This window comes from Lissotriton helveticus, chromosome 5_1, assembly GCF_964261635.1.
Source record: "Lissotriton helveticus chromosome 5_1, aLisHel1.1, whole genome shotgun sequence".
Lineage (NCBI taxonomy): Eukaryota > Metazoa > Chordata > Amphibia > Caudata > Salamandridae > Lissotriton > Lissotriton helveticus.
This window is the reverse complement of record NC_136065.1, coordinates 1317320556-1317392644: the sequence shown is the minus strand read 5'-3', so window position 1 is coordinate 1317392644 and position 72089 is coordinate 1317320556.

The window sequence follows — 72089 nt, the reverse complement described above, 5'->3', positions numbered from 1 at the left end:
GGCAGGGAACAGCAGAAGTCCGTGGTCCTTGGTCCGTGGTGTTGGAAAAAAAAAAAAAAAATGAAAGAGACTCCCGCTGGCGTAGGCGTTGAAGGTAATTATATACCGCTGTTGTTGGGGGCGCGGCCGGCAGGGAGAGGAGCCCAGCTGACAGGGGCGCGCGGGGACTCCTGGAACACAGAGTCCACCCGCTCTACCCTCGCAGCCCTGCCGGTGACACAACTAGCCCCAACTGGCCCCAAGCAAAGTTCAACACGCTGCTAGACCGCGAAGCGGGACCCGCGCAGCGGGTCCGGCGAGCAGCAGCGGCTAGCAGGCAGGGAACAGCAGAAGTCCGTGGTCCTTGGTCCGTGGTGTTGGAAAAAAAAAAACAAATGAAAGAGACTCCCGCTGGCGTAGGCGTTGAAGGTAATTATATACCGCTGTTGTTGGGGGCGCGGCCGGCAGGGAGAGGAGCCCAGCTGACAGGGGCGCGCGGGGACTCCTGGAACACAGAGTCCACCCGCTCTACCCTCGCAGCCCTGCCGGTGACACAACTAGCCCCAACTGGCCCCAAGCAAAGTTCAACACGCTGCTAGACCGCGAAGCGGGACCCGCGCAGCGGGTCCGGCGAGCAGCAGCGGCTAGCAGGCAGGGAACAGCAGAAGTCCGTGGTCCTTGGTCCGTGGTGTTGGAAAAAAAAAAAACAAATGAAAGAGACTCCCGCTGGCGTAGGCGTTGAAGGTAATTATATACCGCTGTTGTTGGGGGCGCGGCCGGCAGGGAGAGGAGCCCAGCTGACAGGGGCGCGCGGGGACTCCTGGAACACAGAGTCCACCCGCTCTACCCTCGCAGCCCTGCCGGTGACACAACTAGCCCCAACTGGCCCCAAGCAAAGTTCAACACGCTGCTAGACCGCGAAGCGGGACCCGCGCAGCGGGTCCGGCGAGCAGCAGCGGCTAGCAGGCAGGGAACAGCAGAAGTCCGTGGTCCTTGGTCCGTGATGTTGGAAAAAAAAACAAATGAAAGAGACTCCCGCTGGCGTAGGCGTTGAAGGTAATTATATACCGCTGTTGTTGGGGGCGCGGCCGGCAGGGAGAGGAGCCCAGCTGACAGGGGCGCGCGGGGACTCCTGGAACACAGAGTCCACCCGCTCTACCCTCGCAGCCCTGCCGGTGACACAACTAGCCCCAACTGGCCCCAAGCAAAGTTCAACACGCTGCTAGACCGCGAAGCGGGACCCGCGCAGCGGGTCCGGCGAGCAGCAGCGGCTAGCAGGCAGGGAACAGCAGAAGTCCGTGGTCCTTGGTCCGTGGTGTTGGAAAAAAAAAACAAATGAAAGAGACTCCTGTAATTTAAAATGTGTCACCTGATTGGAGGTACAAGAATTTATTGAAGGGATGAACAAAGCACCCAAGTGCTCCCCTTCTTTGCATCTTGGGTGTTCTATTTCTCTAACCCAGAGTCAAGGCTGGACACACTCTTCTTGATTGGGGACCCATTGGTGACTTTCCTCTTTGGTTTTACTGGACACTCTTTGACAAAGTGACCCTTACGACCACAATACAAACATTGACCATTGCGACGATGTGTGTCTTTCTCGTCTTTAGATAGTGGTTGACAGAGTGTCCCAATTTCCATAGGTTCAATTCCTACATCTAGGGATGGGTTCTGGATTTTAGATCTTTCAGGAAGCCATCTAGTCCTCCCTATCCCCTTTTCTTTCTGACATCCTGTGATCTAAGCGTAGGGTTAAATTAATTAGATCTGAACAAGACATGAGTTGAAGGTCTATTTGTGCCAGCACATCTTTTAAGTCGTTCCTCAAGCCTAGAAAAAATAAGGCTGATCTCTTTTCTATGGGCCAGGATGTTTCAGCCACAAGTCTATTAATGTTTGATAGATATATTGTAAGGCCCTTGTTCCTTTGTTTTAGTTCAAGCAGTTCCCTATCTGCTGACAGAGTGACAGTACGTCTGTCAAAGACTTTCTCAAACTCATCTATAAATTGACGCCAGTTATGTAAGAGGGCGCTGCCTTGTCGGACTAATGGTACCGCCCAGGTAGCGGCATTACCAGACAAATAGGAAATTAAAAATATTTGACTGCGGGTAAGGGAAAACACTGGGTCTGCATGTGAAGTGTAACTCAACTAGGGTAAGGAAAACCTGAACCATGGTAGGATCTCCTGAAAACCTATCTGGGGGTGCTAATGGGATTTGCAGTGATACACTGACCGCAATAGTGGTCAGCTGTGTTGGGTCAGGATGTGATGCAACAGGGAATCCTACCGAACTAGGAGTACTCAACTCACTCACCTTATGATGTAGCTGGGCTACCATATAAGTAAGCGCTGCCATAGCATTTTTATACTCAACTAGATCTCTCTGCATTTGGGTTATGACCGTCATAAGGTCATCTAAGTTGGCCATGACAAAAGACCTCGCGCAGACCAGGAGGAAGTATAATCCATGGGCTCACTATTCTGTCAGATGTGGCCTCTTCCTCAGGATCTGCACAATGTATTTTGTGACCCACCTCCAGGCAGCTCCAACTTGGTATGCTATTATAGCGCCGAAGGTTATATTTGCCCGGCGAGGAGAGGGGAGTTAGGGAGGGAACAGCTGGGAAGGAGACCTGTTACGAAAAAAAATCTATACAAACAAATACAAAGTAAGACCTGCAAATCTACTGGCATTTGCACGATTAATCCATATCTGATAAAAAATCAGTTGTAAAATCACTGACAGTGGCTCAGCAGCGTAAGAGCACCTTTTCAATGCACCAAAAATCAAGATGATGTCTCACTAAGATACTTTTTTCTGTAATCAAATGTTCATAAATATATACAAATGATATTCTCTCTCGTTCATACATTTGCACCATATGATTTCTTGTGTTCTTATGATCAATGAAGTTTGAGATATGCAGTGCACACTCCAAGCTGTGCAAAGAAGTTATATACACCGCAATAGCAATCAGGTTTTTGGAGACAGTGCACTCTCCAAACTGCGGCAATACAAATTGCACTATCCAAACTGCACAATGCCAAGTATATACGCTGTAATACTCACTCTAGTCAAATACAACACTATGCCAACACAACTTGTCAGCAGCAATGAGAGATCACTCTCCCTTTATTTGGAAATTTCTCAGCGAGAGCTGCGTGAACCCAAATATCGTGAGAGAAGTCTCCCGACTCGTCTTACCGCTAAGACCGGTTCGCCCATTCATGATGGCGAGACAGCGATGCACCTGTGCCCAGAATGATGTCTCCACACCAAAAAGTGACCGCAGAGCATGTGAGATGTACCAGGAGCTCCGCTTGCATCGGCAGGCAACGAATAGTGAGCAGGTGTCCCAGGGCAATGACGTGTTTATGGAAACATCTTTTCCAAGATGGCCAACAAAGGGACTTCTGGGAAATATAGTCCCATGGATGATTATGGCCCTAAACGAGGACAAAGGGTATACTGCAAAACAGGATGGGCAGTATTACCAAGATGGCACAAACATGGCTAGGTCCTTAAAATAATCTACATTCAGACAGTGACCAGCTGTGTGCTACAATAACGGCCTCATGAGCTTTCCCACAAGGCAAACTGGAACTAGCATAGGACCTGGCAGGTATTTGTGTATGGGGCTACCATTAACTCCTGTCAGAGGAGTATGGGGCGGGACCTAGACCGCACCCCCCCAAAAGCATGACACTAATGTGCCTATTGTAGGCACTCTGTTTCTGTCGTAGATATTTGAGATTAGACAGAGAAGGGGATATGTTGCCATGTTCTTTCATCAAGTATGAGGCATTGTAACTCCTCAATAAGGTCACATTTGACCCAGAGGGTGGATTTGTTTGCCGGGGCTCTCTTAAGTTGTATGTGGGCAATAGTATCCATGATTTTGGACATGGAGTTGATGTAATGATCAGTGAGGTACTGAACATCAATCATGGTGGAAGGAAGGAGCAAATTGCAGTTTCTGATAGTAAGTGGGTTGATGTTTTGGGTGTCTCTGACCCAGTGTTTGGCTTTCCTAAGTTGGCCCCTAAAGAAAGATGCCTTTACTGATATGTGGAAGGTGATGCAGTGGTGGTCCATCCAATCGCAGGGTAGAATAGATTCAATTTTGTATGGTGTTTATTTAGTAATGATTACATTTAAGATAGCCCCCTTGATGTGAGTTGAGCTATTGCAGGCTTGGGAAAGGTTAAGCTCCTGAAGGAAGGATTTAAAACTGTTTACTATAGTGTCACTAGTGTTCCAGTGGATTTTGAAATCACCAAGAATAATGAGTGGTCAGTGCCTGGAGGGTTCTAGAACATGTGAATGAAGCATGATGGGTTTTCACTAGTGGTGTTGATCTTGAGGTAATTCACAGGAGGGCAGTGAGAAAATGTGTTTGTTTCATGGAAAGTGTAGTTCTGTGTATACAGGCTAAGCCACTCTCAAAGCAGCCTAAGCGGTCTAGTCTTATGTTGTCATGACCGGGGAGGGGGAACCAGTATGTTGAGGATTGGGGATGAGGATTCGTTCTGCCAAGTTTAAGTGAGTATAAGGATGTCAAGATTAAGTATAAGACCAGCTATGTTTGCCGCATGTTTCACTGCTGAACGTCAGTTGAGTAGCAGGTATTTAAGGGATGATTTGGTAGTACTGGTTGACTTATGAGAGATGGGTACTAGTTTTATATTCACTTTATTGAAATGTCTAGGGCTAGTGTAGGATTCCCTGAGAGGGTGATTGATAATGGTCTGAATTTTTTTGTCAGGTAGAATGAGGTCAGTTGGAGCATTGTTATAAGTGGCGAGGAAATATAGGATATCAGTATTCAATAGCTGTTGGACTAGCCTATTTGGTCGGGTAGAGTGGTCAAGGTTCGGTTTGCAATGCCTATAAGGTTGGGGGGGGACCCAGGTGTAGGGCTGACATTAGAGTGGCATTTGGGAGTGAGAATGTGTAATTATGAGGATGGTACGTACATCAGGACCAATTGTGGTCCAGGTTTGAAGTGATATGAGCCAGTTATGCAGATGTCAGTCCTAATCAGCTGAAGTTCACTTTTTATGGTATCAAATTCTTGATGAGTATAGCTGTTCCTAATGTACATTTATTCTCCCAAAGTCAACACCACCATTACCTGATCAGTATTAAATACCTTTATTGCAAACAACTCTCATAATGGTGCAGAGATGTGTGCATGCTAAATAGCATAGGATTTGTACTGGGACTATACCTTCTGGTACAAAGTCCTACGCCTAGGCAAATTCATCATGCAGTGGGGTAGAATGTGTGGAGAAACAATTTTTAGCTACATCATCCAATACCTTTAATACTAAACTCAGGATAAAGAGAAAAGGATTCCCCCACACAACTTCAACATTTGACGATGTCTTACTCTTTTCATGACTAGACTGTAGAAAATCAGTACTTCGTGCCACCCCCCGGACACCACTTTCCACACAACTAAAACATCCTAAAACATCCATCAACAAAACTCCTTGCAAATGTAGTCAAGTGTTAAGATTTCACCTTTTCTATTCTGATAAGGGTACATTGACTAAAATTCCACATCCTATTAAAAACAGACATCTTTCACCTTAAGGCAATCACAACAAAAAGATTGTCTTGCCTGCACCAAAAATGGTGTATCTGGATACCACACACTAGGAGCAAAAACATCCACATGAGTCCACAGCTTTCTACAAAATCAAAGCCTCCAAGTCATGAACTACATCAGAAAATACTTTCAAATAAATCACATTATATTCCGGAGTGGAGTATACATAAGCAAGCATTGTCTTAGCTTTGTCATCTAGTAATCTTAGGAATAGTGCACCATGCCTATTTTACTGGTCTCCTCTATGTTAATGCCATGCCTGACTGAAGCATGTTCAATACATGTAAATTAAAGTCTGGTGCCTATTTGAAGCCGCTTGGTGCTTTTTAGAGAGAAGTTTCCTCTACAGGGACAGGGATAGTGAAATTATATTTAGGGATTTTTTAAGAAGCTCAGTACATCCATAAGACCCACTTTGTAAAATCAACATATACGTTTCAGCATAGGGGGCTTCAAATTGAGATCTAGAACTGCTGTGCAAGATTTTGAAGATACACAGTGAAATACATCAAGTTTGCATAAACTCCCTCAGTGAGAGAGGTACCGAACATCTTAAAGCTTCAACATGTACAGTTTTATCATGTGATGTCTTTAACATGTCGTTTCATAATTTCATTGATACTAGTGAGTGAAACAGTATCCCACCTCTAAACAGGCACAAAAGATGAGACAATATTTCAACGAAAGTATCTGACCATTCAGACTCTACAGTTTCCATGTTTGATTTCTACTTATCTCTGTGCAGGCATTGCTGATAAACACTACTTTAACTTTGAATATAATTTTATTTTAAACCTTGGGTGGAAGCAAGGGATCAGATGAAATTTCACATCCTGTCTGATGTATATCCCACTTTATACGGAGTTGTTCTTATGAAAATAACATACAACAAACTACAATGGGAATTACAATCATTCTCCCAGTCCAAATACCTTAGGTCTTTAAAATTGATTTTTTTTTGTTTTAAAAGAGTGAAACTAAAATGTTTTATATGCTCGGCTATCTGTAATGCTGGGAGTTGTATCATTCTTCGAGGGGATGTCATTGTACTATTTTTGCCCAGCAGTTCAACATTATTATGTCTGTTATCCACAGTACCACTTGAATACTTTAACATGAGGGACATTAGAATTTTAATATACCAGCAATTTTTCTGTAATCTCACATTAACATACTTTACATACACTCAGAAAGTGTTTGAAGATGATCACATCACTCATTCTCTCTCTCTACACATGTTTTAATGAAGCAATAAAGACATTTTAGGTAAAAGGCATAAGTCAAATTTAAATACCTCAACACACTTCTCAATACTGCCAACACGGTTTAAGCAGAAATCTCATATACCACTACCCAAAGAAAATCATACAATGTTATATTGCAATATCCTCAAGATCAACTGTTGCACAACGCTATGCATACTACATACTTTGATTTTTTTAGATGCTTTACCTTCAGTTACAGTTTCCATTGAGTTTTGGCTATTACAGACAAAAATGTCAGCTTTCATCAGGACTTTAACACCTAGATTAACTTCCCATGGTGACATTAGTTGTTCATGTTCTGGAAGTTTTGTGTTGGGAAAGCACATGCATCAAATATCTACTATATATAATTGCAAAATATATTTTATTCCATCCCATAAACATTTACAAATATTTAAACAGAAAAAGAGTTAATCTCTTTTTACTTTCTTCTCTATTTCCTTCAATCAGTGTCCACAACAATTAACATCATACAGTAGAGGAATTCTCTAACTTTACCTACACCTATATTTCATATACTTAAAATCAGCAAAAACATTTTATCAAATGAAGGCAAGCGAGAGAAAACATGCAGAGCACCAAACTGTCTGCCAAAAGGGAAATTTCACGGCTTGGCAGAGACATAATCACTTTATTCACATGGATCCTCTGTGTCATGTTAATCCTCTATCATACAAACCATTTAAATTACACCACTTAAAAGTAGAAGAACTGTATCTCAGATATGTTGGATAGCTTCTACAACCTCAAACATGTTGAGTAAATTAGTTGGGGGTCGACATATGGGAACATCTATATCAGCTTAATCACCATTAGCTCATAGTCCACTTCATCAATTGGTATCAAATTTTAGTTTTTTCATCTTACCCATTATTGAAACTTATCATCTTCAGCAAAATATGACAAAAATTCCAATTTAAATATATAGCTTTTTAAAAAATAAATTCCATTATTTTTAAACATATCAACAGGCTACCAATGTTATGCTACCTTTTCGCCCATGGACCTTTGACATTGTCATAAAAATAAACACCTTAAGCCCCCTCTCTGTTCCAGATAGAGCATGAGTAACTGAATACATCATAAAATATAACAGTCTAGTTGTCAGTCCTGGGGAAAGGTCAATGATTGTAATGTTCCATGGCAGTTTAAATTCAGTATGCCCTAACTCAGGCAATCTACAAGTGATTTCCAATTGTTGAAGAGTAACTGCTTTTCATTTTTGAGACTTTGTGTCAACATCTCTCTCGCCATGGTATTGCCCTGCTCAATGGCCTCCCAAGCTTTACACAGGCACTGCTCAAGGGCTTTCTACACACTGCAGCTCCTCATCCATGCCTGAGGAGTTATGATCACATCATACCCATACTGATTTAACTACATTTCGTCCTATTTTCAGCATGCAACATCTTCAAAACCAGCTGCATCATTTACAAAGCCATGACAATCAGCCCCACTGCTTATCTTGCAGACAATCTTTCCACCTCTGGTGGTTTTGGGCACATGGAGAGCAAGGACACATCAGACTGCAGACAGCCAATGTTCCCTTTGAAAACAATAAAATATTTCCTGTTCATCTGTCAAATTATTTTTACAATTTTCTAATGATATAATCTTATATCCACTGAACATATCCCTCAGAAGTTTACAGTCACCCTGCTTCTATGATTCAAATACACCCCCTGCAATACCAGGTAAAATTCAAGGTTTTCATGTTTGGGCAAAAAAGGGTGAGGGAAACACAGTAATTTGTGTATTGCTAAACACTTCATCTTAGATTTCAATTAAAGTACGAGTCACATTCAAGTCATATGTAACCCTAGGCCTACATTGTTTAGGGAGCCTTTTCATATCCCAAAGTACTCTACGTTATCATTGAGCGGCCCATATGTGGCTAACATAATTTCCATAGCTGACAGAGACCACTCTAATGCTAAACCTAATTGAACTGCTAAGTAAAACTTCCTACTGTTTGGAAACCTACCCACCCCTTTCTTTAGGAGTATCCATAAATTTTTTGGAATCTTCGTTTCTTCCCCTTCCATATGAAAGTGTTGTAGATCGAATTTATAGCCACTAAATCCTACCTGCAACGCGAAATTGCAAAGGTTTCGAATAGGTAAAAATACTGGCAACACATTCATTGTAATCTTTTAAAATGCTTTTAGTCATTTTAATCTCCTACCAATCCACAATATAGGCAGTGTTGAACCTGGGGTAGCCTGACCTAGGGCAAGACATATACTTCAGAGGCACAGTGTTAAGGTTGCAGACCACCCAAGAGTAAAACCACGCAATAACACACAAAAACAACACTACACCAAAGAATAGGAAAATAAGTACTGCTTTATAAAAATAATATTCTCTTTGTTTTCAAGATATACAGCTTAGTACATTTCAGGCGACTTTAGAATCAGCAAAAATACTTTTCGAACTGTTAAGCAAATTGTTATTTAAACTACAAGATTCATCACATTTGTCAGGAAATCAATAAAGGCACTTTCAAAGTATCAAATTACCACACTAAACAGTATTAGCAGTACATCTCATTAGCTCTGTGGTGCATTTATCGTACATTGCTTACTCAAATGCATCCCTCATTACAACATTACTTTAACCATTGGCAAGATCAGCCCTTATTTTAGCTCAGGTAACCAGTGTCCTTTAAATGAACAACTTTACAATTCTCCTCCTTATCTTATCAAAGATGACATTGGTAATTAGCACTTAATTCAGCTTCCTATAAAACCTGGCCAGGGATTCCTCATGGACGCTGTACTCAAGGGGGCCAGAATCTCAATTTATGGCACCAAATAATGGAGTAGAAGTCACTCCCCCACGTGTCTACCTCCTTACTTGATACTGGAAGCTGGGATCGTCCTGCTTCAGGCTCACAAGGGGAACAGCAAACGAAGGGGGTCAGGGAATTACCACTGAAGAGGCCCTGAGAGCTCAGAAGGCTCCACAATGCTCAATCCCCCGCTCGGGCCGGCTCCTCAGTGGGGCTCTCGAGCGGAGGCCAACCGGGGCAAATTGCACGAGGCTTCACCAGCCCCTCTCGGGCCTCTCACCACTCCCTCCCTGCTCGGGCCAGATCCGCAGTGTGGCGCTCGAGCAGGAGGGAAATAGCAGATCACTCGGCGCTCCCTGGAGACCTGTGGCGCCTCTCCTCAGCGTCGGTCTTCAAGAACGCTTCCTCTGCGGGCATGCGCAGTAGCGCTAGGCTGGCGCCGCCTCAGTCTGCGCTCGTCCGTAGAGCAGACGCTTCACTCCTGGGCCTGCCTACTCCTCTGCCCCTCCTTCCAGGGAAATACAGCCACAACCAGGCATGCGCGAAGGCGCCAACTAGAAGTGTCTCACCGGGCTTTCCTTAGACAACCGGTTGTCACTCGGCCATACACGGAAGCGCGGAAAGCGCCCCTGGGGTCCCGCTCACGAGAGGAAGCCTCGCAAGGTTCCTCAGCCTCAGTGGATCCCGGGGTGGGCTAGACTAATGCGCGAATGGTGCCCCAGGGGTCCCAGACCCGGCCGAGGCGGTGCTGTCCCAGTCACAATCCGGCGCCGATCTCTCCTGGCCACAGCTCACAGCAGATGAGAGGTAACTCTCGACGGGGGTAATTGGGTGAAGGGACAGACACTAAAACCAGGGCAGGATGGTTTTGAGGGATGAATAAAAGGGTGGGGGCCACCAGAATTAACCCTCCACAGTTATAGAGAATCAACAGAGTTCCTTCCACTGGGCAGAGGACTGTGCTCCGCAGCACCACAGTCTCCTTCTCCTGTTCACACCCCGCTATGTTGAAGCTAGGGGTCAGTCAGGCGCCCAGGGTCTCCCTTAACCAGCTACAGCGGGGACAAGACAAGGATCCCAAAGGAGGAGTAGAGAAGTGGATTAGCTAGGCTGCTTCCCAATCCAGGAGATCAACCCTCACACTAGCCTCTTCCCCACCTTCCAAGATAGCCTATCCTCCAGCTGACTCTCACAGGTAGACAAAATGGCTGCCCCGCATTCCGCCTTTTATAGGCTGCCCTTCAATGGTCCAGCATGGACCAGAAGGTTCTGGAATGCCCTATGTTAGGCTATGGCCAAGTTCTGGGTGCGACAGTTGGGGCAGTTGGAAGCCACCATTTTGTGTGGTTCCAACTTTCCTGTCAGAACAGGCCTCTGGGCCTGAGGTAAAAGATTATGGGGGGGAGAAAGAACACCTATCCCCTTGACCAACACCTAAAAAAATAGTAGACAGAAAAATATTAAGGGAATGAGGGGCAAAAAGGGGACAAAATAAAGAATAATGAGGAGGGACGGCGCAAAAAATCCAGACAGGTCTAACACGCGTCCCCCCCAGCTGAAAGTGGGGAGAACTACCCAACCCCTTGGGAGTCCTCTTCACTAAGGCGGAAATACCTGGAGAGACCGTCTGCATTGGCGTGGTCCACTCCAGGCGGATGTTCCACCCGGAAGTCCATTCCCTGTAGGGAGATGGACCACCTCAACAGCTTGGGATTTTCCCCCTTCATTTGCATCAGCCAACGAAGGGGGCGGTGGTCAGTCTGAACCAGGAAGTGCGAGCCAAAGAGGTATGGCCGCAGCTTCTTCAGAGCCCACACCACCGCAAAAGCTTCCCTCTCAATTGCACTCCACTTCTGTTCCCGGGGAAGCAGTCTCCTGGATAAGAAGACTACAGGCTGATCCAGGCCCTCTTCATTTAGTTGCGATAACACTGCCCCAATGCCATGTTCGGATGCATCTGTTTGAACAATGAACTCCTTGGAGAAATCGGGAGCCTTCAGGACCGGTGCTTCACACATTGCCTGCTTCAACTTTTCAAAGGCTTGCTGACAAGCCTTTGTCCAAACTACCCGTCGAGGTTGTTTCCTAGAGGTGAGCTCTGTGAGGGGCGCTACAATAGTGCCATACCCCTTCACAAAGCGACGGTAGTAACCTGTGAGGCCCAGGAAAGCTCGGACCTCAGTCTGTGTCTTGGGGGGTTCCCAGGCCATGATTGCCTCAATCTTTGCCTGCAGGGGCTGCACTGACCCCCTACCCACCAAGTGTCCAAGGTACACAACCGACCCCTGCCCAATCTGGCATTTGCTGGCTTTGATGGTCAATCCAGCTTGTTTCAGCGCCTGGAGAACTGCTTGCAAATGTTGCAAGTGGTCCTCCCAACTGCTACTGAAGACAGCTATGTCATCCAGGTAAGCAGCCGAGAAACCCTCCATTCCAGAGAGGACCTGGTTCACCAGTCGCTGAAATGTGGCAGGGGCGTTCTTGAGCCCAAAGGGCATCACACAGAACTGGAAGTGTCCCTCAGGCGTGGAGAAGGCTGACCTTTCCCTTGCTCCATCTGTCAAGGAGATCTGCCAGTACCCTGAAGTAAGGTCAAAGGTACTTAGGTATTGGGCAGCTCCTAGCCGGTCAATTAACTCATCCGCCCTGGGGATTGGATGAGCATCAGTCTTGGTAACTGAGTTCAGTCCTCGGTAATCCACACAGAACCTCAGTTCTGGTGTGGTGCCCGGTGGAGCGGCTTTTGGGACTAGCACCACCGGACTGGACCAAGGACTGCTGGACGGTTCTATCACTCCTAGCTCCAACATCTTGGCAACTTCGCCATGGATGCTAGCCTTCACCTTGTCCGACAGCCTATACGTCTTGGACTTCACTGGGGGGCTGTCTCCTGTGTCCACATCATGGGTACACAGGTGGGTTCTTCCCGGGACAAGGGAAAACAGCGAAGAGTACTGCCCCAATACCTGACGGCAATCCTCTCGTTGCTCAGGAGTGAGAGACGGGGAGAGAATTACTCCCTCCACCGACCCATCCTTCTCTTGACATGAAAAGAGGTCTGGGAGAGGCTCGCTTTCTGCTTCCTCAGCACCATCAGTCACCAACATCAGGATGACCTCTGGCCTCTCATGGTGGGGTTTGAGGCGATTGGCATGCAGCACCCGTAGGGGCTGCCACGGGGTCTTAAGATCCACCAAGTAAGTGGCCTTACCCTTTTTCTCCAACACCTCAAATGGGCCTGTCCAACGATCCTGAAGGGCACTTAGCTCTCCAGGTTCCATCACCCAAACTTTCTGGCCAGGCTCCAACTCCACCGGGTGAGCATTTTGGTCGTACCATTCCTTCATGACTGCCTGACTGGCCTCTAAGTTGTCAGCAGCCTGCTTCCACAACTTGGCCATCTGGCTTCTGAAGGCCAACATGTAGCTCACCACATCCTGGGGAGGCTTTCTGGGGGACTTCTCCCATCCATCCTTCACCAGGCTGAGAGGCCCTCGCACAGGGTGCCCATACAACAATTCGAAAGGGCTGAAGCCCACTCCTTTCTGCGGCACCTCTCTGTAGGAGAACAGCAAGCAAGGTAGGAGGACGTCCCACTTCCTCCGTAAGCTCTCTGGCAGACTTCTTATCATGCCCTTCAGGGTCTTATTAAACCTCTCAACCAGTCCATTGGACTGGGGGTGATAAGGAGTGGTGAACCGGTAGGTCACCCCACACTCCTTCCACATGGTCCGCATGTAAGCGGACAGGAAGTTAGTCCCCCTGTCAGACACAACCTCCTTCGGAAATCCTACCCTAGTAAAGATTCCCATCAGGGCCCTAGCTACCACAGGTGCAGTAACAGTCCTCAGAGGGATGGCCTCTGGGTACCGTGTGGCATGATCCACCAGAACCAGGATGAACCTGTGACCAGCTGTTGTTGGTGGATCCAATGGCCCTACAATGTCGATGCCCACCCTTTCAAAGGGGGTGCTAATGACAGGAAGTGGTTCCAGGGGAGCCTTTAGCTTCACCCCTGTCTTCCCACTGGCCTGGCAGGATACACATGTCCTACAGTATGTGTTGGACGCCGCTTTCATCTGAGGCCAGTAAAAGTGGAGAACAAGCCGTGCAAAGGTCTTGTCCTGGCCTAAGTGTCCTGCCAGTGGTATCGCATGAGCCAATTCCAGCAGAAAGGCTCGGTATTGCTGCGGGACCACCAAGGCCCTTGATGAGCCAGGTAGAGGTACCTTGGGTTCACTGTAGAGGAGGCCATCCTCCCAGTAAATATGGTGGTGTCCCGTAGCATCACCTGCTGCCTGGGCTTCAGCCTGACGCCTCAGTCCCTCAAGGGTAGGGCACTCCCTCTGCCCCTTACAGAATTCCTCTCTGGTAGGACCTCCCTCCACATGCCATTCAGCAGGGATGGGTAAATCCTCCAGAGAGTCTACTCCCCCCTCCACGGACTCCTGGCCTACCACTGCAGGTGGCCGATCTGTCACATGGGGCGTGGAAGCCGAAGCAGGCTGTCCCTGTCTCCGTTTCTGACCCTTTTTGGCAGCGGGTTGGGCCATTGTTCCAGGCTCCAACCCAGGCGAACTCCCTCTCCGGGCAGTCGCAGACCGTGTGCTTACACAGGCCCAGTCAGGTGTACCCAGCATCGCAGAATGCGTCCGGTATTCCACCTCTCTCCAAGTGTTGTGCTCCATGTCATTCCCCAACAGACAATCAACTGGCACGGCAGGGCTTACGGCAACTCGAAGTGAACCTGCAACCCCTTCCCACTCAAAGGGAACCTCAGCCACTGGATAGTGGCCCATTCTGCCGTCAGCCATCGCGGCGGGGTGGAGTACATTAGGAACAACCTGCTCTGGAGACACCAGTTGACTTCTCACCATAGTCATACTGGCTCCTGTATCTCTCAGAGCCTCCCCTCTTTGGCCATTGATGGTAACCCATTGCCCATACTTTGTAGTATTTGGGGGCACCTGGATCTTTGGTACCATCTCCCGCTCTCCCAGGGACACTAAGGTGACACCCGCCCACTCACCCCCCTTATCTAAGGGCAACTCCTCCCCGAGCGCTACACTAGCTACTCCCGGTGACTTTCCTCCGGTGGGAGGGGGTGGTCTCTTTGGGCATTTGACATCTCCCTTATAATGTCCAACACCACCGCATTCAAAACAGTGGAGAACCCTTGGCTGCTGGCTTTGGCCAGGATTAGGGTTTCTGGGCGGGTTTGCCCTAGGGGTGAAACCTGCTCCCTTACCTTGGAAATTATTTTGGGGACCTTTGGAGAACTCCTTCTTTTTATCTCCTCCCTCTTTCTTCTGGGGGGCGCCCTGTCCGGCTTTTTGAGAATCCCCTCCAGTCCCCTTGGAGGACACCCGGGTACTTGCCCAAGTGTCCGCCTCCTCTGCAAGCTTCCGGGGATCGGTCAGCTTGCTGTCCACCAGGTGTTGGCGCAACTCGGGAAAACATTTCTCGAGGAGGTGTTCTTTCAAAAATAGATTGTACAGCCCCTCATAGTCTTTTACCTCGCTGCCCTTGACCCAACCCTCCAAAGCTTTCTTGGCGTAGTCTAAAAAGTCTACCCAATTCTGGGTACTCATTTTGTGACTTCCCCTGAATTTCTGTCTGTACCTTTCAGGGGTAAGTCCAAACTTTTTCACCAGTGCCACCTTCATGGCAGGGTAGTGGGTTTGCTCATCCTGCTCCAGAGCCAACAAGGTGTCTCTGCCAGCAGGTGGCATGTATTTATACAGCCCACCTCCCCAGTGAGTTTCTAGGATCCCGTGAGCCCTTAAAGAAACCTCGTAGGCGGCCAACCATTTGGCAATGTCATCACCTGGGGTGTAGCTAGCAATGACATCTTTGGGTAAATAGGGTCTGGATTCCCTGGTGTTCACTTTATTTTCGCTGCCACCATTATCAGGATTGGGAGACCTTCTTAGGACGGCTTGTAGGTCCATCTCCTTGATGGTTCGCTCATGAGCTAACCTCCTTTCCTCCCTTTCCATATCCATCCTAGCTAATTCCAGCTTCATTCTCCTCTCCTCCCTCCTATCTTCCAGCTCGGCTTCAGTTAAACCCCTGTCTGAGACGCTGCTGCTTGCCCTTGAAGGTATCCTGGGACCTGTCAGCAGATTCCCACCTCCCACTTGGTTTAACAATGCAGCCTCAGTAACAGTGTCCCCGTCACCCTCTTCAGTTTCTGGTTCCTCCCTTAAATGAGCTTCCACCCATGCCCTTATGCTTGTCAGCAACTCTCCTTTCTTGGCACCTTTATTAAAAAATACCCCTTGATGCTGACACCAATCTCTGAGTTGGGCCACAGTATTGGCTTCCAGCTCTTTAAAATTCAACTCCATCTTTGCCATGGAATGAAATTACTCACAGGAGAAAACCACGAAGTGACCTGAGGTTAACCTCCACCCACCACCAGAAATAAATTTAGAAAAAACAAAATTTAAATTAGAAGGGCCGCAAGGAGAAAACTCCTGGTGTAGGTTAGTGTATTGCGTTGAATTACTAGTGAGTAGCTGCAACCAAGTCAGTATCCCACCGCTAGGCACCAAATGTTGAACCTGGGGTAGCCTGGCCTAGGGCAAGACATATACTTCAGAGGCACAGTGTTAAGGTTGCAGACCACCCAAGAGTAAAACCACGCAATAACACACAAAAACAACACTACACCAAAGAATAGGAAAATAAGTACTGCTTTATAAAAATAATATTCTCTTTGTTTTCAAGATATACAGCTTAGTACATTTCAGGCGACTTTAGAATCAGCAAAATTACTTTTCGAACTGTTAAACAAATTGTTATTTAAACTACAAGATTCATCACGTTTGTCAGGAAATCAATAAAGGCACTTTCAAAGTATCAAATTACCACACTAAACAGTATTAGCAGTACATCTCATTAGCTCTGTGGTGCATTTATCGTACATTGCTTACTCAAATGCATCCCTCATTACAACATTACTTTAACCATTGGCAAGATCAGCCCTTATTTTAGCTCAGGTAACCAGTGTCCTTTAAATGAACAACTTTACAATTCTCCTCCTTATCTTATCAAAGATGACATTGGTAATTAGCACTTAATTCAGCTTCCTATAAAACCTGACCAGGGATTCCTCATGGACGCTGTACTCAAGGGGGCCAGAATCTCAATTTATGGCACCAAATAATGGAGTAGAAGTCACTCCCCCACGTGTCTACCTCCTTACTTGATACTGGAAGCTGGGATCGTCCTGCTTCAGGCTCACAAGGGGAACAGCAAACGAAGGGGGTCAGGGAATTACCACTGAAGAGGCCCTCAGAGCTCAGAAGGCTCCACAATGCTCAATCCCCCGCTCGGGCCGGCTCCTCAGTGGGGCTCTCGAGCGGAGGCCAACCGGGGCAAATTGCACGAGGCTTCACCAGCCCCTCTCGGGCCTCTCACCACTCCCTCCCTGCTCGGGCCAGATCCGCAGTGTGGCGCTCGAGCAGGAGGGAAATAGCAGATCACTCGGCGCTCCCTGGAGACCTGTGGTGCCTCTCCTCAGCGTCGGTCTTCAAGAACGCTTCCTCTGCGGGCATGCGCAGTAGCGCTAGGCTGGCGCCGCCTCAGTCTGCGCTCGTCCGTAGAGCAGACGCTTCACTCCTGGGCCTGCCTACTCCTCTGCCCCTCCTTCCAGGGAAATACAGCCACAACCAGGCATGCGCGAAGGCGCCAACTAGAAGTGTCTCACCGGGCTTTCCTTAGACAACCGGTTGTCACTCGGCCATACACGGAAGCGCGGAAAGCGCCCCTGGGGTCCCGCTCACGAGAGGAAGCCTCGCAAGGTTCCTCAGCCTCAGTGGATCCCGGGGTGGGCTAGACTAATGCGCGAATGGTGCCCCAGGGGTCCCAGACCCGGCCGAGGCGGTGCTGTCCCAGTCACAATCCGGCGCCGATCTCTCCTGGCCACAGCTCACAGCAGATGAGAGGTAACTCTCGACGGGGGTAATTGGGTGAAGGGACAGACACTAAAACCAGGGCAGGATGGTTTTGAGGGATGAATAAAAGGGTGGGGGCCACCAGAATTAACCCTCCACAGTTATAGAGAATCAACAGAGTTCCTTCCACTGGGCAGAGGACTGTGCTCCGCAGCACCACAGTCTCCTTCTCCTGTTCACACCCCGCTATGTTGAAGCTAGGGGTCAGTCAGGCGCCCAGGGTCTCCCTTAACCAGCTACAGCGGGGACAAGACAAGGATCCCAAAGGAGGAGTAGAGAAGTGGATTAGCTAGGCTGCTTCCCAATCCAGGAGATCAACCCTCACACTAGCCTCTTCCCCACCTTCCAAGATAGCCTATCCTCCAGCTGACTCTCACAGGTAGACAAAATGGCTGCCCCGCATTCCGCCTTTTATAGGCTGCCCTTCAATGGTCCAGCATGGACCAGAAGGTTCTGGAATGCCCTATGTTAGGCTATGGCCAAGTTCTGGGTGCGACAGTTGGGGCAGTTGGAAGCCACCATTTTGTGTGGTTCCAACTTTCCTGTCAGAACAGGCCTCTGGGCCTGAGGTAAAAGATTATGGGGGGAAGAAAGAACACCTATCCCCTTGACCAACACCTAAAAAAATAGTAGACAGAAAAATATTAAGGGAATGAGGGGCAAAAAGGGGACAAAATAAAGAATAATGAGGAGGGACTGCGCAAAAAATCCAGACAGGTCTAACAGGCAGGGACTGCCATCACCAAAGATTTATTTCCCTCAGTAGTGCTGGATAACTGGCTGCTTACACATTCTGCAAATAAGAGCTAATAATTATTCCCAAATATTTAATTTGAGATTCTGCCCATTTGAGAGCAATATAGTTGCAATTCTGTCTTAAGTGTCCATTTCCAATCATACACTCGTAATTTCTGACTTCTCGAAATGTACCTTAAAGTCTCAGATATCTCCATATCTTTCCACAATGTCCCTTACCTTTGGGTAGATAGTGCTGCATCTCTTAATATCATCAAAATATCATCAGTAAATAAACAGATTTTATGAGCCATCCCTCCTAAAAGCACACTGTGTACCCCCATTTCTTGTCAAACTTTCTGTGCCAATGGCTCCATGCATTAAGCGAAAAACAGTGGTCTCAGGGAACACCAATGCCCTGTCTCTCTCATCAATTCATATTTGGCGCAGCCTCTTTCCATTCACAACTACTATAGTTGTTGATTCAATCTTCACTATCGATGACTATTTCCGCATCCAAACTAAGAAGGCTTTTGGTAATTTTCCCCTGTAGGATTTTTCACTGAGATCAAGTACTTGCCTTATATTATCAAACCTCTGCCTATTTTCAACGAATCCGGATTAATGGCAGTCTATCCAGTTTGTCAGATAAAATTCTAATCTGTTCTCCGGAATTTTTGTGTATATTTAAAGATTTATGTTAAGTAATTAAATTAGCCTCCATGATGCACATTTGTGTTTGGGTTTCCCAGATTAATAACTAAGCTTTATATCTGCCTCTTTATTTGTTGACATGACCATGACCAATTTTAAGAAGAAGCTATTTGGTTTAGGTTTACAACAGGGCTATCAAGGAACAGACTTTTGTACAGAGAATACTAGCTATTCTATCAGGATGGGTGCCTTACTATTCAGTATGTTTCTAGTTAATTTCCACAATTCCTCCATTGAAACACCTCATTTCTTATCTTCCCTAAATTGTAAAGCCAGTTTTGGTACGTCTAAACCTTAAAAGAAAGATGTGTGTCCCATTGATTTGAAGAAAGTCTATAAAGTAGTTCACAAAAGCATTTGTTTACCATTGTCTGAATTTTCCATGCTACCTTTGCCTCTTCATAGAAACGCTGCTTTAGTCTGAACAATGCTAAGACTAAAGTAGCCTGATTGTTTTTTTGCTCCTGTTCAGTGTGCAAAATATCAATCAGTCGCATGAAATGCATCACCATCCTCAGGGTTTTGAGACACAGTCTATTCAGATTCTACATTTTGTAGAATGTTTAGCAGTGTAATAGTACTACTAACTATACTAGAAAATGCAATGTACATACTTACATACTGTAGTCTGTCTCCTATCTTTTATGTGTGTGGGTCTCTGCCACCACTGTGGAGCTCTCTGCACATGTGAGTATACATTTTAGTAGTAAATGGGGGAGGGAAAGAGGGGGAGTGACTGGAAAATATGAAATACATCTTATTAAAGCAGAGGAGTTAAGGGAGGAGTGAGGAAGGGTCTAAGGGGCTTTTAGGTATGTATTTGCACTCACCCACAAAGGAGTAAGCCATTGCTACTCACAAAGTGCCTTTCTGTAGCTACTACAGCCAAAAAGGACCCAAAACATTTGTACATGTAATCCAGATATGAGCTGGAATAAGTCCAGCATTACTCATGACACACCACTGGTACTGCAGCACTCTTCTGTAAACAAATGGACTTATGAACTAGTGTTAAACTAAATTAAATTATTTAAACTACTTAAAAATATACATTCATTTAATTTATTGTTAAAACATTATCTATGAATAAAATATATTTATTATTTTATTTGTAACTATTTTAGTACCCTTTTTAATTAATAGAATTGTCAAATTAATTTACATTTCAAAATAATAAAATAACTTATAATCAGTTATAGTTAAACAACAATGGGGCGACCCTGTGTCCCTCAGAACCTGGGTATGGATATATAAACAAAAACAATGGTTCTGTTTGGCATACAAACTATTTCTACTGCAAACAATTATTTTTTTTTATTTTGTACAATCTTCAAACAATGATATCCGAGCTGTTTAAACATATGGAACACATAACAAAAAGCAAAAGCAACGCAAATTGGTGAGTATTGTGTTGTTTTATTTAAATTAAAGCATTTATATATACTCACACATTTGGAAACAAGGCTGTCAATGCAAGGTGAAGCTTAAGGTGATGTGTGCTAAAGGGACATTAATGCTCAGTGATATGTTATATACAAATTGATTACAATATGTACAAGGGAAAAGAAGGCCAGAATATTAGGAAAACACAATGATTCTGTTGCTTTTTACAAATTATCAGTCATTTGCACGCAGAGCCTTGGTCAATCTGGACCGTAGGAGATCATCGACATGTCAACCAAATCTATGCTCAATTAAGAAGTCAAGGCGGATCTTCATCAGGATAAGTGTGGGGAGTAGGGGATGACCGCCTATGACTGAAAAAAGTGTAAGATAGGATGTGTTCCAAACCAGAACCAATTATGGTCGGCAAATTAAAAATTAAGGTTGGGGTGGCAAAACTCACCCTCAGTGAAATAGAATGAATCCTGGTTAATGGGTTATCAACACCAACATGTTCACATATTGTTTAACGATTTGTTATGTATGTACCGTAAGTGCCTAATGTTACAGGAGAACCTTGTTCTCCACCAATCTTGCATGAAATCTGGTATGTGATTACCGTTATAACATTTGATATATACATTTCCACTAGTTGTAGTCAAGTGGCGCTCCTCAATTATAAGCATTTCTAATCTTGGATGTTGTGCATGTATGTACCATAAATGACAAATGTTACAGGAGAATCACGTCCTGCACCGGTTGTGCATGTTTTCTGTTATGTGATCACAACATTATAGGCAGCTAAGTGGTGCCCAGGAATTGGCACAAGTGTCATCGAAAGTGCTATAGGAGAACCATGTCATACACCAACTGTGCACGTAATTTGTTTTGTGAATACTATTCATTCCCGCTGGCCAAGCTTTACCATGCCACTCTAAGCAAGTATCACTCAGTACCCTTGTCATTGTCACTCGGTACCCTTGTCTAAATGTGGAGATTAAATCAGCTACCTTCGTTGTCACTTTCAAATTCTTTGAGGAGCAATTTACCCTGCACTGACTGTGCATGTTATTGGGCATTTAAAATGTTATATTTTAATAACTGGGTGAGCAATATAATGCTATATATGACATTCTCTACCGTAGTACTCATTTCCGCAGTACATTCAGAGGCAGCTCCAATTAACTTGACCCCTTGCATTTTTTGCCAAGCGAATGCGTAGCTTAGCTACCAGGCTAGATAGCATTGAGTGCGTGCAGACACAGTGAACGTGATGCAGCCTTTGTCCACATCTGTTACAATCATGGAGGCTTGCTAATGGACGGCAGCGTTGACACAGGACTCATGCCTGGCTTCGCTTTGAATCTCCCAACACCCATTGTAAGAAATTACTTCAGGTAAGCCCCTGAGTGGGGTCTCGAACATGCCAGCAAGCATCACCTGAAGGTGACACAGCTGGTCTATTCTAAATCCTCCATCCCGCTTTCTTTTCTTTTAGATTCTTCACGCTGGTGGAAAATTTTCACTTGGTGAGTCCTTTACCAGGATGTTTGCGCGTTTTGATCTTTTAACTTTAACTTATGAGGTCCAGCTAATATAGAGGCCAGCAATCGTGTACATAACAGAGCGGGTGTATACTAAATCTTCCATCCCGCTTTTCTTATAGAATTCTCACGCCGGCACCAAGATCATACATGGTGAGTTGGTACCAGTATGTTTGCGCGCGCTAGCTTAGTAATTTACGGGGTCCAGCATACATTAGCAGGACCAGAGGGAACAACTGATTGATTACTCATATCTTCCCCTCCCCAGACTGAACCACTTGGATTGTTAGTTTTTACAGATGACCGATTAACCAGGATTAATTCTAGTTCATTGAGGGTGAGTTTTGTCACCCCAACCTAAATTTGTAATATGCAGACCATAATTGGTTCTGGTTTAGAACACATCTTGACTTACGATTTCTTCATTCATAGGCTGTCATCCCCTAATCCCCCACACTTGTCCTGATGAAGAGCGACCTTGACTTTTTAATAGAGCATAGATTGGGTTGAAACGTTGATGATCTCCTATTGTCCTGAGTGACAAAAGCTCTGCGTGCAAATGAATGATTAATTTGTATAAAGCAACAGAGTCATTGTGTTCTTCATAATATTCTGGGCTTCTTTCCCTTGTTCATATTTTAATCACTTTGTATATAACATATCACTGAGCACTAATGTCACTTTAGCACACATCACCTTAAGCTTCACCTTGCATTGACAGCCTTGTTTCCAAAGGTGTGACTGTATATAAATGCGTTAATATATATAAAACAACACAATTCTCACTAGTCTGCGTTGCTTTTGCTTTTTGTCATGTGTTCCATATGTCTAAACAGCTCGGATATCATTGTTTGACGATTGTAGAAAATAGCAAATATTAATTGTTTGCACTAGAAATAGTTTGTACGCCCGACAGAGCCATTGTTTTTGTTTATATATCGTCAGTTATAGGCATCATTTTTTAAATAACATCCTTATATATGATTCTAAATTTAAAATAAATATTTTTTCCTAGTTTAAAAAAAAGTTTACTAAACGTTTGCAATTTTCCTGTTACCTCACAGAGATCTTTGCTCCCAAGACGAAGGTCTCCTCCAACTGTGTGTAGCATCACATACAGGCATAAAGTCACTACTAGTAGTAGCTTTACAATTATATTTGACGTTTTTACCAACTCCACCGTCTATTTCAGGGGATGGGGACATATAAGTCTACACTTTTGATTAACTTTACACTTGTAAATGGGGAACAGACAAAAGTAGTAAAACTACTCAAAAGTGTAGGAGTAAATTTACTTGTAGTAAATGTTCATGTGTTGATTTACCTTTATGCATGGGCCTCAGAATCTTTGGAGGGCCTCTCTGTCACCATAAATTTATTTCATAGGTGTTGCCTCGCCAATCAACCATAGCATTTCTTGGCAGTTCTAGCCTCTATCCATTATACTATAATGGTTAAGTGGAATGTTTCCCATATTACATTCATCTAAACCTCCTTGTGAAGTGTAATTATTAAAAGTCTGCAAGCTGATCTTTCAGCTCCATTACATAGGCTCTATCACTGGGAGTAAATTCTATAGCTGTGTGCTAGTCTACAATTCTGCATGTGGTCTAAAACCACTCCAATTTAGAGTTTATCTACAAATCCAAATCCCAGTAAACCCTCTGTAATCCAAATATAATATCTATTCTCAAATATGTTCTATAATTATTGGAGAAGAATGTGCATTGTTTCTCTAATGGATGTGCACTTTTCCAAATTCAAAGATTCACAATTCTGAAAGGGTCCTTCTTAGCGAACATGACACACCCTTGCTAGTGTATCGATTAACAGGGTGTCTGTCAAGTGTGGGTGACCGAACCACATCAAAATCGCCCACCCAAATTAGCTTGATACTCTTATTGTCTTTCAACTTTTGTATTCATTTTTGCAGGTAATGCACTTGGTTCAGATTAGGGACATAATAAGGTATCAACTGCATCATCTTGCCCTATAATCTCCAAACATTCAGCACATAGAATCCCTTCTTGATATCGCTCACCACTTTGTAAGGTCACCCTCCAAATCTTGTCGTGCTTGACTGGGGAATTTAATCCCATATATTACATGTTGCAAGGTGTACCATCGATATCCTTATATTGATGATCATCAGCATGTGAAGCCCTCTCCATTTCAATCCTAGCCCATATCAGCATTTACACATCAAGCAGGTCCATACATTTTCCTTGTGCCTCTTCCCTTTCCCGCCACCACAATAATGTAAACCTTAGAAAATCAACATACCAAGATATGTAACACAGTGTTTGTGTAAAATAGAGAAACACCAGGGGCTGTATTTCACAAAGTGCCCTACGGTAGCAATGGCCGTTGCCCGGGGCAATTTGGTATTTCCGATGGGGCCGCAGATGCCTGTGCGACTCCTTGTGTAATACAGATTAGCGCTGGCACACATATAGCGGCAGTGCTATCAGAGGGTGTTCCCGCATTTGCATGGGGGCAATCCTCATGCAAATGAGGGTCTCTCTTTCTCTCTGGGCCCACACCATATTATAGATGCGGGTACAAAGAGAAAGAAGCTGTCAAAAGGTGCATTGACAGCTGTGTGAGTAAGTCCTGAGGCGGAAGCCGGGACTCTACATGAGAGATTTGCAATTTCTGTGATTTGGTGCTTGCTATTTTTAACCTGATGCAAAATTGTATTTGCTGTATTTTACTTTCATCCACAATTTTAAAAATATTCATTGTCTTTCTCGCGCACTCTGCGCTTGCATTTCGGGCATTGCCTACCTCTCCCCGAAGCGCTGTAGCCCCCATTACAGACGACTAAGGTCTGGCTGGGATCGACTACTCTGGGCGCCATCTTGTGTGAGGCGAGGAGCCGGCGAGCGGTCTAGTGCTCGGCCCCTCCCGCCCCACAAGCATAAAAACATCGGCAATCTCCTCACTCGGCGATTAACAGCTGTGTGAGTAAGTCCTGAGGCGGAAGCCGGGACTCTACATGAGAGATTTGCAATTTCTGTGATTTGGTGCTTGCTATTTTTAACCTGATGCAAAATTGTATTTGCTGTATTTTACTTTCATCCACAATTTTTAAAATATTCATTGTCTTTCTCGCGCACTCTGCGCTTGCATTTCGGGCATTGCCTACCTCTCCCCGAAGCGCTGTAGCCCCCATTACTGACGACTAAGGTCTGGCTGGGATCGACTACTCTGGGCGCCATCTTGTGTGAGGCGAGGAGCCGGCGAGCGGTCTAGTGCTCGGCCCCTCCTGCCCCACAAGCATAAAAACATCGGCACTCTCCTCACTCCGCGATTAACAGCTGTGTGAGTAAGTCCTGAGGCGGAAGCCGGGACTCTACATGAGAGATTAGCAATTTCTGTGATTTGGTGCTTGCTATTTTTAACCTGATTCAAAATTGTATTTGCTGTATTTTACTTTCATCCACAATTGAAAAAATATTCATTGTCTTTCTCGCGCACTCTGGGCTTGCATTTCGGGCATTGCCTATCTCTCCCCGAAGCGCTGTAGCCCCCATTACAGACGACTAAGGTCTGGCTGGGATCGACTACTCTGGGCGCCATCTTGTGTGAGGCGAGGAGCCGGCGAGCGGTCTAGTGCTCGGCCCCTCCCACCCCACAAGCATAAAATGGTCCCCTGGCATCGGAAGCGCAAAGGCGAGCCCATCTGCGCCCGTCCGCGACAGGACGGGACCTGGGACCACTCTCTCTGCTCCCGGTCACATAACTTACTCCCACTCCCGCTCTACCGTATTGAGGTTGCAGCCGCCTCCCTGTACTTTTGCTCCTGCACTCCGTTGCCAAGATGCGCCTCTGAGGTGTCCGAACTGCTCTCTCACGCTTAACTCCGTTACCCCGGTTGTATGTACTACATCCTCTACTTACTGGGATATTCCATCTGTCACTCATTTGTCTTCTATTACTTACAGAGCTTGTCCTGATTTGGGCTTTATCAGTATAAATTGCCGCTCTCTCTCTAAACATAAGAGAGATATTTTTGACCTCCTTGTGTCATCTAGTCCGGCCGCCATGTTTGTGACGGAAACATGGCTAAATGAGAGCTCCGGCCCGGACATCGCCATGGTTCTCCCCAACAACTACACCTTTGTGGGGAGAAACCGGGTACTCAAGGATGGCGGTGGTATTGCTGTAATCTTTAAAAGGGAATTTTCTTGCAAATGGGAAGATCTTGATTTTCCCAATTGTGAAGCTGGTCTCTTTAAACTTTTACTTTCTCCTAATTTCACTTTGACTGGAACCCTTATTTATCGTCCCCCTGGCTCGGCCTGTGCATGGACATCTTCCTTCCCAGAGTTCATTGCCCCTTTGATGTTACAATCTACCAACTTCCTAATAGTGGGTGATTTAAATATTCATTTTAACAACGCATCCTGTCCCATTAGCATTCGCCTTCTACAGGATTTAGCCGCCTTGGATCTTCACCTGCATAATTCCGGCCCCACCCACAAAGCTGGTAATTTACTAGATCCCATTATTTCCAATCTCAATAGCATTACCTGCCATCCCCCTCTACCTGTTTTTTGGTCCGATCATTTTATCATAAACTTTTCAATTAATATATCTGATTATCACAAATCCTCTACTAGTTTACATCCACATAAAGCCAGCAGGAACTGGAAACGCTTAGACAACGTCAAACTTAACATCTGCCTTGAGAATTCCAGTCCCACGCCTCCCACCATCACTACTAAGGATGTGTCTGCTATCAACTCCTGGCTGATATCAGCCTTAGATTCTTGCCTTCCAGCCCAGAGGAATAAGCCTCATATCCACCATCCACCGGCACCCTGGTTTAATGATACACTTCGCCAGGAAAAATCTTGCTGCAAGAAACTGGAACGCATTTGGCGCTCCAACTATTGCATGGATAATAAAAAAAGATATAAGGCTGCCCTTCATGCATACCATTCTGCCTGCGACACCGCCAGAGCTAATCATGCCAACATTACTATACTTAATGCCCAAAATCGACCTAAGGCTCTGTTCAAAGTTGTAAAAGATCTTTCAGGCATGTCCTGTGTACCCAAAGACCCCTGTCTTGACACAGAACAATGTAACTCCCTCGCCAATTTTTTCCTTGAAAAAATAGATAAAATCTACGCTAACTTTAGCGTCCCCTCTTCTGACCTCTCCATCTCTGATCCTCCAACATCCAACTTCTGCTCTATTGAGGCACCTAGTCCAACTCCCCCTGCCCCCCAACTCCACTCCTGGGATCTGATCTCGTTCTCTCTTTTTCAAAAATATTTAAATGAAATAAAAACTGGCTCTCCTCTTGACCCCATGCCTCCGCAAATACTTGGCACCCTGGATTCATCTACACTTCAGATCATCTTAGATCTTCTGAATGCTTCACTGATTGAAGCCACGGTTCCTAAAGAATGGAAGCACGCAATGGTGGTTCCATTGATAAAAAAGGCCAATGCGGACCCAAATAATCCCTCTAACTTCCGGCCTATCTCTCTGCTCTCATGCTACTCTAAAATTCTTGAAAAGCACGTTAATTCTCTTCTCACTTCTTATGTTGAATCCTCTAATTTCCTTCACTGCTCTCAATCCGGGTTCAGGGCCGGCTTCTCCACTGAGACCACTCTTCTTGGAGTGTCAGAGACCATCAGAAGACAGGTGGACAATGGGGAGACAGTGGCACTCATTCTGTTAGATTTGAGTGCCGCATTTGACACTGTCTCCCATTCCATCCTTTTGTCCACCCTGAAATCTGTGGGCATTTGACGGCTCTGCCCTGGCCTGGATTGCCAGTTTTCTTTCTGACCGCACTTTTCAAGTTTTCTCCTCAACTTCTGTCTCTTCCACCTATGCTTCCTCTCACGGTGTCCCCCAGGGTTCTATCCTCAGCCCTCTTTTCTTTAATCTTTATGTGAGACCTCTAGCTTTCTTGGCTGAGCAAGCAGGTCTCACGATCTACTCTTATGCTGACGATACTCAAATCGTCTACTCTCTATCAACAAATAAACATTTTCCCACGTCTTCCCTGCAGTCTGGTCTGGAACAAATCTCCAACTGGATGCATAGACATAAATTAAAATTAAACAGTGACAAAACGGAGTTGCTTCTATTTGGTCCAAATCCATCACTCTGGGGCCCGCAACACTGGCCTCAGCAGATGGGCCCTACTCCTACCCCTTCAGCTCGTAAACTGGGGGTCCTCCTTGACAACCAGTTGTCAATGAAGCAACATGTGGTAAAAGTTTCAGCCACCTGCACTACCATCGTAAGGTGGCTGAGAAAGATCACGTGGATGCTTCCAGCTGACACCCTGAGGACCGTAGTCCAGGCCCTTGTCACTTCACGGATGGACTACGGGAACATTCTTCTTCTGGGTGCCTGCAAGGAGGTCACCAAGAAATTACAGGTGGTTCAGAACATGGCAGCTCACCTCATCTGTAATCTGCCTGCCAGGTCTTCGGTCGCCCTCCATCTGCGCAAGCTGCACTGGCTGCGCATTGAGAGCCGAGTGAAATTTAAAGCTCTCTGCATAATGCATCATATCAAATCTGGTAAAGCCCCGAAATACTTGTCCTCCTTGGTACAGGATTATGTCCCTACCCGCACTCTGAGATCCTCTACGCAAAATAAGTTTCAAATTCCGCGCTTTAACAGAGCCAAAATGGGCGGTCGCTCGTTCGCGCTGCTAGCACCTTCCTTATGGAACTCCATGCCTCAACCCCTGCGATCCGAAATCTCTTATCTTAAATTCCGCAGGGGTATTAAGACCTGGCTTTTTAATTCTTAAAATGTTTGCCCAATCCGTCTCAGCTTACCTTACCTTTTGTTTGCTCACTAGCGCCGGGAAACCTCCGGGTAGCTGCGCGCTCAATAAATGCAATTATAATAATAATAATAATTGACAGTGTGCCATCTGATGGCAGCCCTCTGGATGGGGTGAGCAGAGTCCTAAGGAACCCCCTAGACATTCCCTTGCAGGTGGGTGAAGTCACATACTGCACCCACCTGCAAGAAGAGCTCTCATCTCTCTTAAAAGTGCAGACGTTTTCCCGCCCGCACAGTGAAATACGAAGCGGCTGCTTCAACACTGCCAACTCTTAAAAAATGAAAACAAAGCTTTTCCGTTTTGTTTTTAAAAAAATGCATGCCATTTTCCTTTAAGGAAAATGGGCTGTAATTACCCCCCCCCCCACCCCCCAACAATTGCTTTATTGAAAAAGCAATCACAGACATATTGGTCTGCTGACCCCAGCAGGTCACATCCCTGTGATTTTGGGCATTCCTAATGGATCACAAGTTGCGACCTCCCTCATGAATATTGATGAGGCAGGTCCATTAGCGACCCACTGGGAAGCGCAACCTGCTCCATACACACTGTTTTATTTTGCAGTTTGCGACTTCCTACTTGTGAGTAGCAAAATGTCGCAATAGGAATTCGCAAAATGTAGCTATTGTACATGTGGGCCTATAGTTTTCTTGTTGGAGAGTTTTTGTCTGTTTTTTTCATTGCTGCATTGAGCCTTTACTCACCTTCCTTCATATTTGGTTTGCTGCCTCCATTCATCAGATTGGGAGTTCAGTGATGCTGTTTCTTGTGGTCCCTGAATAGGTTTCACTCTTTTGAATACCCTATCACCTGCGTTTTACCATTAAAATAAAACACTATGGTTGAAGAGGAACATCCATCTATATTTAATCTGTCTTATTTATTTATTTAAAGAGTTTTATATAGAGAAAACATGGATGAAAGTTATTAGAGCACCCTACAGATAAAAAACAGAAACCTGTTGCATAACATATAGTATTACATAACATACAAATGAAAGCACGAAGACAAAAACATTTGTCACCAACCTGGTAAATCTTATTGTATACCACAGCATACAACAGAATGCACCAGTGACAACATTTTCATTGAGCAGGATAGCCCTAATTCCAGTGTGTCATAGTTCCTGCAACTTTGCAAGATAACTTCCTAGGTCTAGGGTGTATCGGAATCCAGCTAGTCCAGAGGCGAAAAGTCAGGAATCTGGTTTGTAGAATCCTCTTGATCTCTTTCTTGAAGGTGCTCGTCGATGGGTTGGACAGATTCCATCGGGAGCGACTTCCATATTCTTGAAGTAGATCCAAAATAATTGTGAGCATAGGTCTTTTCTTTATTATTATGGGGCTCTAACAAGAGAGGTATGTATCACTGCATATGCAGAGGCTGGCTCATGAGAATTTGAGCTTATCTGTAATGTATCTATGTTGATCATGGTGCAGGGGCTTGTTTGTCACGTACCAATCTTCAGCTGAATCCTAGAAACGAACAGAGGCCAGCAGAGACACATTAGAGAAAGTGCGATATGGTCAAAACATTTTGTTCCTATTATCAGCATTGATGCAGCAATAAGGGTTGCGTTGAGTAGTGCCTTGCTTGATTTTGCCAGTCCTGCTAAAGTCCCACTCCCATAATCTAGTCTGGACACAACTAAAGCTTGACCTGTAATCTTGAAGTCTGGAGGCCGAATGAAAGGTTTAAACTCCTTAATGAGGTTCATTTAGAGAAGCACACTGTATGTATATGAGGTTATGTGTGCTTGAATGTTGGGCTTGTTATCCAGGGGAAGCCAAAGAGATTGTTTTGGTGCAGTAGTGACAGGTTTGCAATTGAGGGTGCCAATCCAATCTTGTATCAGGTGGGAACTGTGTTAAATGAGTTAGTGTGAGGTGTTCATGTGACTGGCAGGTTCGAGTTTTCATAATTATCTCATTGAGTAGGATGATATCTTCCAGTGAAGAGGCCTTCAGGTATAGCTGAGTGTCATAAGCATAAATGTGGTACACCAGGTTTATTTGTTTGAGGATCTCTGTCAGTGGTTCCATATATATGTTGAAAGGTGTTGGGGACATGATAGATCCTTGTGGAACTCCCAGTCATACCAAGGATGTGTTTGATGCCCAGTGTACAAGTTTGACTCTCAGTGGCTTTGTCGAAGCAAGGTGAACCAATTAATAACCGTGCCAGATAGCCCCATTCTGCATTTAAGTAACTCTAAAAGGCAGTTGTGTTTAAACAATTTGAATGCACATGCTAAGTCGAGTAGGATGAGAAAGAATGAGTAATTCCAGTCGAGTATTGAGTGCATCTTCCATGATTTATTTATTTATTTGTGTATTTTATAAAGCGCACAGCTGCCCCAACGGGGCGTCCCGGCGCAGATAGATCTGGGAACAGGGGGCGTAGAGAAAAGAGCATTACATGGAGAAAAGGTGGGTCTTAAGAGACTTTCGGAATGCCGGTTCTGTTTGGCAGGCACGTAGGGTAATCGGAAGCTTGTTCCAACACTGAGTGGCACAAACCTCAAATGTTTTCCCTCCAGCACGAGTTCGTTTGAATCTGGGAGTTGCGAGGAGAAGTGGGGAGTTAGAGCGCAGTGTCCTGGTATTGGCATACGGCCGCAGAGTGCTTTTCAAATGGGCCGAACCATTACCCTTAGAAGCTCGAAAAGCCAGAGTCATGGCCTTGAATACGCATCTCTTAGCAATGGGTAACCAATGCAGTTTACGGAGATGTGGGGAAATGTGATGTCTAGCAGTAATTCTCTCCACCAGCCGGGCGGCAGCATTTTGGACAGTCTGTAGTTTATGACATAAACCTGCTGTGATACCAAGGTATAGCGCATTGGCGTAGTCAAGATGAGATGTTATCAATGCTTGGACCACAGTCTTACGGCAGTCCACCGGCAGATAATTAATAAGCTGGTTAATAGTCTTGATCTTTGCAAAGCAGGATGCTGCTACTGTTTGAACCTGGGCATTAAAACTAAGATGGTTATCCCAGCGCACTCCCAAATTTCTCACAGAGTCTTTGGGCGTGGGGGCTTGGCTCAGATCCTCAGGTCACCACAGACTGGAATCCAGAGGGGACGGTGAATTAAAAAACAGGATCTCCGTCTTTCCTGCATTGAGTGGGAGGGAGTTGGAGTCCATCCAACTGGAGATATCCCTGAGACAGGATTTCAACGGATCAAAGGCAGAGGCAGAAGGTGCATCAAAGGTAAAAAGTAGCTGAATGTCGTCAGCATAGGAGGTGGATTTAATCCCAGTTTGCGCAATCAGTCTAGCCAGGGGGGTGAAGTAAACATTAAACAAAAGCGGGCTCAGGGATGAGCCCTGATGGACTCCCCATTTGAGTGGTCTAGCGGAGGAGGTATAAGGAGAGGTATATACCTGCTGTGTGCGGTCGCAAAGATAAGAAGAGAGCCACTTCAACACAACACCGCCTATACCCAGGTCCCCCAGCCTTCTCAGCAAGATCTTATGAGAGACGGTGTCAAATGCTGCTGAGAGATCCAGCAGCACTAACACCGCCCTCGACCCCCGGTCCAGCGTCCATCTCACCGAGTCAGCCATTTCAATTAGGGCTGACTCCGTGCTGTGGCCCGACCGAAAGCCGTGCTGAGAGTCATGCAGGAGCCCATTGGATTCAATGTAGTTCGCAAGCTGGGAGTGTACCAATTTTTCCAGGATCTTAGCTGGAGCGGGCAGAAGGGAAATGGGCCTGTAGTTACTGGAATTATTAGGATCTGAATTGGGCTTCTTCAGGATGGGGACCAGGGAAGCATGCTTCCATTTGGCGGGGAATCTACCCGTTCTCAAGGATTCATTCCAAATATGGTTCAGGTAGGGATTGAGCAAGGCTGCCAGTTTCTTATATTGTTTGGCTGGCCACGGGTCATTTGGTGAACCACATTTACATTTGAGTAATTCTACCATAGAGTCGGCTTCAGAAATGTCTGCAAATTCCAGCAAGGCGGAAGTCTGTAAAGTGTGAGTGGTGGGTTCCTCCTCCAATCCTTCACTATTAGAGATAGGGAAGGAGGTGTAGATATTCTCAATTTTTTCCTCAAAGAATTGCGAGAGTTTGTCACACAGGGACTGGGAGGCAGGCTGAGTCCGAATCAGCGCGTTAGGGTCTGTAAAAGATTTGACTATGCTAAAAATCTCCCTGGCGCCATTGCTAGCTTGTTTAATTCTAGAGGCCAGATAATCCCTTTTGTGCTCCTCGATCAGTCTACGGTATACTTTGAGGGCTGTTTTATAGATGATTTTACTATCCAGGGAGTAATTCTGCCTCCAGAATCGTTCGAGAGATTTACAAGAGGCTTTTTTCTGACGAAGCTCGTCGGAATACCAAGGTGCTGATGGTGCAGCCCTATAGGTTTTGATGGGTTTCAGAGGGGCAAGAGCCTCTAGGGCCTGTCCGATCCAGGCGTCCAGATGGTCAATACCCCTATCGGGGTCAGACGACGGGATGGGTTGTGAGTTTTTTAAGTATTCCTGGAGCGTTTCTAGGGTAATGCGGCTCCAGTTTCTGCCTGATGCCTTGGGAGTGATAATAGGCCTGATGAAACAAGGAATATCAATCTTAAAGGGGGTGAGGAAATGATCTGACCAAATAACCGGAATAGGAGAAGCTGTCAGAATATTTGGCAAATTGGAACAGATCAAATCTAGTGTATGTCCCGCTTTGTGCGTAGGTAGAACTATTTTTTGGGCTAGATTGCAGGCCGCCAGCGTAGAAACAAAGTTTTTGCTGTGCGGGCAAGATTCCTCATTTACGTGGAGATTAAAGTCCCCTAGAGCAGTGAAGTTGGCATAGCGTGTGCTGAGCTGAATAATATAATCCGCCAAAGCCGGCAGGTGTGAGGTGTTGGAATGGGGGGACGGTAGTTCAGTATTCCCGAGCAGGAGGTGGACAGGGATATTTGAACACTAAAAGGCAGTCCTTCTATGCAGTCAATTTGATCATAAAGAGGGAAGGTAGCCGTCCATTTAGATTTATGGATTAAGGCAACGCCACCCCCCTGTTTACCATTAGGTCTATTGGCGCAAATGATACTATAACCCTCCGGAAGGGCAAGAGTGATGATGAGATTCGTGGTATCATTCAACCATGTTTCGGTTAAGAAAAACAGATCCCAATTGTTGTCCCAATGATCTACAATTGACCAGCGCTGCTCTAAGGGTCAAAGAAGGACAGACTCTATGAGTGGAGGCGGGACTCTGAGCGTGGGCCGGACTAATTGTTAGGTGGAAGGATGGGTAGGAGAAATGGCAGACTCCACATACGTATTCCTGGCTACTAGCGTCTGGAATAGGCCAGGGGCATGACGAACATGGGGAAGGTCTCAGGGACATCAGCTCAGAGCGAGTATATATCGCGGTGGTATCGCTGGTGAGTCGGGCAGGGGGACCAGCCCCGGCCACGTCATGGCCGCGGACGGGCGCAGATGGGCTCGCCTTTGGCGCGCCATCGGCGCGCCCGCTGCGCGGCCGAGAAAAGGCGGCCATATCTAGGAGGGGAGGGTGGGAGGGGCCAGGCAGCTGTACCGCCAACCCTCCAGTTCCCCCAAGATGGCGGCTGGATGCGAGGAAACCTCTGCGGCAGCGATGAGTCGGCTGCGCGGTCTGTAGGGGAGGGGTGCGCCCTGTCAATAGCAGCAAGTAGGTGCACCTCTAAAGTGGTGTACTAGAGTCCACAACACAATATAGTACACGGTGAAGAACCACAAAGTCTAAAATCACAATGTGCAATCACAATTTTTAAAAACAGAGTCACAATTTTAAAATACAGCGCCGCAGCCTTCCCGGCTTCCGCCTCAAGAAGGTCTGCTGCCAGATCTAGAGGATGGCTGGTGTAGGATGGCTGGTCTGACACCAGAATGGAACTCGTTAAGAAGGTTGAACTGCTCAATGTGTTGGTATAGATGGTTGTGAAAGCATTTTTCCAACAGTTTCACAAGAAATGGGATGTTTGACACTGAGCAAAACCTATTTGTACCCATTGGGTTGGCACCTGTGTTTTTCAGGAGAAGTGATACTTGACCCATCTTCAAGCAATCTGAGATAGTCATTAGGTTAATGATGCATGTATGGTTCACTTCCATATGGGTGCAACAAAATGACTGATATCTTTTTTGATAGTAGAGGGGTTAGGATCATTGAAGTGTGATCATGCTTTCATAGATGCTATGATCTTGTTGATGCCACCTTTATTGAGGGTGTAGAATTTGCTTCATATAGCCTCAGTTTTGGTTTTAGGAGGGGTGCATGTAGGTTTGGGTTTTGTCATTCGTTATAGATTCCCATAGTGCTAGGACCTCAAATTATTTCACTGTCAGCAGCAATTGATTTTTCAATTTTAATTATTTTCTGCTTGAAGGAGGTCAAGAAAACTTCACAGATGTCCATGGAGGTGTTTGTGATAATTTTGGGATTGTTGGTCAGTGATTGGTATTTGACAATTTTGAAGAGTTTTCCTGGCAGAGTTTTGGCTCTATCTAGTTGGGATCCGGAAAAAGAGGCTATGACATTCCAAATTACCTTTTTGAAATTTTTTTGTAGTTTCCTTAGCTATTTTAGAAAAAGTATGGCAGGTTTGTTTCTCCATAATCTCTCAGCTAGTACAAGTCTCTTTGTTTAAGTTTTGGTTGAACCGAGGTGAGAAATGTCTTTTTGTCTTCTGTGGTGGAGTGGGGCTACCCTCTCTGTATTGCCTGCCATTTTTGGTTTCTAGTGCTCAGTTAGATCTATTATGTTCTGCCGTTCCTTGGCACTTCCTCTGACAAAGGGAGGTTAGGTCAGCGGCATTGATGAATCTGGTATCTCTAATCCAATGTTTAGGATTGAACTCATGACCTTTGGCTTTCTGAGCATGTGCTGTGGTGTGGAATAAGATTTGGTAATGGTATGACCTGTTGGTTGGGTTGATAGAGTCAATTCTAATAACTCAGTCCAATGCACGCTTTTACAAGTTTTTGAGCTGTAAACATGTTGTTTCATATGGAAACTTGTAAGCCTTCCTTGTCGTTTCAGTGAATGTTGAAATCTTCTAGGAAGATGGTGTTAGGGTTTACTAGGGAGTGGACAGTGATTGTTTCAATTATTTCTTTGAGGAACAATTGGTTATCTCCAGGGACTGGTACATGAGATGCACTCTCACTAAATAGGTGCCTGCGGTGTGAATTTAGACTTTCATCTATTTAAAGGAGAATAGTTTTTCCACTGGGAAAGGATTAACATGCAGGGAGTTTCGGTTCTTGCCGGCAATCCCAACACGCTGTTGCTACAGACCTTCTAGACATTTGAAGATGAAGGTAGGAGTGTTGGTGAATCCATAAGAGGGGCACATGACTGATTTAACCATGTTTTGGTTAGGAATATCACATCCACCTCATGAAACAGGATAGATTTGACTATGACTGGCGCATGTTTAGCTGCAATCTGCAGTTGTGTAACAGGCATTTCAGAGTCATCTATGTCTCTTGAAATGAAATGAAAGAAAATTTATAACGCGCAACTAAAACCCGAGGGCATCAAGGCGCCTATCAAAAATGAATCAGAAAAGGCAGAAGCAGAACTACGGGTAAGCTTTGGCGAATAGCCGTGTCTTCAGGACTTTTCTGAAAGACTGAAGAGTGGAGAGGGCCTTAGTTTCCACAGGAAGAGCATTCCACATTTTTGGTGCTATAGTGGAAAAAGCTCTGCCACCCCATTTGACTCTGCGAATGCGTGGTACAGACAGCAGAGATTTGTTGGTAGAGCGCAGATTCCTTGAGGGGCAATAGAGGGCCAAGAGAGCCCCAATCCCCCCTGACCTATTTCTCGCTAAGGCGCCAAAGGTCAGGCACAGGATTTTAAAAGAAATCCTGTCCTCAATAGGGAGCCAATGTAGCGCTTTCCTAGCGGAGGTGGCTGACGCACGTTTGGGTAAGTCCAACACAAACTTGGCCGCCGCGTTTTGGACCATTTGAAGGCTTGTTTGCACAGTCAGGGATAAGAGGTATCAAAATAATTTTCTCTGAGTTGACTTTCTGTGCTTTGAAGTATGTTCTATGAGTGTTGTTGTATGCCAAGATTGGTACGTCATACGTCGGTAATGTATGTAAGTTTGAGAATCCTCTGTAAGACTGCATTAGGGCTCCAATGTCTCCCTCAGATAGATGATTGAGTGATCTCGTTGGATGATGATGGTCAATAGATAGCAGCATGGATAGTCATATTAATGTGCTAGACCAAAAGAGTGTGTTGAAATGTGATGTGAGATAACACCTATTGAATTTGAGTCTTTATATCTGTCTCCAGACTTCACCCCGTTAATTAGAGAGATAAGCGCCTAATTACTATCCGCTTTTGGCGCCATTGCTTTTTAAAGATAAAATGTTCACCTGGTTGGACAGAGTGCAATCAGCTTGTTTTCACAGAGTGTTTCACCTACCCAACTCGACCTCTCATGCCCAAATCCATATGGAGTTCTGCCTGTTTTCCCAACATTGGATCATGAGAGCAAGATTCATTGCCTATTGTGCAAAACTAAAATGGCTCATGACCCCATACTAAAGAGCAGTATATGGTCACTGTTAAACAACCCCAGCACTTCCTGGAATACATTTTTAATATTCTGCTTGGACGTACTAGACGCTCATGAATTATGAGCAAGCTCGCTGCCCATAGGGGTGGTTGCTAAAGTTTTGACTAAACAAGCAAAGATCCTCTCATTGGAACACGATGCATCAGCCGTGAAAAATCTATCCCATGGCAGTCGGACGTCAAAAGTTTATGATATTAAAACCGTATCACATTATCTGTCATCTTCTATGAAGCTAATGAGAGTACGTTTTGGCCTAATCCCTCTGATGGCATATAAGTATGGAGGGAGATAGAAGGCAGATATGCCCTCTCAGTGTCGTTTTTGCAGCAATGGGTAAGAAAATGTAATACATGTTTTGTGCATCTGTAGAATCCTACTCCCCTTTCGAATTATTTGGTTGCGCCCCATCTGGAGAATTCTCAATGTGCAGTCATGCCAAGAAGCCCTAGAGGAGTGTATGAAGGGGGACTCAGCTCAGATGGCTGCCCGGTTTGTAAAATTAATGATCAAGATAAACTAAATTTTACCAGTAGATGTCCCCCCATGAATCTCCACTGTGTTAGTTATGAACGTCTTCATTTTTCTTTTTTTTTAAAAACATGAAATTTTTAATTGAGAGTGGAAAGTGTGTTTATGTCCTTTTGTATGAATTGCAATGATTTTAATTAATTGTGCAAATAAACATATCTATCTATCTGGTGTAGCTAGTGAGGCCACATTTAAGTTGGTTATAATGATTTTTAGCTACTCACAAATATAGTTAGTTTTGTGCTCTAGCCAATTGCAATTCGAGTACTAGTGTGAGATAGGGCCAGGTATGCTTTTAGGCACATTCCTAGGGGTTGTCACAGCATAGACATTAATCCAACGCTTTGTCTGGTGGACTGTTCTACTTGCACACACTTTGAACCTACTTGTACTATAATTAGGTCGTCTTTGTCATAATGGTGTATGTTTAATTTGAGCCTGGTGTACTGCTTGTGCTCTGAGTCCATGTTTGCCCAACCCCCTAATGTTTAAGTTGGGTATTTTCTGTGGTGAGGTACACATCTGATAGGAGAGTATGAGGCTCTCTTGGTTTGGGTGGGTGAAGTGTAAGGTTCTGCCTCTCTCTCATTCTCATGCAGATATGTGTTTCAGGGGCATTTGTCTTGTGTTTAGGGCCGAGCCTGGTGTATTGCCACACTGCTGAGGTTTGGTGGGCATTATATGGGGCTGAGTTGTAAGTTGTTGAGTTTGGGACCAGTTCAGATATGCTTGAAATGATGCCTGCTGCTTTGCATCGGTAAATGTCGTGGGGTGTGTGGGTTAGAGTCTGTGTTCATCTGAGGGTTATCTCAGCTTGTGCTAGTATATTGCTATTCTTGCAGATTGATATTACTGCCTCAGCATTAAAAAAGGTGATGGTGAGATAGATACTTTGAAACCACAAGGTATTTTGATGAAATTCAAGATTACCCGCAGAGCATTTAGTAATATTTTTCACCACGCTTTGCGGAGCGTGTGAAAAAGGTATGGCAATATTTTATTGTTCCTTTCTTTATGCTTAAATAGTTGTCAAAGATGAGTGTTTGAGGGAACCTTTTAAGAAGTCTCTGTTTGAAAATCGTTGCAGTATACTTGGAGAGGTTGAGTGGGTAATTTATTTTGAATGAGTTTGGGCCAGAATTGGTAACCTTTTTTTAGTGATTCTGCTCCTTCATGGTTAGGGATTCTGTAGTGTGTGTTGCGAGTGGAGATACTGCTATGTTCCCAGACCTGTGGGTGTTTTCGTTTATCCTACCTTCAGGTTCACGCTCTCCAGCTCTTATGTCCATATTCAGATTACCGCAAAAAGAACAAATGATAGACGGAATGATGAACAAATCAAACATTCATCCCCAGTTGTAGATCCAGTGTTTAATCCACCGTTTTTTGCTTTCAATGCCACCCCAGTTTGGACCCAGCCATATGCAAATCAGTCTTGAGCCAGCTCAAACTGTCAGGCCAGGTCCTCGGTGAACAGGAAACAACCATCCTGGAACTGGTTTTGGGGTATCACCCCTCATCAGCCAGGCTAGCTAGAATCCAGGAGCACTGTGAGCATTAGCAGCAGAAAGGCATGAACATATATGTACCAGTCTTAGGTATTCACTTGCCCAATTATCCCCTCAGCCTCAAAAGTGACCTAAACCCATGTGCATAATTTCCAGAGGTAGTCACGATCCAAGCTATCCCTTCGACATCAAAAGCTAGAGCATAAATACAGGCTTGTTCAGAGGTATTCCACTTTCCCACTATCACATTGGCATAAATCATGACATATCCCAATATAGTATACCCCTCACAGCTTGTAATGGTCAAGAAGTCACAGTTTTCCCCTATGCATCATGACCAACCCTGCAGTCACTCAAATTACACCACCCACCGATACACTTGTACCAGCTGGAGACACTATGATTGGATTGTCAGGACCACCTAAGCAGAAGGAAACGGTTACTTGGTTTCGACTATCCGAAATAGGCTGTCAAGCACCCTGTGGTAAATTCAAGAGTGTGGAATCACAAGACTGTGACCCCAGATACTGGTCCAATTTGGAGAACTGTTTCCCCCCAAACGTAGGTGCGAGCTGTAGTTGCTTTAGACAGCCAACCGTGGTTGCACACAAGGCACAACAAGACCACTCGGTCCAGTAACGATGTTACCAACAACAGAGTTGTGGAGTGGATCAGGGGAGAGGGAGTCGGTGAACTCGGACTGATGCTGTGATGTCAGGCACTGTCATCCTCCTGATCTGAATTTTGGAGACAGTCTAGGCTTCTGGCTCGGATCCCAGGGGCTTAGCAAACGTCCCCCAACACCCCTCAGACACCACACACTATGATGTGTGTTCTAGCACAGGTTTCCTGTTGCCAGCTTGGGCCCCTTAGACTCTGCCAACTTCCCTAGGACTCCTTGAACTCCTCACATTATGTAATCTTAGGTGGGCCGCTGATCTTTACGAGCACGCTCTGCTGCACAGTGTAATTAATGCAAATGTTAAGAAAGTCCTTGTCCCAACCAATGATAACTTCTACCTGTTTTGCCAACAACCTGCTTGGTTCCTACTATCTCATGGAAATGGGGAGATCATTTCTGTCCCTGGGATCTCCTGGACAGGCAGCCAGCCAACTGGCCCTAGGAGAGTGCTTAGGGCCCCGAGCCATGACAGGAGGCGACTGACTGCTGGCCAGCAACATCCAGGCAAAAATCGAACCAGTGATTGTCCCCTTCCTAGAGCACAAGAAGTCCCAGGCCACCACAAGTCTGTGGATAATCCAGTTGCAGTCCCTCCTGCTCCAATGGTTTTACTAGTCGATGTCCCAGCATCGAACCATCATAGAATGCTTCAAATATCACCACCGCATGCACCCCCAAAAGAAAATGTAGTGTAAGAGGTGGAAGGGGAAATGACCAAGGCTCCAAATAAACACCAATAACTCATAAGGGAAACACTACCAATTGGTTGAGAAACTGCTAATATAGCATATGTATGTATGTATGTATGTTTGGATTTATATAGCGCTTATAACCCAGGGGTCTCTAAGCGCTTTGCCTTGGGAACCCGTCCTGGCTTTTCCCTGTGAGATAGCCCCTACAGGGCATCCCCAAGGTGAAAGCCAGGCATCCCGCCGCGGGGGGCCGTTGTGGAGATTAAGCAAGCTTAATGCCCAGAGTTGCAGAGTGTGAACCCATGATTAGGTCAGGCACCGAAGCGAGAATTATTGAGTCCGTGGACATTTGAGCTCGAGACCCTGCCGCGTCGGGAATTGAACCCTGGTCCCGGGTCTGACCTCTGCTTCAGGGTCTGCCTGCTCTAACCAGTGAGCCACACTTCTCCATAGTGCACAAAAGGAACACCCAACAATTTGGAATTTCCAATCCAGGGTCAGGACCGGGGTAAAACAGCAAAAGATAATAAATAAAATGGTTCTACCAGCCTGAAGTTACTATCACATTTGACTGAATTCTACTAGTAAAAATTCAGATCACACTCTGTACTTTTTTTTTACATATTTCTTATTTATATTTTTTGTATTCTTTTCACCATATTATTTCAAACCTCTTTCCACGATTTAAGTCATATCAATTACATATATTAATTTATTTTTACACATTGACATTAACCATGTATCTCAAATTGAATCTTTTGTTTAGCTATGAACAATTATTTTTATTATTTAGAAGCACTTTTTTTTAAAAGACACACAGCCTGTCTCTTCTACTTCACACTCTCCTCTGACATGCCATTCATACCACATACTCCCCAGACAAAAGGCCGGAAGAGAGAACATCCTCCATACACCGGCAGAATCTATTTTCTTCTCTCCTTCTGGTGTAGTGTGCCCGCACTGCACACACCAATAGTCAATGCACGTTTGAGTGACACTATATTTATTCTACCATCAAACTTAAACATATGTAAAACACTTCAGCAGGATAGACCGGGCATTCTAAAAAACAACAGAAAGTATATAATTACCAAACATTTTTATAATAGATAATAAACATGATCTGGATGTGTTCCAACTTTATTTAAAAAGAGCTACTTTTTGCAATTAGGAAATACAGCTCAATAGCCTTTTCACAAATCCCTCATGTTAATGCAAGAAGCATGCCTCAAAGTACTGAAGACACCATCCGATGTTATTCACTACTAGGGCATGTAGTGCCGATGTCCATATGCCCTACCTCTTCCCTACACCCCACTCTGCCACCAGGGAGTACTCAGATGTTGTGAAAGACGTGCAGAACTTGGCAAGTAGCTTTTAAATGCCAAGCTGAGTAACAGTAACTTCCACACATAGGCAAGCCTATGGTTACGTTAGAGGAGCTACCTCCCTGGCTGGCACAACCAGTGCTGCCGGCCCACTTAGTAGCATTTGAGTTACATGCCCTAGGGATATATGTCCCGCCACTGGACAAGGGACTTACAACTAACTCAAATCATCAAATCATTTATACGCCAATCACCAATATGTATATGACAAGCACAGGGCTTTGGCACTGAATAGCGGTATCAAACCACTCAAAGTCCTAAGCCCGCAAAACCAATCAATCAATCAATCAATCATGCCATTTGTATAGCGCACTACTCACCCGGGAGGGTCTCAAGGCGCTTGGGGGGAGGGGTATGCTACTGCTCGAACAGCCAGGTCTTGAGTTGTTTCCTGAAGGCGAGATGGTCCTGGGTCAGCCAAAGGTGGATGGGGTGGGAGTTCCAAGTCTTGGTAGCCAGGTAAGAGAAGGATCTTCCTCCGGTGGTGGCTCTTCGGATGCGTGGTACGGCTGCGAGGGCGAGGTTGGTGGACCGTAGCTGGCGGGTGGGCGTGTAGAAGGTCAGGCGGTCGTTGAGGTACTTGGGGCCCAGGTCGTGGAGAGACTTGTGTGCGTGGGTGAGGAGCCGGAACGTGATCCTCTTGTCGACGGGGAGCCAGTGCAGGTTCCTCAGGTGGCTGGAGATGTGGCTGCGTCGGGGGACATCCAGGATGCGTCGGGCAGAGACGTTCTGGATGCGCTGGAGTCTTTTCTGTAGCTTGGCTGTGGTTCCGGCGTAGAGGGCGTTTCCGTAGTCCAGTCGGCTGGTGACGAGTGCCTGGGTGACAGTCTTCCTGGTCTCGGTCGGGATCCAGCGGAAGATCTTGCGAAGCATACGCAGGGTGTTGAAGCACGATGAGGAGACGGCGTTGACTTGTCTGGTCATCGAGAGGGAGGGGTCCAGGATGAAGCCCAGGTTGCGTGCGTGGTCGGTTGGCTTGGGTGCCGTGCCCAGGGCTGGGGGCCACCAGGAGTCGTCCCAGTCGGAGGGCGAAGATCCCAGGATGAGGACTTCCGTCTTGTCCGAGTTCAGTTTCAGGCGGCTGTCCTTCATCCACTCGGCGACGTCTTTCATCCCTTCATGTAGGCAGGTTCTGGCGGTGTCGGGGTCTCTGGTGAGGGAGAGGATCAGCTGGGTGTCGTCGGCGTAAGAGATGATGTTGACGTTGTGCTGGCGTGCGATGGCTGCGAGAGGTTTCATGTAGATGTTGAAGAGGGTGGGGCTGAGTGAAGATCCTTGTGGGACGCCGCAGATGTCTTCGGTGGCCTCGGAGCGAAACGGGGAGAGGCGGACTCTTTGTGTTCTTCCGGCGAGGAACGAGATGATCCACTCCAGTGCCTTCTCTTGGATACCGATGTTGCTGAGGCGCTGGACTAGGGTGCGGTGGCAGACCGTGTCGAACGCAGCGGAGAGGTCCAGGAGGACGAGGGCCACTGTTTCCCCCTTGTGGAGCAGGGTCCGGATGTCGTCGGTGGCTGCGATGAGGGTGGTCTCGGTGCTGTGGTTGGCTCTGAAGTCGGACTGCGAGGGGTCAAGGGATCCGTTCGTCTCGAGGAAGGCGGTCAGCTGTCTGTTGACGATCTTCTCGATGATACTTTAGCAGGAAAAGGGAGGAGCGAGATGGGGCGGAAGTTTTTGAGATCGGTGGGGTCCGCTGTAGGTTTCTTCAGGAGGGCGCTGATCTCGGCGTGCTTCCAGCTCTCCGGGAAGGTGGCGGTGTTGAAGGAGGCGTTGATGATGTTCCGGAGTTGGGGTGCGATGGTGGAGTCGGCCTTGTTGAAGACATGGTGTGGGCAGGGGTCGGTCGGTGATCCGGAGTGGATGGTGTTCATCGTGTGGGCTGTGTCTTCGGTGGTCACCGTGGTCCAGGTGCGAAGGGTGGCCGGGGGGGCGTTGGTTCGACGGTTGGGTGCGTGGGTGGGGCGCCGAAGCTGTTGTGGATGTCCGCGATCTTGCGGTGGAAGAACGAGGCGAGGGAGTCGCAGAGGTCTTGTGACGGAGTGATGTCGTTGGTGCCGGTGCTGGGGTTGGAGAACTCCTTGACGATAGTGAAGAGCTCTTTGCTGTCGTGGGCGTTGTTGTCCAGTCGTTCCTTCAGGGATTTCTTCTTGGTGGTGCGGATGAGCTGGTGGTGCTTGCGGGCCGCGTGTTTGAGGGCGGTCATGTTGTCGGTGGTCCGGTCGAGGAGCCAGGCTTTCTCGAGGGTGCGGCAGGTCTTCTTGGAGTCCTTGAGGTCGTCGGTGAACCAGGATGCCTTCTTGCTTCTGGGTCTGCTGGGAGGGTTCTTTAGTGGCGCGAGGTCGTCGGCGCAAGCGGTCAGCCACTGTGTGAAGTTGCGGGCTGCTTCGTTGGGGTCCGTTGTGTTGGCGGGTGGGCTCTGGCTGAGGGAGGTGGTGAGCTGGTCTGCGGTGATCTTGCTCCAATTCCTGTGAGGTACCTGTTGCGGGTGGTGGTGGGTCGTGGATCTTTTGAAGCTGAAGTGGACGCAGCTGTGGTCGGTCCAGTGGAGTCCGGTGGCGTGGCTGAAGGTGATGTACTTGCTGGAAGAGAAGACGGGATCAAGCGTGTGGCCGGCGTAGTGGGTGGGGGTGTTGACCAGTTGCTTGAATCCGAGGTTGGCGAGGTTTTCCAGCAGGGCGGTGGTGTTGCGGTCCTTGTTGTTCTCCAGGTGGAAGTTGAGGTCCCCGAGGAGGATGTAGTCAGTGGAGGGGAGGGCGTGCGGGCTGATGAAGTCTGTGATGTCTTCGCTGAATTGTGAGCGTTGTCCCGGGGGTCTGTAGACGAGGGTGCCTCTGAGGGTCGTCTTAGGGTCGGTGTGAATCTGGAAGTGGAGATGTTCGGCTGCGGCGAAAGAGTCGTTGGCGTCGGTCGTGATGCGGATGGGATTCCTGTGGACGATGGCGATGCCACCTCCGGTCTGGTTGATGCGGTCCCTCCTGATGATCTTGTACCAGTCCGGGATGGCGATGTCGGGTGCAGAGGAGGCGTTCATCCAGGTTTCCGTGAGGAAGGCGACGTCCGGTGATGTAGCGTCGAGGAGGTTCCAGAGTTCCACGGCGTGTCTGTGGAGGGAGCGGGTGTTGATCAGGATGCACTTGAGGTGGTTGCTGCTGGTGTTTGTCTTGGTGGGTGCGGGGCAGGTTCGGAGGCAGGTGAACTTGCAGGTGCAGCAGGTGAAGGGTCCGTGGGTGCGTCTCGGGGTGGCTCGGCAGCAGGCGTGGGCCCGGCCGGCATTGAGTGCGTTGAGAGTGGCGGCGTCGTAGGTCAGTCGGGTTGTCTTGACTCGGCGGGGAGGGCCAGGGGTCCTGGCGCTGGGTGCGGACGGGCGCAGACGGGCTTACCTTTGGCGCTCAATCGGCGCTCCCGCTGCGCGCGTCCGCTGCGCGGTCGCTCTGGGGGCGTCATAAGTAAGGAGCCCGGAGGGAGGAGCAGCTGGGTGGCGGGAGCGGGGCGGCGAATGGAATCACAGGGGGGCGGGGCCGCAGGGAGGCAGCGGCGGGAAATTCCAAGAAGCAGCGGGCAGCGGGAAATTCCCAGGAGCAGCGGGAAATTCACAGGAGCAGCGGGCAGCGAGCGAAGGAATCTGCAGGCAGGAGGCGGCAAAGGCAGGCAGGAGCGGCAGCAGTGAGTGGGGCGACCAAGCCCTGTGGAGGGCTGAGCGGTCACACTCTGTGGTCCCCTACGGTCCCCTTAAGTAAGGAGCCGGGAGGGAGGAGCAGCTGGGTGGCGGGAGCGGGACGGCGAATGGAATCACAGGGGGGCGGGGCCGCAGGGAGGTAGCGGCGGGAAATTCCAAGAAGCAGCGGGCAGCGGGAAATTCCCAGGAGCAGCGGGAAATTCCCAGGAGCAGCGGGCAGCGAGCGAAGGAATCTGCAGGCAGGAGGCGGCACAGGCAGGCAGGAGCGGCAGCAGTGAGTGGGGCGACCAAGCCCTGTGGAGGGCTGAGCGGTCACACTCTGTGGTCCCCTTAAGTAAGGAGCCGGGAGGGAGGAGCAGCTGGGTGGCGGGAGCGGGGCGGCGAATGGAATCACAGGGGGGCGGGGCCGCAGGGAGGCAGCGGCGGGAAATTCCAAGAAGCAGCGGGCAGCGGGAAATTCCCAGGAGCAGCGGGAAATTCCCAGGAGCAGCGGGAAATTCCCAGGAGCAGTGGGAAATTCCCAGGAGCAGCGGGCAGCGAGCGAAGGAATCTGCAGGCAGGAGGCGGCAAAGGCAGGCAGGAGCAGCAGCAGTGAGTGGGGCGACCAAGTCCTGTGGAGGGCTGAGCGGTCACACTCTGTGGTCCCCTACGGTCCCCTTAAGTAAGGAGCCGGGAGGGAGGAGCAGCTGGGTGGCGGGAGCGGGGCGGCGAATGGAATCACAGGGGGGCGGGGCCACAGGGAGGCAGCGGCGGGAAATTCCAAGAAGCAGCGGGCAGCGGGAAATTCCCAGGAGCAGCGGAAAATTCCCAGGAGCAGCGGGCAGCTAGCGAAGGAATCTGCAGGCAGGAGGCGGCAAAGGCAGGCAGGAGCAGCAGCAGTGAGTGGGGCGACCAAGCCCTGTGGAGGGCTGAGCTGTCACACTCTGTGGTCCCCTACGGTTCCCTTAAGTAAGGAGCCGGGAGGGAGGAGCAGCTGGGTGGCGGGAGCGGGGCGGCGAATGGAATTCGGGTTTAGGGTCTCCATTCAATTCTAAAACAAGGTCCAAACAGGAGGTCGGAAATCAAAAAGTCAGGGGAGACCACGTCAAAAGGTGACAGGTCTAAAAAGACTTTGGCACTACTTTCAGGCCCGATATTCAAAGGCTCTCGGATGTCACTATTGCAGCCCATTTAAGTTGTCGTGCCAGCAGAGATGTTTCCTTGTCATATGAAGTACTGGATAGAGCTTTCCAGGCAATATTTCACAAAATTGCTGCCATGAAGTTCATAAGCACCAAATATTATTGGCCCCTATCTAAAGTCCAATCACTGTTCTGTACCACGTTTCAAATGATCCTCCTGGGCACATCTCATTCATATTTGTCATCTTCCTGGCATCACTGTGGATCTTTTTGTTAGCTATGCAGTCTTTTTCATTTCATCTCTCTGACATGCAAGGCATCAGGCCCACAATAAGACAGCAGCGGAACACGGCTTCTAAAATTGACTCCCCTTGCCCTTACTCACTAACCCTAACGTGAGCAAGCCGATGGATTCCGGACACAACCCAGATTATTGGAATTGAATGGAGACCCTAATTACCACTCTCCTCGCACCTTTTTTGAATAAACTGGGGGCAATCGAAGAAAAACTAGCCCTGCTCTCAAAAAGTGCTGAGGTAAGGGCAAATACTGATGTTGCGAGGATCATAGGGGGAGGCCCGGAACATGGGGTGCCAGTATGGCCCAGGAGTAGTGGTTCTGTTGGGGATCAAAATCAGGTTATGACTCACGGGGCAGCAAAAAACATTAATGAAGAAATGCGTATAGCAAGTTCGCAACCCCAGCATGTAAGATTATACTCAGGGGGGCCCTTCCCGCAACCGAGCGCAGTACCACAAGGCACGGGAGGGCAGGCAAACTTCTCTTGTTCAGGTGGCCAGAATTTGCATATCCCGAAGGGGTCACCTAGGCTATTAACTGCCACTCCAGCCTGTTCTAGCTAGGGACCCAGCACTACTAACAATGCGTCCACTAAGCCTGCGCGAGACACTTTAGATTTGCCGGCGGCGGCTTGTCCCCTGGTCGTGGTCTTGGCCGGTGTTCCCCCGCTGAGAGCCGATCAACCAAAATCTTGGACCCAACTACGAAACAAAACTGTGCACTGGTTATCTAGATTTAAAGGTTTCAGGGTGGCTTTGAGCAATAATATCTTGATGGTGCGCAGAGTTGCATGGGTGGGCGGTTGCAAAAAAACATAGGGGGGATTGTGTTATTGTACATTTTCGAAGACCCATAGATGCTCAAATGATCCTCAAACCTCATGATCATTACCCACTATCTGCCACTTCTATTGTTGCTCTCCTATTGAGCTATTTTACAGGCCCCCATTGAGACTCCAGAAGGAGATTGCCCCTTATATCCCTGTCTCAAATAGAACACCAATATGTTGGACCCGGGAACACCGGTCCACCTAGGGTAGCTTGGCACAAGGGGGAAGGCCTATCTCCAAGGCTTTTGTGCTGTACTTGCGTCACACTTTCTCAGCACCCCAGCGTACCTCCACACAAAAATGACACTACACCATCTTTAGAAAAGTAACAAATCTTTACCTGCTTGTGATCCTTATTTTTGAAGTAATCAGGTTTCTCTAGCAAAGCAATTTCCCAGCATAAACTTTAAGTAAGAAAAAGACAATTATGTTTCATCTGGTTCAAAGCATTACCAAGCAATAATCATTAAACAGGTCCATGTACTGCATGTAAAACACCATTACCAATCGAGAGACTAATAGTCTTGGTTAAACATTAGATGATTATTTGCATCCCCCATTACATACATAAATAATTACACGAATAGCCCCAAGGTTGTAAATTACATACGTTTACCCTCAAGTCTCTCTGGCCAATTATTCACTAGCATGCGTGCATGTTCTGGGAAATGGCACAACTTATTAACAATAAACGTCATTCCGATGTAACGTAAGGAACAGGGACATGTTATCAGGTATATTACATTGTTTGAGTTGCAGTTGGTATGTGCAACTTGTGTCCAGATTTTTCCTGTTTCCAACGCAAGGAAAACAGGAAAAATCTGGACACAAGTTGCACATACCAACTGCAACTCAAACAACTAGAAAAGTGAAACAGCGCATTGGTGAGCATCGGAGTAATATCCGATGCAAAAAAGCTACAACTAAACTGAGCCGACACTATCTGGAACATAACCATACCCCAAATGATATGAAATGGACAATAATTGAAAAAATTACTGGTACCACGAACATCACTAGCAGGCTCTTTGAGAAAGAACAGCAGTGGGTGTACCGTCTAGGTACCAACATCATTGGGCTCAATGATGATATTCCGTGGAATACAGTACTAAATTGATGGACCCCCGCATCTCAATGAACACTAGGTCATTAACAATTCCTGAAAAATCTGACAAGAAATAAAATTTCTTAAAAACATTTTTTCAAGATAAGAGAAAACTAGAGAAATGAGTACCTAATAAGACCCGTCTGATCAGTAAGCGCACAAGAAATTACCATTCTGTTGCTGAATAATAGGACCTTTGGAACATCACTATTCAGCAAACGTCATGTTGACCTCTGCGCTCCCACCTACATTAATATTGGAAGATCTGAACTATAACGAATGAAGCCCAGACATAATGACAACAATGATTGTATTTCGAATAGCCAAAGGCACTTAATTCTGACATGCCGTCTTGTTTACATTCTCGCAAGCAGTGATTGGCCAATTCATTCGAGCCTCCCTTTGGAGACACAATGTAATTTCCTACACGAGTGCAACCAAGCCTCGTTTTCACCAAGCCTTACGAGCGCGACCAAGCCTCGCTTTCCCTGAACCCCGCCCACAGGGAAGCACAGCCCGTCCTCGGTCTGGTGCAGCCACGCCCACCCGGAAGAGCGCCAACAACGTTACACAGCCTTTAAAAACATCCCCACCGGCCCCGTTACCTATCGTCGGGGTCCGGTTGAGGAACTATGAGGTGTATAAGCGGGCTGCGAGTGCTGAGGGCGTGAGTAATGCTGCAATGACGATCGGACAATACCACGCAGTCAAGCTAAGTTGAACGCGATTCCGAATGTTTCTAGCCTATTTTCTTTTTTCTTAGGATGTGCCAGGGACACTCCAACCCCCCTCCTGAGACCCATGGTGCAGATAGCGCCTAACTTTAAAGTGAGATATGTTCCTTTATATCAAACTGATGTGTGTGGGTCACTGACTCTTTGTCCATTGATCCTCCGAAACACCCACACCACGTGATTTTAATCCCTTGCAAGCCATCCACGGCTTTTTTAAATCACTTATCGTCACGACACTTCCCAGAACTAGATTTATCATCCCTAGAGGGTATGCGGATGGTGTTTAATTCTAGCAGTTAGTCTGGGAACACAATTGCTGCCACTTACTTGGAGCACCCTGAACGGAAAGGCGCTAAGGCATAGCTTTACAAATAATTGTTTGTTTGTCTTATATGTCTGTCTGTCTTTTTGTTCCACAGGTGCCAAGACACTCCATAATTAGGAGTGATTTTTCGGAATGAGCAATGGCTCTTCCTATTTTTATGCACTTTAACACTTTTTTCATTTTCACTTTCACGTCCCCAGGTTAGGGTGGACGATTAGAGAGTCCATACCGCCGGGGTTTAACATTGTCCTGATGAATGCCTAGGTAAATTGAAACCTACACTAAGGCTGAAACATGTTGACTAAGTTATTTCTGAATTAAACCATCCATTACCTTGGCTTTATAATTCAGTCACATAGAACTCTTTTTACTGTGTGTTAGGGATCATTAATAAAAAAAAATTTGTAGATACCCTTTAGGCACTTTTATAGTTTAATTTAACCCTCCAACACACCCATCACACAATACCTGCTCCGCAGTCTCCTGGCGTCGTAGCACACCGAAGAGGCATTAGGTCTCTTCGGTGGGGCCCGATGATGAAGCATGACACCGACCAGGTCGGTGTGTGAGGGCTTTCTTTTCAAACCCAAATAGGGTGTGAACTTCTCGAGTCTTTGAGGCTCCATTTAAGTGGCTTATAAGAGACATTAACCTCTCTTCCTTTGTTTATTGCTATATCACTGGGGATTAAGAGAGTGTTCCTGTAATTCCCTACCTCTCCCATTGTTTTTTTTACAACTTATTAACCTCTTACTCTATATAATAACCCACAATAACAGAGGTTGGAGTTATTTCAGTAAAGCCTCTTCTTGTACAATTCTGGGACGGTAGTTCAGACAAGATCGCTCCGGGAGAGAACCCTCAGTATTTGCAGTTCCAAACAAGGGCTGAAGAGCGCAGACCAAATGGCCAATGCTAGCACCACACTTAGGCAGGACAAAGGATGGTCAACAGCGAACATTATCCAGTAACCAGCAGTAATAGGACAGGTTTAATCTCAGGTTCCGGCCCTTGAAGAATCACCACAGGAATGGACAGATCGTAGTTATTATTATCCACCCCTCGTTAGCTGGCTCTCCCCGTCCAATGCCCTCTCAGGGTTGTCGGAAGCTTTCTATGCTTCTGTTCGTGAAGTCTAATTCCACCCCTCGATAGACCTTCCAGAAGAATGCAAACTGAGACCGCTTCACTTCTCTCCTCAACTCGGTCCCAGCGGTTATGTTTCCCACCCCATTCTCACCTGAGGTTTGTTGCTGATGGAAAGGTGACCACCGCCTGCACAAAGTGGAGAGAAAAAGGGGGGGGGAATGCCACCACCACAAGATCGCCTCGATTGGAATCCCCTGGAGGCTCTCAATGGCTGGGACGGGCTTACAGCGTTGCTCGGCAGAAGCCGGAGGCGGGGCACGGACGCGGGAGAGTGACGCGCGGGGCTGAGGCCTCGGTTGCTAGGCGACCCCGCCCAGCATCTCTCCCGTACTTCAATCAGTTTCCTCACAACGCGGATCAGCTTCGCTACCCAACCCGGGCCACCAAGCTGACCAGTTTGCACCAGTAACAATTTGCTTCAGGAGCGGAGGCCAGCACCCATCTCTTACAGCCTCACACACAAGAGAAATCCCCAGGCTGCCGCGATGAATTAACGAGCGTCTAGCAGCACCAAAAGGGAAAATCACAGTTGACGACGATATCAGTCAATGCGCCACTTCAGCTAGGAGGGCCCTGGGCTCATGGAGCTTACGTGAGGGTTGTCCCGTCAGACTAACGCTCCAGGCTCTAAAGGGGGGGGTTGGAGGTTACTACACTCAGGCTTCTCCTCCAGCTGTGGGCGTCAGCATTCACCACCTTCTAGGGAACTTCTGTCTCCCTCAGAATATGACCTAGGAGAACCCCGGGGTCAATCTGGAACCTCCACTCCTGTGGGGTCACCGAGGAACAGCAGGTCCAGGAACTGGTTACAGGCGGGATCAGATCAGCAGGATGTGGTAGCGTCAACTGTGAAGGGCAGCAGCCCCAAGAGGCGGTCAAACCCTGCAGTGCGCCAGCCTACACACTGCCCAGCCTGAACTCCAGCTCTAGATGACCACTCTCTTCTTCTAAAATGGCCGCCCCGCACTCCCCCTATATATAGCCTGGGCCTAAGTGACTAGAGTGGACCAGAAGGTTCCAGAACCTCTCATATCACCCTATGGCCCAAGGCTCTGAGGTAATTTCTGACAGGCCACCATTTTAGGACAGAGCACCAATCCTCCCTTTTAGAGGAGCACCTGCACCCCACCATTAATTAGTAATGATGGTGCGCCCAGAGTTTTGAAGCCAACACCATAAAAAAAATATTGAAGGGGACAAAACAAAATCAAAAACGAGAAGGCAGAAAAGGGATAAAAATTAGGAGGGACCACCCAAAGGGCTGACAGGTCTCACAATCATTACCCACTATCTGCCACTTCTATTGTTGCCCTCCTATTGGGCTAGTTTTACAGGCCCCCATTGAGACTCCAGAAGGAGATTGCCCCTTATATCCCTGTCTCAAATAGATTTGAGGCCTTATCCAACCTAGACGAACAAGGTTGACTACCAGTAAATCAAATGGCTACAGTGGACCCATTAGTTAAGGGGGACACTGTAGAGGAAGAAATTCCTCTTCCCATGATTAACCCGCTACCTCCTACTACACCTCCTATTGAAGAGCCCGGTCCCTTTATTCAGGGACCCACCGAACCTAATTCCACTCACAGTTATCTAGTGTTCCTGGATTAAAAATTCTATCATGGAACATAGCAGGTCTTCGATCCCAAAGGGGGGACTTTAATTGGGAACTTTTCCTTGCTAGTCATCACATTATTGCCCTGCAGGAAACATGGGACTCAAAAGAACCCTATTTTCTGGATGAGTATTTGTCATTTTGTAAATATGCTGTTCCATCTAGAATGGGGAGATCTACTGGGGGGCTTTTGCTGTTAATTAGTCCAAAATTACTGTATAAGGCAAAGGTAATAGATACGTGCTCACCTTACATTCTAGCAGTTGAACTAACAGGGAAAAATCTACCGAGCTGCTTAGTGGTCAATTTTTACAATCCTTTACAAGAAGTGATGATCTGAAGCATTTAAGACTTCTCACTGCCTTTTTGGATGACTATGGGGCTAAGGTTGATATGTCCTACCATTTATTAATCCTTGGTGATTTTAACATTCATGTTTGTCCCACCAATTGCATGTCAAGACTAGAAGAGGAGTATGGCCCGCAGGGGCTAACACATTTTGAACATACAAACTCTGGGTGTTTTCGAGAGAGTTTTTTATCGGCCCTTAATCTGATCTGCCCTGCGCAGTCGTATGCTTTATCTCCCATTTTTACATATACGGGCCAAGGCAACCCAAGTATCATTGATTATATTCTAGTCTCAGGATTATTGATGGACTTACTAGGTACTTTTTGTGTAACCCATACTTGCCTGAGTGACCACAAGCCTGTGACTCTGGTCATTAACATCTCTGTTACTGAGAAGGTTAAACCCCTGGTTCACATACCTAATTCCAATATCGCTCCAAAAGACCAAGCTCGCAGGCTAAGATGGGAGGTAATCACCCTGGATAGTTTCTTTGAAACCTATATAATGACTGCGCAGAGGAGTTTGGAATTTGTATGGACCAGGACTCTGACCCATCAATAATCCTAGGTGCATTTTACCTCATTACCAGGCAGGTAGCGGTCAATTTGAGGGTCCCTTGCAAACTTAGGCCCAAAAAACATAAAAAATGGTTTGACCAAGCCTGTATTAGTACGCACAGAGCGCTCTTGGAGGAGCTTAATGTGAAACCAAGGGACCCTGACAAGGTTAAGCAAACCAGAAGGGCTTACAAAACTGCAGTGCAAAAAAGAAAGTTGCAGCTAAGAGAGATGGCATGGGACGAACTTAAAAAAGCGAGTGTTTTGGCTAATAGCATTAGGTTTTGTACCGTGGTAAATAGCCCCACTTTTGATGAATCCACTAACTTGGGGGTGTGTACAGTGACGTTAGCCAAGGATCTATTAGTTGGCCGGGGGACAGAGGCTGTGTTTCAAATGCGCTGTCCTTCACATTGGACGAAGTCACTGAGGCAATCATGTCAACACAAAGGGGGAAGGCACCAGGCCCTGATGGGGTGCCGGCTGATCTTTACAGGGCAGATCCTATTCTTTAGGCGAAAATCTTAACTTTTGTTTTAATGCTGCAACCTAGGTCGGCTTTCCCCCGTCTTGGGCGAAGGGGGTAATCGTCCTGATTTTTAAAAAGGGCTCAAGAGATGATCCAGCCTGTTATAGAACAATCTCACTCTTGGATTCCACAGCTAAAATAATGGGAAAGTTGTTCTTGTCAGTTTAACAGATTGGTTAGATAAAAATAGCATCATCTCTGATCTTCAATATTGTTTTAGACAGGGAAAGGGCACATTGGGACAATGTCTTAATCTACATTTAGTAATAGGGAAGTACACGGTCACAAAGCATGGGGCTCTCCATTTGGCTTTTATGGACCTAACCACAGCTTTCGACCTTGTAAATAGACCAAAACTCTGGGCCTTCCTTCATAGCATCGGTATGGAGGTAGATTTGATCTCTTTTTTGGGGGCCATTCACGAGAATACTACAGCCGCTGTCCGCTATAATGAGGATGGCGGCTTAACTGAAGCATGGGCTGTCAAGAGAAGGGTGCGACAGGGGTGCATTTTAGCTTCCCTGTTGTTCACACTCTATCTCAACAAACTTAGGGACGCCCTGACCTCCTCTTGCAAAGATGTCCCAAAAGCCGGTTCAAAATTGATCCCTGCTTTACTCTACGCTGATGATGCGGTTCTGGTAGAAAGGTCGTCGCGAGGGCTGCAATCTCTTTTAGATTGTTTGATTGATTTCATGGACTCTCTAGAGTTAATCAAAAATCTTAAGAAGTCACACTCAATGTCTATTGGTACAGCTAGAGCAAGGAAGGCTAAATTGTATTGTAAGGTGATGGAACTTACAAATGTCCCCGCCTTCCCATATTTAGGTGTTCTTTTTGATGAAAGACGCTCGTGGCTTACGCAGTGTGTCCACAAAAAGAACACCCTAGCCAGAGCCTCTAGGGCCATCTTAGCGTTTTCTAGAAAAATTGGCTCCAAACCACTCCTGGCCCTCATGAAGATTTATAATGCCAAGTGCCTCCCTATGATAACCTAAAGGGGGTGATGTTTGGGGAATTATACAGACCGGTGAAATCCAGGCAGTTGAAAATAATTTATTTCGCAGGCTGCTGTTTGTCCCGACCTTCACCCCAATTTTTAATATTCATGAGGACCTTGGTGCTGGTTTCATCTCGGATCAGATTGCGGTTGCCCCTTTATTATGCTGGCTGAGAATTTCGGCTCAACCGCCCCCTAATCTGAATCAATTGATCATCCAAGATTGCGTTTCCCTGGACAAAGGGTTAGACATACCTTGGTTCCGCTATATTAAGACTCAAATGGAATCTCTTGGTTGTCCTGACTTATTCCTAAGCCCTAGAGCTCTTGGTAAGTCAGCTATCAGAGGTCTAAAGCAGCAGTTCTTGGTTAGATTTATGTCAATAAGGGAGGAAAGGGAATTAGTTAAACCTACTGTGAGGAGCTTTGTCATGCTGAGTCTAGGTAGGCAGTTGCAACAACATTTAACATATATAAATGAACCGTATCATCTATTTGCTTTAATTAGATTTAAGCACAATATGGTGCCCTGGCTACTAGCCTTTCCAAAAGGTTTTTTTTAAAGAAGAGACATTGTGTCCCTGTCCCTGTGACAACTTCTCGGAACAGAACACCCTACATATGATATTTTTCTGCGAGTTTTACGTCTCGCTACGCATGAAATTTATCATTCCACTCTTAAACGCGCGCTGCCTCGAGGGGTGATTGTGCACTAGCTGCTGGATTGTATGTTCCATTTTTAAAACTGACGGCAAACGATTTAGGTTTGTCAGTTATTTTAATAATCGCGCTGTGTTGTGCACCAATGTTTTAAACTTGCACTTTGCCTACCTGCTGTCCTAATCCCCCTACACCGTTCCACCGCAGGCGCTGCCTGATTGATGTGGAGGGTAGCGGGGGCGTTCCTCTAGTATCTTCCTCACTTCCGGGTTCGTGGGTGGAGTCAGAGGTTGGCGGGCTAGGCTTCTTAAGCCCCTGGCCTTCACGTCGCGCAGTGGACGCGCGCTGCCTCGAGAGGTGATTGTGCGCTAGCTGCTGGATTGTATGTTCCATTTTTAAAACTGAAGGCAAACGATTTAGGTTTGTCAGTTATTTTAATAATCGCGCTGTGTTGTGCACCAATGTTTTAAACTTGCACTTTGCCTACCTGCTGTCCTATTCCCCCTACCCCGTTCCACCGCAGGCGCTGCCTGATTGATGTGGAGGGTAGCGGGGGCGTTCCTCTAGTATCTTCCTCACTTCCGGGTTCGTGGGTGGAGTCAGGGGTTGGCCCGCTAGGCTTCTTAAGCCCATGGTCTTCACGACGCGCAGCGGACGCAAGCCCGTCTGCGCCCGTCCGCGCCAGTTCAGCGCCTGTTCCGCGCCTAGGGCCAGTCACGCTGCCAGTGGCCTTCCAACTCAGAGGCGACCCTGGTCTAGATCTCAGCTAATGGCGATGAACAAAGGGGTCTGTACTCCTCAGGTACGGTGCAATCTTGCGGCGCCTTGCTTCCCTCATTTCCAATGTAACAGCTGCACCTTTTCCTTAACCGCCATAAAAAATCGCCTACGCTTACAAGTAAATGTCCCTACTACTCCCATACCGATAAGAACCTACACGGCTGGCCTATTGAACTGTCGCTCCCTGCCTTGTCACTCAAGTGACATATGGCTGCTACTCTCGTCGAAGGCCTGGGATCTACTCTTTCTCACGGAGACGTGGATTAAGGATTCCTCTAATCCTGACATCAACCTGGCCATTCCCCCGGGTTATCGACTAGTAGGCATAAACCGTGAGGGCTCGAAGGCTGGAGGTGGAATTGCTATTATTCTACTATCTCACTTAACGATCACGACCAGGAAAATTCCCAAGGTAGGGTCCATAGAGGCCCTATACTTTTCCATCTTAGATGCCTCTTCTGCCATATTCTCGGGTGTTCTTGTGTATAACCCTCCCGGAACCCCTCCTTCCGCCATGGCCTCTCTGTTGGCAGTGATTGCAGATTTGTCACTTAAACATCCCCATTTTACAGTATTAGGGGATTTTAACCTTCATGTTGATGTAAGCAGTTGCTTACGTGCCAACACTCTTTTGGACTCTATGCTAGGCTTGAATCTGACCCAGTGGGTCAGGGGCCCCACACATTTAGCAGGCCACACTCTTGATCTGATCTTGTCCAACTGGGCTGACCTCAAGGTGCTTCCCTCTCTGCCTCTCACGTGGTCTGACCACTTCATGATCCCGTTTAAAGTGACCTCACCTAGGCCGCCCAATTTGGCATCCAAAATCAGAGAACAGGGCAGAAAATGGCATAAGGTCACATGTAAGGCCTTGGAACAAACCTATATGAGTAGATCAGGCCCACTGTCGGGTGACCTTAATGCGGAGGTATCCAAATTCAACAATGATCTTTCCGCCGCTATTGATCAAATTGCGCCAGTGCAGTATCTTACCTCCCTAAGATCCAAGTCTTCGGCTCCCTGGTTCACAGTGGAATTACGGGAGTATAGAAGCAGATGTAAAAAACTGGAGCGTGCTTGGCGCCGGACGAACGACCCAGCCGCCAAAACCCTCTACAGATCGGCTCTTAAAGAGTTTCTTAAACTCAAGCGCAGCACTATGAAGGATCACTTTGCAGAAAAAATTAAAATGGCGAAAAATTCAACTAAGTCCCTTTTTAACATTGTTAAAGAATTTGCTAACCCCCCTGCCTTGGCTTGCTCTGTTGCCCCGAGTCAATTGCTCTGTGATGGTTTGTCAGATTTTTTTTATGAGAAGATCGCTAATATCACGGCAACAATCAATCAGAACCATACAGCAGTGACTGCAGACAATGTTATTACTTATGATGAAGTGCTTACCTCATTTAAACCCTTGACCAAAGAATATGCTCTGTCTCTGCTCCTAAAATGTAAATCGGGCTCCCCGCTTGACCCGCCCGGCTCAGATTTTGAGTGATATGGCCCCGTTACTGATTAATCCTTTGTTAGAAATATGGAATTCCTCTCTGCGATCCGGCCTCTTCCCCTCTCTGTGGAAACATGCGATGTTGTTTCCGATCTTAAAAAAAGCAGATGCTGATCCACTATGCTTCAGTAACTACCGGCCTATCTCACTCCTCCCTAAGCCAGCAAAAGTATTGGAGAAAGTGGTACAGGAGCAACTGTCTGAATACCTAGAATCTAACCAGTTGCTACATGACTCCCAGTCAGGCTTTAGGCCAGACTACAGAGTTGGCCCAGCTGGAAGTGTCTGAGTCAATTCGCGAGTGTGTGGATAGGGGAGAGGAGGCCATGTTGGTCCTACTCGACCTATCCACAGCATTCGATACGATCTCGCACGATATCCTGCTGGACTGCCTCCGTGAGGTAGGCATAGGAGGGACCCCGCTGGCTTGGGTGAAATCCTTCTTGAAGGACAGAACTCAACAGGTCTTCCTCAGGCCGTATGTCTCCACGGAGAAATCATTGACATGGGGGGTCCCGCAGGGCTCTGCACTCAGCCCTCTTTTATTTAACGTATACCTGACTCCGCTAGCAAAAGTGGTCGAATCCTGGGGCGTCAGAGTGGTCTTTTATGCTGATGATACTCAGCTCGTGTTTTCTTTTAAAGACCACTCTGATAGCTCCATGGTTAATTTTCGCCACTGCTTGGTGAACATCGCCTCCTGCATGTCCTCCAACAATCTCAAATTGAATACTGATAAGACGGAGGTCTTATTTTTTAATCACAAATTTCCAATTCCAGCCAATGCTTGGTGGCCTTCTGAACTTAACCCCCTCCGGTACCAGTCCAAGCTGCACGAAATTTGGGTTTCCAATTTGATACAGCTTTATCCTGCAAAACCCAAATTAATAAAGTTTCGGCATCTTGCTTTGGAAAGCTTTGAATGATTAAAAAAATCGTTCCCTTCCTCCCATCTGACTCACGTAGGACGGTGGTCCATGCCTTAATTACGTCCCACTTGGACTACGCAAATAGTCTGTATGTAGGAGCCCCGGCGTATCTCATTAACTGTCTGCAGACAGTGCAGAATTCCGCGGCCAGGCTGATTTGTAATATTCCTTTTCGCCAATCCATTACACCTTACTTGGCTAAACTGCACTGGCTACCAGTAAAGTACAGAATACAGTTCAAGACCCTGGTTCTTGCCTTCAGGGCTCTTAATGGACGAGGCCCTGCATACTTAAGGCATAGACTTAAAATTACACAATCGGCACGTAACCTCAGATCAAATCATCTTCGCCTGATGCATACCCCACGTTTTCGTCTTGCACGCACTGGGGGCCGGGCTTTTGCCGTGGCCACTTCCAAACTTTGGAATCAACTACCGATCGAACTTAGATTCTCTACATCTGAGCCTCTGTTTCAGAGGAAACTTAAGACCTGGTTCTTCTCCATGATCTAGCTCTCATCAAATCCCTCTGGTTGCCGTTCGTCTGCAGCGCCGGGACACCCCTGTCGGGGGTAGCCGTGCGCTTTACAAGCTTCTAAAATAAATAATAAATAAAGAGGGCGTAATTTGGAGCAAGTCAGGCCAGCCTTTGGCCTATTTGCAAATGTTGGCATCCCCAGTAGTCTGTTTTGAGGTAGCAAGTTTTATTATCGGAGCAATCAGGCGTAGGAATAGACTCACTGTGCCATAGCGTGAACTTTGTTAATTTTTAATCTGCCCTTGGTAAAATTGTTTTGTAAATAGTGGATATTTGATTAGGACAAACTTTTTATATATTTATTTAAATATCAAGGAGTATTCTGTTTGGTAGGAATGCCTAATATTTGATGTCTCATGGTGTATCTGTTAAAGGCGTGCGATTTGGAATGAATTCTTGTATAAATGTAAACTGTTTTAATGTGTCATGCTCTGTGATGTGCACTTTGATGGTTTTAAATTTTAACAGAATAGAGTAATTTTTGACTGGAAAAAAACAACTTTCAAAAATTCAATACCATTTCTATTTTGATATTTCACAAAATCAACAACTTATCCCATTGCTCCATTCACTTAACCTTCTTCTACATTCAGATTACGCTTCAAAATTACCCAACAGTTTAAACATACATCTAAATTTTTGTCTAAGCCAGCAGGTTTTGTAACAGACTTTTCCAAAGAATCCAATTTAGTCTGTAGTTTTTCTGAAAGAACAATTGTTATTCCTTGATGCTCGATTTTATCAATAGCTTCAATGTGAACTATTTCTTGATTTTCCAATTTCAGAAGCTCTCTATTAATTGTATAACACTCTTCCACTGTAGGCATTAAGCAAACTATAGACTTTTTTCTTTCATTTTCTTGTACATTACTACTGCTGGTGTGTTTTCATTTGTAAACAAGTTCTTTAGTAGACGACTTTGAAAAGCTTGTTGTCACCATTGAGACCTATGGCTTTGTAGCATGTAGGAAGCAAGATGGCGGCTGAGTAAGATCTCCCACAACTCACCTCCACGCCACTTCACCTAGACCATCTCGCCGATCGGCTAAAAAGCGCCCTGGACCTGGCTTCGAATGGTTGGAATCCGCTTCTGTTGTTGGCATGAGCGGGGTAGACTGAATGCGAACACCGCAACAGCGAGGAGCAAGCGGCATCACTCCACAGATTGCAGCCGACGCTGGGAGGCACTAACGCGGCTCATACAACTTGTCGTCCCCGGCTGGGGAAAGAGCGAAGTGCGTGGCCGTTTGCTGGGCAACAGCAGTAGGCTTCGGTAAACCAAGGCAACGAGGAGCGAGAGGCTCGCCAGGAATGCGGAAGAGCCCTCGTGGAGCGCAATGGCAGCCCGAGGCGGTGCGCGGAGTAAGACGCACTCTACTATACCGGCTCCTGAGGTTACAGTGGCAACCCCGCAGCAAGATGGCAAGGCACGGAAGGGACAACGTGAACCCGCTGCTGATACGGGTAAGAAGAAACCCTGGGATAAAAACATTAAGCCTGCAATTGGGTATTCATCCAGCAACCCTGCCCCTCTGAAAGTTAAAAAACAGGCTGTTATCACAAATTTTTTTTCTGGCAAAGCAAGTAAAACTGTTGGTAATATTTCTGTTGTTAAGGGCGACCCTGTGCCTGACCAGTGTATGACTACTGTAACGGAGGGGGGGCAGGATGAACTGATGCCAGTTAAAGCTAACAACCCCAACAAAAACATTACAGACTCTATAGATACGAGTATTGTGACCAGTAGTTTTGTACAAAAGTCCTGGGGGTCAAGCTTGGAAAACAATGGATCTGGTACTGTAATCAACACGGGGATAAGTTGAATGACACCCCATTGGAGACAACAGATGGGGTAAATAATTCAAGTGTTAGTAATGTCGAAATCTCGGAAACTGAGACAGAAACAGGCTATGCATCCCCAGACCCGGTTGAGAACTTTTACTCGGTGAATGAGGAATCTGGGGGGTCTGAAGATACTCACCTTTCTAGTGCTAGTAGCAGAGAGGGGGTGAGGAGTTCTCAACAAGTAACGGAATACAACAAGACAGCCAAAAGAAAATAATAAGATCAAAAAGGGTGTCAGGAGGGCACAGATCAACACCACATGAAGATACAGAGGAAGAGCAAGACCTCAGATGGGATTACTCGGATACGCTGCCACTTCGCACAGCATAGGGGAAAGACCCATTCACAGGGAGCGCAATGTTGCTAAAAACTCAGGATCAAGGCAGTACATACGAAGGTAATTCGGAACCAACGCTGGCAATGATATTTCAATCCCTGAGCTCTTTTCAAAAAGAAGTCAAAGCTGAAAGTCGGATTGCCAGAGCCGCTGGTAAAAAAATCCAAGGTGCAGTGCGTAAGGTTGGGAAAACATCGCTGAGAGAATGTGTATGGTGGAAACCCGCATGGAAATTCTTGAGAATACAGTAGAAAATCTCAAAACTAAGATGACCTCTCAGGATAGTACCGTCAAGGATATAATGTGGAAAATGGAAGAGGCAGAGAATCGCAAACGGAGAAACAACCTTACGATCCTTGGTATTCTGGAAAAGAGTGAGGGGAATGACATCAGGACATTCACAATCGATCTCTTTAAAAATGCGTTTCCCGAGCTTACACACTGGGATTGGGACAAAGAGATTCAGCGGGTGCATAGATTCCCTTTCTCACTGCCTAAAGACTCGAAAGGAGACCCGGCATTTCCCTGAGTTATCCTGTTTTTTTCGGCAACTTTTTGCTTAGACAAGCGGTCTATGATCTGGCAAGGCCCAACAAGAAACGAAACTGGGGGAGCTTTTCTTTTTTTGCTATGCCTGACTTCGCTCATGCGACTGTAGAGAGGCGGTGGCGCTTACGACAGCTGATAACACCCTTCCAAAAAGCTGGGGCATTAGCCTTTCTACAAAACCCTGCTAAACTAAAGGTAATTTCACAGGGCAAGACTATGTTTTTTACTTTAGAAATTCAGGCGGAGCAGGCCCTAAAAGATATCACCCTGGAGAAGAACAGTGCGGCAGGGGGGAGATAATAATAATGAACTTTCTTGACTAATGGAGCAGATACAGTGTGGCTACGCTGATATTTAAAAAGAATTTCTCCCCCCCCTTTTTTTTTTCTTTCTCCTTTTTTTTTCTCTCTCATGCTGTATTACTATGTATTCGTATGTATTATTATGCCCTGCGACTCGATGAAGGAATCAATATGAGGTATTACTAGCTTCAAATGGTGTTAAAGGTGGGCTTATAATACAAGAATGTCATTGATTCTTGAGGTGAGGTAGGGTGCAGAACAGAATATAGGAGAGGGTGATGGTGTGGTGTGTGGGGGAGGTTAGTCGGACGTCATCACACAGGCTCAAGCTGAGCCTGGCAGCTTCAATAAAGGTGGGGGGTGGGAGGGAGGCGGGAGGGCTGGAGGGGGACAGGGACCGGGATTTTCACAAGGGACACAGGGTGTATACAGGGGGAAAAAGGAATGGAGGCTAAGGAGGAAAGGCTGTGTTCAGGGCTCGCATTTGATTAATCTGGTAATTCTGAAAGATTTAGATGGCTAAATTAAAAATACTTTCTCTGAACGTATGCGGCCTGAATGATATAAAGAAAAGGCAAAAAGTGGCAGAAGGACTTAAGCTATCTTCTGCAGACATTATATGTCTCCAGGAGACTCACATTGAGGGGTCACAGCAATACCTATTGAAAACACTCGGATATAGACGTATCTCAGCTACATCTCAGGGGTCACGTACAAGGTGGGTAGCCATTTTGGCAAAAGGAGGGGGGATCCAGTTCTCGCGCTCAATTGTGGATACATTTGGGCGTTATGTGATAACTGAGTGTTGTTATAATAAAGGGAAAAACAAATTGACATTATGCACTGTGTATGGCAGTATTAGTGATGACCCGGCAGTGTTGAAAAAGATCTCCAACGAACTGATACACTGGCCCCTCGCTGTGATTGTTTGTGGAGATCTTAACATTCATTTACCTGGCGATTGGTCATCCGACCCAGGTTTTAGATATCAAGGTAGGAAACAAAAGGTATATCATTCTCTGAAAGATATGTGTGTGCTCCATGGCTTAATAGATGGGTGGTCAGAGAAATACCCGGGAGATCCTGGATATACTTATTACTCGCATCCTCACTCTAGGCACGTAAGACTGAACTACATGCTCATGTCCAGTACTCTAAAATCAATCTGCCAAATAAATAAATACCCGAGAATCCTTTCGGATCACAACCCACTTGAACTTACCATTACAGGGGGGCTGATAGAACCACAGTTGCTAGTTGGACGTTTGAAAGAGCGTTATTGAATAACAAAAAATATTGCTTGTATATGAGAAACTGGATTCCGGCCTTTTTGGAGGATAATCTGGGGTCCACCTCAATAGAAACAGTATGGGAACCTCTGAAGGCCTGTATCAGGGGTGAAACTATGCGGTTTTCATTCCGACGTAACAATGTAGAAAGATAAAAAATGATGTCCTTAGAACAAAATCTGCGGAGAGCAGAAGAAGATCTGATCAAGGCAGTACAGGATGGCGAGGTAACAGACAGGGAGGTGAACAAGGTGGCAATTGCTAAAAACTATATTTCTGAAATTTTTATTGAGAAAGCAGTTGTCAGAGCAGCTACCCGCAGGGAAAGTACATATGAACTGAGCGAGAAAGTGGGACACCACTTGGCGGTTAGAACTCGGGAAGAGACATCCAGTACTTTAATTAAAGCAATTAAGGATCCTGTGCTTGGTTTGAAGTCGGATCCGGCAGATATTAGAAAGGCTTTCCAAGTATTTTATCAGAAGCTGTACCATGAGGATGAGAATGAATGCGAGGATCCCATGAGCTATATAGATCCATCCGTCACAGAGGGTTTGGGAACAGAAGATCAGGAGATCTTAGATAGCGCACTCTGTTGGGAGGAAATTCTACTATCTATGAACTCCCTAGCTACTGGGAAAGCGGCAGACCTGGATCGGATCCCAACTGAGTTTTATATCAAATTTGCACCACAGCTCAGGTCTATCATGACAGAACTTTTTCAATACATCTTTCATGGTGGGAATCCACCGAAATCCTGGTCACTTGCCAAAATAATAGTTTTCCCTAAGAAAAACAAAACCCCCCAGGAAATGGGGCCGTACCGACCAATTCCACTGATTAATGGGGATTCCAAAGTATACTCCAAATTATTAGCAACACAGCTAGCCCCTCAGATCGATAAAATTGTCTCTGAAAGACAACATGGGTTTGTACCAGTTAGATACACGACCGACCATGTGCAAAGAGCTATATCCCTTTTTGACTACACAGGGACGACAGGAGACCCTATGGCGCTTACACTGCTTGACGCAGAGGAGGCGTTTGATAGGGTCTCCTGGAAGTTCCTGTGGGCCGCCATGCTAAACTGTGGCATAGGAATGAAATATATTACAGCAATCCAACAGCTCTATGTCAATCCCAGTGCCAGGGTACTGATCAATGGGGATTTATCCGACAATTTTTACATCAACAGGGGGACGGCAGGGGTGCCCCTGTTCGCCCCTCCTTTTTGCCATCTATATTGACGGGTTTATGCACAGGCTCGAAAAGAATGTGCTAATTTCCCCTATATGCGTGCGTGGTTTAGAAACAAAATGCTTAGCTTACGCTGACGATATCGCCATTGTCACAGGGATCCTATAAACGCAATGAATTGGATAGAAAACGAAGCACAGGATTTTGGTAGAGTCTCGGGGTATAAGCTAAACTCCAGCAAGACACAGATTGCGCTTAACACTAAGATTGTGATGAGAGATCCGAGAATAACTGATAAGGCGACCTACCTGGGTGTTAGTATCAGTGCTGATGTTGGGAACATTGTTAATAATAATTTGGAGCCACTTCTGTCGCACACTAAGAGAGAATTGTCACGTTTAGACAACCTGCACCTATCTATTGGAGGTAGAACTAATCTAGTGAAGATGTTTTTTTTCCCTAAGTTTTTGTATTTTTTTAGGGCGATATGTTTAGAATTCCCACCACATTTATTCAAGAATATAGACACTTTGTTCTCACGGTTTATATGGGGTTATAGCAAGCCACGGAGAGCACTCAAATGGATTACATTACCAAGAGAGCGTGGGGGGTGGGCTTTACCTAACTTCATGCTTTACTACTGGGCCTCGGTAATGAACTATAGCATAAGACTACTAATTACTAACCCAGATGATCTGAATATTCCCACACCTCAAGAACTCATCCTGGGGAATGGGCGTACAGGTTGTCTCTGGCGACATGTTAATAATGATCACCTCAAAAAAGTGAAATTCAAAACCATCTCTAGTGTCGTCAAAGTTTGGGGAAAGGTTAAAAAGCTACTTGGTCTAGGCTGATTTTCACATTACACACCGGTGTCACAGAATACGGATCTCCCAGAAATATTTCATGACTCCTGTGTACGGAGATGGTGTGCATTAGGGATAGGGCAGCTCGGATGTTTTTTTACTACCCAGGGAATTAAATCATTTGATGAATTAAAAAAAGACTTTAATATCTCCAATAGGGACTTTTTTAAATACCTTCAGGTGAGAGATTTCCTACTAAAGAAGGGGGGGTGGCCGTATTAAATTACAAACATGCCAAGTTATAGAAAATCTATGCAGCAACACGCCCCCTAGAATTGGTGAGATCTATGAAAACTTTAGCGCCTTACTCCCAGATGATATGGACAAACATGGGGCGGCATGGCAGATTAAACTTGAAGTTCCATCCAGTATCCCCCTCATTGCATATGATTTGTCACTCACTTGCTTAATGTCCATAAAATTACAGGCGCAGTTTTACAAGACATATTCTTCATTATACTACACCCCGTATAAAATTGCTAAGTGGGGGACTGGTAAAGGCACTACATGTCCACGATGTGCGCTCCCCGCTGCAGACATTGTCAATATGTTCGCCACATGTAATATCCTAACAAATGTAATAAATGAAATATCTGGTTTTCTTTTGGACATTACCCATGCTAGGGTTAACATTACAACCGAAGAGGTTATGTTGGGCATTTTTTTGTAATGATCGTCCTAGACGGGTACAAGGGCTGATTTTTGTTGCAATGGCCATTTTTCGGCTGTGCATTGCATCATCCTGGTTAGATCCTACTCCACCATCCTTTCCTCAATGGAAGGCTAGATTACTTGTGACATGCAGTCTCGAGGTCGCCATCTATAAACAAAAGGGGCGCAATATTCGGAAGAGGGCATGAAAATCTGGGCACCTCTTCTAGACTGGATTCAGGCGCATTGAATGGAGGAATTGGAAAAGCCTTTGATAAATGCTAAAATCTTAAATTATTAAATAATGCAATCCAACTTTTTGACAACACAATATTAAGGTCTCACTAAAATATTACAGGAGGAAATGTATGATTAAGAGTGTATTAAGCTTTGATGTTTTTGTGTTTTTTTTTCCTTTATTCCCTCTTTAAGAAGTTCGTTTTCGTGTACTGTAATACCTATGTATGTAACAATAAGTGCACCTGTCCTCGTGGGGGGTGGGGAGCGGGAGGGTTGGGGGTTAAAAACTGTGTTGTAAAAATCAGAATAAAAATTGTTTAAAAAAAAATCGAAAAGCTTGTTTACCATGTTTTCTTAGAACACCAATTCTTTAATCTTTTAGAATATTTGCATAATCTTCATCTCTTGCTTGTCACATATTCCGAGTGAGTTCTTTATATTCAAAATGTAATACAGATTCACATTTCCAATGCTTCCCAAAGATTTCTTAGTGTCTTCATGTAGAAGAGTTTTAAACACTGGTTCTCCTTTTACAGGGGTTAGTTGTAGCAGATCTCCAAATACAAATAAATATTTTCCCCCAAAGAGAACGCCATAATCTGTTTTTAATACCTGTTGCACTCTTAAGTGTACAACAGCAAGCATTACGTTTGAGACCATGCTCACCTCATCAATAATTAAAAGTTTTATTTCTTCAGCACTCTTGACACTTCATAAGAAGCTTCCCTTGACAACTTCTGAAATTCTAATTTATTATCATATTCAACTGGTAACACCAAGAATCTATGCAAATTAACATTGTGTGCAGCAAAACCAGTTGGCGCTGTTACCACACAACATGAATGTGAGCCAGTAGTATTTTGAAGATAACTGGTCAAAACTTTAATTAAAAAACTTTTACCTGTCCCAGCTTGACCATTGTTGTACATCAGAAGAGGTTTAAAAGATGAACACACACATTCTTTTTTTGGTGCAACAAACCATGTTCTATCCGTTCTCTCACTTGCACATATATTTCTTTCTGTTCAACATTTACATGTTCTTCTAAGTTTTCCAATGTAATATTCTCCTTGTGTGATTGTTGCATTGCAATTTTGACTTCATCCATAGCAATTGCTGCTTCATTTTCCAGCATTGGTTGTCCAAGAGGGTCTTGATTACATGGACCACTACTTTGACTATCTTGAGAACTGTCATGAGCTATTTCAGCTGTAATAGTCTTTTCCTGTTCAACTTCATCATTTAACATTTTTAAATATGTAGGGAAAATTGTACATCCAATGCTATATTTACATGCATTAAAAGAATCTTCGTAGCAGTCAAACTTTCCAAGTAATTCACTTTCGCAACACCATGCTTTAAACAGTTGCAGAAGTGCTAAATAGTAAAATTCTTGCCTATCTGGAGTTTCACAACTAAGGGCCTCATTAGGATGCCGGGCAGGCTTTGCTCGCCTGCCATCCCATCGGTAAACGGGACCGCCCGCCATAAGGGTGGGGGTCCAGTGGGGGGCATTAGGATGTGCCCGCCACAGTGGCGGGCACATCCTGTATTTTTAGTATTGTGGCAGGCGGAGCTCTCTGCTCCGCCCGCCACAATACGAAAATTGCTTAGCAGCATTTACATAAACAAAGCGGCAGGCACCGCGCGGTGCCTGCCGCTTTGATTATGCAAATGTTGGGGGGTACCACAGGTACCCCCCGTGTGCATGCCCCTACCCTCCTTCACTCTGGGGGCCCACAGGGGGCCCCCAGAGTGAAGACCGCCTGCCTTTCATAATATGGCTGGTGGTGTCTGATAGACACCGCCACCATATTAATCATTTTCCGCCCCGGCCGCAAGGCGACCGGGGCGGAAAACAGGCGGGCAGAGTTTTCTCCCGCTGTGGTCCCCCCCGCCATTGTAATATGGCGGGGGGAATTCAGGGAAGGATGTCTGGCAGATTGCCTCCGCCAGGCTGGCGGTGGCAATCCGCCAGACATCCTAATGACCCCCTAAGTTTCTTGTGGTTTATAAGATTACCCTTTGCATGTTTTACCAAACAACCATGACATCCAAGTACTGCAAACTTTCCTTCTTTTAAATTCTGTTTAACATTTCTTTTGAAGCTGTAATGTTAAAGTACTTCATACAGACATAGCTGTTCCAGATGACGACTCCTTTTCCGATAGTATGAGTCCACCATATTAGTGTTAAGAATGTCTGTACTGTCTGGCTCATTTGCTGCTAATTGTTCAATTTCTTCCAATGATTTCAACACTCTATTTCGTTTGCAGGCAGACCTAAACTTACCCAAATGATTCCTTGTGACTTTGAATATAAACTTGAAGAGCACAAGCGATCTGAACATTCATAGGATCCAATTTTCCGGTGGGAAAGCATTTTCAAAGTAAAGCTGTACAATTTTTTGCTAAGGCTTTTCTCTTGTGCAATTTCTTCCCACATTTGTTTCATCTCTGTTTTTTCTGATTTTGTTATGTACGATGTAACATAACGTGCAACAGCAATTGAGTTATCTTCAACATACTGGATGTCCATGTTCGCATTCCACATTTTTAAAATGACTGGATGGTAGTCACTGATATACTTTGATACTTCTGCTCTTTTTAAGTTGTAGGTATTCTTTGGAGATTTCTGAGTTATTGTGTGCCTTACAGAAGAAAAAAAAGAATGTACTCTTCCTTTAGAAATGACTGGATGGGGAAAACCAAACCGACATTGGGTGTAAAGTTTTCTTTAGACTTGTATTTTCTTCTGCAATACTTTCCATAACGATGACTTTGGAGACGTAAAACTTGCTGTCTCAAACTTCTATATGCTCCTTCTCTTGGAATCTCACATGTCACATACTATTTCATCAGAATTATTTCCAAATTTAGGTGCATCCTTGATTCATAGTAGCATATGTTCATGAGGTGCACCTCTTGCTTGATACTCCTTTCTCCAAAAGAAATTGACAACTTCTCCAAGAGGTGGATTTTTTTTATTGCAGATAAAAGACATCATAGCTTAAAGCTATGATTAAAATATCTGCACACACATTTACAGGATCTAATCAACACAGTTCACCAGGAGCCTTTATTTCAACATTTTGTATATTGGAATTCGCTTCTCTTAGAAACTCAAGCAAATCTTCCCATGCATATTCTGCACAGCTAAGTGTGACAACCCATGTTGGTGTACCTAAGTTCCGTAACATACACTTGAGTTCTCCATGACGACAATACCAATACTCCTCTGTTTCATGTTGACATGCCATCAAATTGATTAACTGTGCTTCTAAATTTTCATCTGTTTCTTGAACTTTCTCCACAAATTCTTTCGCAGAAAGAAGTGATTGATGAGCTCCAGTTTTAAGTATGTGTTTCACTGCATACAACAGAGAAGACAGATCACTTTCGAACAAAAGGTGAAATATGTATTGAATGCACTGTCGAAATCTAGGATCTTCAGAATATAATCTTGTTGACCGATATTCTGAAGCTGGAATCCGTACAGGTCGGTCATCATATTGTCCACCTTCTCCAGTAGGAAACAGCTGTGGAAAACGAGCTTCCAAGCTTTTCTCCCATACACTCATTGGAGTTACCTGTACCTTTTTCATTTGAAATAACTCAATGTTACTTCCTATTACTTCTTTTGAATGCAAAGGACATATTATGTAATATTCATAAATCGCTTCAATCCTTGACTGGTCCACTTTCTCTATTTGGCCACTTGAAATTTCAGATTCATCTTCTAAACTTATTACCTGCTCATTCACATTTACATTTTTGTAATAAATATTGTTCTCTATAAGATATTAGATAGCCTTTAAAACTTTATTTACATCCACAAATCCTTGCCATATTTTCCGACTCTTTGTTGGTACACCATTTACTAAAATAACTACTCCCTCACTTTCTTCTTTCTTTCCTGCATTTGTTTCAATATTTTTCTTAAAATCCAAAGGTAAGTACACCACTCTTCCTTTCAGCCCTCTTTGCAAGTCTGTTGGTGGCAGTTTACCTGTTTTAGGCTCCATCTGAATTACAGTTTGAAAAGAATGAGCAGATTGAATTAGAACCGACTTATAAGTCTTCAATTTGGCAGGTTCCTGCCGGAATGGCTACTAATTCTAAGTTCTTATGTACTGCTCTAGCAGGCATTTTGTTCTCTTCTAATTTGTTGTAACAATATTTACATATACATTGATCTCTACCTAACTTAAATCGGCCTTCCACAAACAAGTACATTGCAAATTCTTCCCACTTACCATTGTTCTCCTTTTCACTTTTCAAATACAAATCAACATTCCTACTTTGACTTTTATAATGAGTACGTCGACAACAAACACAAATATAGTTTAGAATTTCGGAGCACACTACATTAAACTTTCCAATTTCTTCTTCAAACTGATCAGTGCTAATCACTTTCCCTTATCCTCCAACATCTGTAATTGTCAAACTTTCACTTTCTATGGACTGCTCTTCTGAACCAAAATATTGTATTTCAATATCATCACACTTTTTTTGAACATCTGATTAAAAAAACCTATAAAAGACATGTGTTCAGTTCACTTAAACATAATGCAGGACTTTTTACATAGTACAGTTTCCTTACAAATTTCTGCATTTCTGAATGGTGTACTGCTAACATCCTCAAAATGATAAAAAACCCTTTTACAAACTTTTCTTGAAAGACAAGCCAGAGAATGCCCGTACTCATCCGTATATTTTCTTAGATTATATGTATCTAGTCCTTGTAAGAACTTAATCTTCTGTTTAATACTTTTCTGTGTATATTCTCGTAGCAAAGTTCGCATTATATCAATGTATTCCTGTCGAATACTACAAATACTACTACAACCCCACTTATACACAGGAACTTGTGGACGTTTCCCTTGCACTTCTT